General features: G+C 40.9%; 6 protein-coding genes and 1 pseudogene across 9 annotated transcripts; 6 read left to right on the top strand and 1 right to left on the bottom strand.

Moving 5' to 3' along the window:
- The first annotated feature begins 8,179 nt into the window (after positions 1 to 8,179).
- Positions 8,180 to 13,709, top strand: LOC143629491 (fatty acid amide hydrolase-like). 2 transcript variants are annotated; one of them, XM_077098761.1, is made up of 21 exons: positions 8,180 to 8,283; positions 8,363 to 8,447; positions 9,594 to 9,703; positions 9,791 to 9,851; positions 9,964 to 10,151; positions 10,226 to 10,355; positions 11,179 to 11,256; positions 11,344 to 11,491; positions 11,573 to 11,685; positions 11,769 to 11,844; positions 11,919 to 11,990; positions 12,119 to 12,170; positions 12,280 to 12,360; positions 12,442 to 12,525; positions 12,597 to 12,700; positions 12,772 to 12,864; positions 12,951 to 13,019; positions 13,116 to 13,180; positions 13,262 to 13,323; positions 13,415 to 13,510; positions 13,592 to 13,709. In XM_077098761.1, the coding sequence occupies exons 2-21, from the start codon at positions 8,369 to 8,371 to the stop codon at positions 13,649 to 13,651; spliced, it is 1,821 nt and encodes a 606-aa protein (XP_076954876.1). In that variant the 5' UTR covers positions 8,180 to 8,283; positions 8,363 to 8,368; the 3' UTR covers positions 13,652 to 13,709. The 2 variants fall into 2 exon arrangements, with proteins under 2 accessions (XP_076954876.1, XP_076954874.1); XM_077098759.1 differs by having other exon boundaries at positions 8,369 to 8,447.
- A 1,791-nt stretch (positions 13,710 to 15,500) lies between these two features.
- Positions 15,501 to 17,347, top strand: LOC143629433 (transcription factor bHLH19-like). Its single transcript, XM_077098709.1, has 3 exons — positions 15,501 to 16,035; positions 16,700 to 17,041; positions 17,125 to 17,347. Exons 1-3 carry the CDS (start codon positions 15,604 to 15,606, stop codon positions 17,197 to 17,199), a joined length of 849 nt encoding a protein of 282 aa, XP_076954824.1. The 5' UTR covers positions 15,501 to 15,603; the 3' UTR covers positions 17,200 to 17,347.
- Positions 17,348 to 32,034: 14,687 nt separating this feature from the next.
- On the top strand, positions 32,035 to 38,122 carry LOC143629492 (protein TUNICAMYCIN INDUCED 1-like). Its single transcript, XM_077098762.1, has 3 exons — positions 32,035 to 32,226; positions 36,789 to 37,139; positions 37,214 to 38,122. The coding sequence occupies exons 1-3, from the start codon at positions 32,101 to 32,103 to the stop codon at positions 38,018 to 38,020; spliced, it is 1,284 nt and encodes a 427-aa protein (XP_076954877.1). The 5' UTR covers positions 32,035 to 32,100; the 3' UTR covers positions 38,021 to 38,122.
- A 195-nt stretch (positions 38,123 to 38,317) lies between these two features.
- Positions 38,318 to 41,288, bottom strand: LOC143629386 (receptor-like protein kinase 7 pseudogene; annotated as a pseudogene). The gene is made up of 2 exons (XR_013152939.1): positions 38,742 to 41,288; positions 38,318 to 38,673 (listed from the first exon to the last, which is right to left on the bottom strand). The product of XR_013152939.1 is annotated as a receptor-like protein kinase 7 pseudogene (transcript).
- A 14,144-nt stretch (positions 41,289 to 55,432) lies between these two features.
- LOC143629493 (receptor-like protein kinase 7) lies at positions 55,433 to 58,736 on the top strand. Its single transcript, XM_077098763.1, has 2 exons — positions 55,433 to 58,241; positions 58,318 to 58,736. The coding sequence occupies exons 1-2, from the start codon at positions 55,592 to 55,594 to the stop codon at positions 58,671 to 58,673; spliced, it is 3,006 nt and encodes a 1,001-aa protein (XP_076954878.1). The 5' UTR covers positions 55,433 to 55,591; the 3' UTR covers positions 58,674 to 58,736.
- A 2,103-nt stretch (positions 58,737 to 60,839) lies between these two features.
- Positions 60,840 to 63,829, top strand: LOC143629494 (proline iminopeptidase-like). Of its 2 annotated transcripts, XM_077098765.1 has the most exons (10): positions 60,843 to 61,059; positions 61,249 to 61,448; positions 62,034 to 62,132; positions 62,212 to 62,322; positions 62,388 to 62,544; positions 62,623 to 62,720; positions 62,814 to 62,915; positions 63,153 to 63,266; positions 63,356 to 63,430; positions 63,546 to 63,828. In XM_077098765.1, the coding sequence occupies exons 1-10, from the start codon at positions 60,942 to 60,944 to the stop codon at positions 63,642 to 63,644; spliced, it is 1,173 nt and encodes a 390-aa protein (XP_076954880.1). In that variant the 5' UTR covers positions 60,843 to 60,941; the 3' UTR covers positions 63,645 to 63,828. The 2 variants fall into 2 exon arrangements, with proteins under 2 accessions (XP_076954879.1, XP_076954880.1); XM_077098764.1 differs by having other exon boundaries at positions 60,840 to 61,059; positions 62,388 to 62,720; positions 63,546 to 63,829.
- Positions 63,830 to 65,454: 1,625 nt separating this feature from the next.
- Positions 65,455 to 68,661, top strand: LOC143629495 (receptor-like protein kinase 7). The gene is made up of 2 exons (XM_077098766.1): positions 65,455 to 68,169; positions 68,246 to 68,661. The coding sequence occupies exons 1-2, from the start codon at positions 65,520 to 65,522 to the stop codon at positions 68,599 to 68,601; spliced, it is 3,006 nt and encodes a 1,001-aa protein (XP_076954881.1). The 5' UTR covers positions 65,455 to 65,519; the 3' UTR covers positions 68,602 to 68,661.
- The last annotated feature ends 1,881 nt before the right edge of the window (positions 68,662 to 70,542 follow it).

Here is a 70,542-nt window from a genome sequence, read left to right on the forward strand (position 1 = left end):
TAGAGGCCCATGTTGATTCTTACTTGGTAGCTGCACAGGTCAATGGCCTTTATGATGCCAAGGAGAACACCATGCCTATATCTAGAGCAGGCAAAAAAGCTCGTTGAGCAGTTTGACTTCTTCAAAATCATACACATCTCGCGCAGCGAAAACAAGCCCGCTGACGCGTTGAGTAAGATGGCATCAACTAATTTTGATCACTTTGGCAAAGATGTCAGGGTGGAAGTGATGAGCAACCCGTCAGTGCAAACGCAATCTGTCCTTGTAATTCATACAACCCCTTCATCCTGGATAACTCCAATAACGGAATTCCTGAATGAGGGAAAGTTACCGGACGATCGCGCACAGGCGAGAAAGATAAGACACAAGGCGCAGAACTATGAACTACTTGATGGTACATTATATCGACGCTCTTATCTTGGACCGCTCATGAAATGCCTGGATGCTGAAGAAGCAAGCTATGTGATTAGGGAGATTCACGAAGGAATCTGCGGAATACACGCTGGCCCGCGCATGGTGGTTGCCAAGGCAATGAGCTCAGGCTACTATTGGCCAGGCATGTACTTGGATGCGCTAAAAGAAATCCAAAAATGCAAGGCATGTCAGAGCTACGCGCCAAACACCATGCGGCCAAAGAACAACTTGATTCCAGTGACCTCCGCATGGCCTTTCCACAAATGGGCCATTGATATTGTGGGGCCCCTGCCGCAAGCGCAAGGGCGAGTGAAATTTTTGGTAGTGGCGGTAGACTATTTCACAAAATGGGTTGAGGCCAAGCCACTAGCAAAAATCACATCTGAGGCGATGAAGCAATTTATCTGGAGCCACATCATCTGCCGTTTTGGCCTTCCTATGGAAATTGTGAGCGACAATGGCAAACAATTCACTGACAGGAAGATATCCAGCTGGCTCAAAGAATTGCACATCAACCAAATCTTCACTTCGGTCTACCACCCTCAGGGGAATGGCCAAGTGGAGCGCGCGAATCAAAGTTTGTTAAATGGGCTGAAGAAAAGGTTGGAGGGAGAAACCCATTCTTGGGTCGAGGAGTTACCTAATGTCCTGTGGGCGCACAGGACATTAAGCAAAACTAGCAATGGCGAATCCCCGTTCAGCCTAACCTATGGGACAGAGGCTATGATCCCAGCAGAAATTGGATGCCCATCCCATAGGGTACTCATGATGAGCAAGACTGATAACGAGCGCGAAAGAAGATTGGACCTCAACTTGCTTGAAGGGCGCAGAGAAGCGACTATCATCAATGAAGCCAAGTACAAGAAAAAGCTGGAAAAATATTATAATCAGCGCGTTAAAGAATGCCACTTCAAGAAAAATGATTTTGTCCTTCGAAACAATGAAGCTAGCCGCGCAATACCCCCAGGAAAAATGTCCCCCAATTGGGAAGGACCTTATCAAATCTCAGAAGAATTGGGGAAAGGCGCGTACACTTTAAAAGATTTGAATGGAAAAAAGATACCGCGCGCGTGGAACGCAGCACAGCTTAGAAAATGCTTCATGTAAAAATTCAAATATGTAATCAAGGCTTTTAAGCCATCATGAATACTGATTCGCGCTATCTTTCAATATTTGTTCTATTACCTTTGCATACATGTTTCACACTTCCTTTATTAATTTGGAGCAATATGACAACACTATATTGACTTTAAAACAAAATGAAACGAAGTAAAACATACATGCGTGAGCCTTAGCTCAAACGCATTAACGAGTCTTAACTCTAAAAACGTCAGGGCCTTAGCCCAAAACAAAGAGCCTTAGCTCAAAACACTCACAAACATCCATCTTACATCCCGCGCAGCCTGATCATAAAAATCCCTAAACACAACTAAGGCAAAGTACATGCCAAATCATAGTTGTTAAGGTCTCAGGTCGAGGTCGCGCGCGGAATCATAGTGGATATCTGAGTAACACATGCTGACATGTAATGGCTAAAACTCATAATTCCATATAAAAAAAGCGCGACAACGACGCGCAAAAAAGGAATAGTGAAAAGTCATCGCGCGTGTCAGCATAAACAAGATACTGCGAAACCACGTACAAAATAAGATTATGGTTAAGTAAATAATTTCCTTACAACCTTGTTCTTATTTTAACGTGCAAGCATATCTTATATCTATACAAGCAAACATGAAGAGATGAATGGAAATGCGCAAGATGTGAAAAAGGGAAAACAAGTTTCATTCCATAGCATTGAAATTTACAAGGGTGATGAGTTACAAATTACAAGTATAACAAAAAACAAAAAAAAAATTAGAAAGATGAAGGGCTTCTCAAGTCTCCACGTCGACGTCAGCCACTTCATCACCCTCATCATCTCCCGCAGCATCTGACGCGGCCCGCTCCTCATCTCCAAACTGACCATAGTCAAGTTCTTCCTCCTCAATGGAGTCTTCTATCACGACGGTGTCAGGAGCAGATTCTTTCGCCGCGCCAGAGCCGCTGGCAGGGGCAACATCCCCCGCGCCACCAACATCGCCACCAGCCCCCTCGCATTCATCGAGCAACTTCTTTAGCGCGCCGAGGTCAGGCTGGTCAGCAAGCGCAGCTATCTGCAAATCATTAGAAAAGTATTGAGTACAAAAAACTTGGAAAATTAATCAAGAAAAATTCATTAAAGTCAATGTACCTGCACAAGGATGGGGATGGGAGTATTCATATACTTCTCCCCCACCGCGGCCATGTCCGCGCAGGCCGCGTCGCTCTTGTAAGGGTACTCGGATGGGTTCTTCTTCAACATCCCATATTCATACCCATCCGTAAACCCTTCAGCTCGACCCACTAAGCGCGCGGCAGCATTGCAGTCCATCACAAGGGCCTGAAACTCGCCAGAATATTTCATCGCCAAAGCGCAACGAGTCATGCCCTGTGACACCAGCCATTGGCGATCCTGCGCGAGGCCAGCAACAAACGTCTCGATGGCAGGAACCTGGGTGTTTAATAACTCAACAGTTTCCTTGGTCTTTTTTAGCTCCTCTCTATCAGACGCTGCTGCCGCCAAAATTTTTTCTTTCTCCGCCTGCGCAGCATCAAGTGCTTCCCGGCTGGACGCTGCCGTCGCCAAGGCCTCATCTCTATCGGCCTGCGCGGCCGCCAAATACTTCTTCAGGCGCGCAACCTCGCTCTCCAGTGATGATTTCTCAGTGATACTCTGGAAGATAGCTTGGTCACGCGCCTCCGCCTCCAGTTCCAAGTCACGCACTCTCCGCGTGTACTTGGCAACTTCGGCCTCCGCCACCTGCTGCTTCTCCCGCGCAGCTTGGAGCTCATGCCCGCGCTTAATAAAGGCGGTGTTGGCACTTGCTCGGTTTTCGCTGAGCTCCGCCTGGAGTTTCTCAGCTCGTGCGCGAGCATCAGAAAGGTTCCAGGCAGCCACCTTAGCCTCTTGTTGGGCTTCCACAAGAGCATCGCGTACTTTAATATAATCACGATGAAGCTCTTGGGAGGCAGAAAAGAAGGCCGACCCAGCGAAAATGTGATCGTTGAGCAAGTCAGCGCGAGTGCGCCCCTCCTGATACCTCCTTTCAGTAGGAGGCACGGCATGAGCCCAGAAGTCCTCGCATACACCCATGGATTGGAAGGAACTGTCTTCGTTAATATTCCATCTCGGGCGGTAAACGTGGTCACCTTCCTGCAAAACACAAGAAATGTTCTAAGTCATAAAAACATACTTATATGGAAGTACGCGCAGCGGAGCAATAAATTAAAACATACCTGCGGGGATGAAGCAGAAAAGTCAGCGCCAGCCCCACCAGAAGTATGCGCTGCGAAGTCTTGTGGCATCGCAGGGCTGGCACGGACTCCGAAGGAGTCTTCAGCTTGAGCTCCCTCATCCTCCTCATCTTCTTCAATCGGCCTCTTCTCCTGCGACCTGGAGGGCCCCAAACCAGCCTCGCGGAGAGGGCTGCGCGTAGGAGGAGGCGAGGGAGGTCTCGACGCCGCCATTTCGGCGCGCAATACGGCTTCCTGCTCCTTTGTAATCCCAATAAGGGGAGACTCAGCACTAGCAGGAGCAGGAACAGAACCAGCGGCGCCGGCAACGGCGCCAGGAGTGTCACCAGCAGCTGGTACGCCAGCTACAACTCCTATGAACAAATCAACAACAAAAAATGGTTTATGATTTGATCAAAACAAAAAATTCAGAAGACAATGGCGCAAAACATACCTTCGCGCAATTCTGTTCGCGCGGCGAACATCGCCATAAAGTTCATTCTACCCTTTTCTGAGGGTAGAACAGGGGACTTCGAAGCGCCCCCGGCGCAGCCTCAGCACCTTGTTGCGCCTGCGGCTGATCTGCTATCGTCGCCGGTCCTGCAAACATTCAAAGGCGAAAAGATTAAATAATAATTCAATCAGAATCGCCCTCATTGAACCATTATGGGTAACCAAAGTATACCTTTCGCAGGCGCGACACTGCTTCTCTCTTCAGCCGCGCGAAGGGAGGAGGTCACGCCACCATACCTCAAGTGGACAGGAGGCCTGCCCACTTTCACAGGCAGGGAAGCTAAAGAAACCTTGTTGGTAAACACCTGGGTTTCCTCAGGTCCCTTAGTTTGAGCATGGGGATGAGCGACAGGGGTGTCATCTTTTTTCTGTCTCTTACTGCCCCCTGCGCCAGATTTCCCCTTAGCTTTGCGCTTTAGTAGGGACGCCTCCTCTTCCTCCTCCTCCTCTTCCGCGAGCTCCAGCTCGTAGTTTTCGAGCGCATCTGCAAATACAAGCAACAGAATTGTTAATAAACTTTGGTATTCTAAAGGAATAAGCATAAGTGTGAAGGCTTACCAGGCGCGTCGCTATCAAAGTCAAACTCCAGATCCACAGGGATGAACATGTCATCGAAGCGATCTGGGAAGCCCACCTCCCCAGCGCCCAGCGGGACGGAGCCACCCTCCACTTGATCGTCGTAGGCGGCGTGGAAAAAATCCTTGGTTACTGCGCAAAAACAAGACAAATAATATCAGCAAAGGCAAATTTTATTAGCGCGGAAATAAAGCAATGCGATAACTTACGCAAGCAGTCCACTTGGATGACAGGCTCCGCCGCGCTGTCGGCCCACAGCTTACTCATGCCGACCCCCACCAGCGCCTCCTCACGAATTTTCTTGGCGGGGGATGGTTCGGCGGTCAGTTTCTTAACCCAGGCGCCGGTTGGGTTCTTAATAACATCCGCATCCGCGGGCGCAGAATCGATCGCGCGCATCGTCATGCGGATGGGGATTACACCAGCCTTGATGTAGAAGAACCTCTCAGACCAGTCATGAAGGCTCTTGAATGACACGGTGCTGCACTTAACCTTCTGACTGCGAGGAATAAAGGAGATCCAAGAATCTTGGATCTTGGGCTTGTAAAAAAATTGAAAGCGCCGAGGGGTGGGCTCCTCGCGCTGTGATTTGCACATGAACTCGAAATGAGTCATGCGCACAAGTCCAAATGGATGGACTTGGGATATATGTATCCCGAAAAACCGTAACACCGCGCCTACAAACCTTGTCATCGGAAGACGAAGGTTGCAGTGGGTGAAAAAATGGGTGTACAGGGAAATATAGCCGGGAGGCGGGTCCGCCGCCGTTTGCCCGGCCACAGGCAACATGCAGCCAAACACAGGGAGAAAACCCTGTGACGAGATGAGGCTGTCGAGGTCGGCCTGCCTCAGTTTGCAGGGGATTTCATTCCACCTTTTCGTGGCCTTGGTCCTCCCTACTTCTTCCGATGTGGTCTCAACAACCCTCTTCCCCTTGCCCTTTTGCTTCAATGTCGACATCACCACAGATTTCACACGGCGTCTTCGAGAGGCAATAGAGGTGATGGAGGGGTTAGAGGAGTCTGAACTATCAGACATACAATAACAACAGCAACAGATAACAGGGTATCAGGAAGAAATAACCAGAAAATCGGAAAGACAGAAGCTTTGGAGTACACAACAATGAAGATGAAGATAAAAATTTTTCCTAAGGGCCTGCTTTTATAGGCCCAGGAGAGAGAAAATTGGCAATTGATCGGATTTCACGCGCCCCCACTCGCAGGTGTAAGCCAACGAGGGCGCGGCACGTGTCCCTAACACTGTTGAGGGGACATAAAAACGTAACGGAACTGACACGGAGCAGAGACGCGCCCCCACTCGCAGGTGCAAACCAATGCGAGCGCGACACGTGTTCCAGACAGCTGTGCGAGGGGACATGAAAGACAACTGTAGCACCTCGAGCACACGAAACGTCTGACACGTTTCCGGCACACGTCACCACCAACCAACCACGTGTTTGGACCCTTCGTTTCAACCAAATGGATAGAACTTCGCGCAACGATGGAAACAACCAAGAAAACGACAAAACCCCGTTAAAAAGACCAAATCAGTAAGTCTAATATCTATCTTACCGCGCTAGCGCGAGATAAGACACACATTAGACTGGGGGGGCTTGAAGAGGTATGTACCCGCCTCAACACCGAGCAAGGCGGGTCAACCCACAACATAAAGACATTATAAAGGCACAAAGCCAAAACCTATGCGCATGGCGCATACAAAACATGCTCAGGCATCATACGCCCAGGCACCACATATGCTCAGGCACACATATGCTCGCGCATCACATATGCGCGCGGCGCATCAGCGCGCGGCGCATATCACATGCTCGTGCATATCACATCTGCGCATGAAACATCTGCGCGTGAGAATAAAGAGAAGACCTCGCGCATCCTCAGGATTGGCGCATATCACACATGCACATAATCGACCTCGTCCTTATCAGGATTAGGGCAACCTTGATTGTGCACGTCAGACAACCTTCCAGAAGGTATCTTTTTAAGGAATAAGAATATGCTGATGTTGACAGCTGCCAAATGAAAGGTCGACAACTCAGCATGACACATGTGCTACCACGTGATTACAACCAACGAGAAAGCGCCAGGTGTCCTAGAGGACACGTGGCGCAGTGCGATTGGAGGAGGCCAACGAGGCTGAGCCCAATCAGTGGAAACCCTAGCACTATAAATACAGCATCAACTCCACTTTGATGGACACATTCATACTCAATCATTGACAGTTACAGGCAGTGATATCACATTCAATCATATTGAATTACATTCACTCACAGTCAGTTACATACAAACACACAGTCACACAATCATACAGTATTCAGCTATTAAGCAATACTCTTGAGATTCACTTACTCTCACATTATTATCTTCTCCACCATATACTTATTCTCACGCCGGAGAGTTACCCCAAAGAGGACCCCTCTGTCCCTTTCTGAGGGGTAAGTTAACGGCGTTGTTCATTTTGTAGGTGGAAGAACACAAATCCAGAAGAACCATCGGTGAAATAGTACAATCAGAACCCGAGGAAAGTAGATCTGCTACCAGTGAGTAGATCCACGTTTCTTCAATTCTATTTTATTATAAGCTAAGGTGCTTCTCAGTTAAAAGACACCACTTCCACCAATCTTTTCTTCATCATTATCTCGTTTCGTGATATCAAACAAATAATGTGATGAATTTCATATAAAAATACGTGATTTTATGGTCTTATGTTTTGTAACGAAACTTTAAAAGCTTACATAAATACAATAATAACAACAAAATAAAAGAAAATAAAAAAAAAAAGAAAAGGTTTGATTTGATTTAACAAGTGAAGATCTTTTTTTTTGAACGGCCAATTAAGTAACGCCGGGTACTCCGTACGCGGCCCCCATTGGCTAAAGGTAGCCCGAGCCGGCCACTAGTCCGGAAGGACGAAGCCCCTAGCAGTCCACCTATTGAGGGATTCACCGGATAAAACCCGACCCCCACGCCCGCCAAACGGCACGACAGCGAGGAGCCGGTAAAACCGGGTGAGATCAGGACTCGAACCCTGGCAAGACAGGGTCATCCCTCATATCTCCCATATAAGTTGGTGATAGTGAGGTTTAAACCCCCTGCCTCTCACTTATAAAGTGAATACTTTACCATTGAACCACAACCAACTTATTATCAAGTGAATCTAAAATATAGATTCATAAGGGTTTGTATTATAGAGCTTGTGACTTATTGTGTGACAAAAATAATAAATCTCAATAAATATAGTCAAAGAGTGGGTGCAGCTGCCGCCCGAATCAATTCATTCAATGAAATAGGATTAGCTAAACGACGTCGTATACTAGTTATAAATATAATAATACTAATAATATTCACAACGAAGCATTATTGGCATTCGTCAATGTGACCGATCATCGTCACATCATCAACGTAAGATCCTAAGTTCACCTTCCTTGGATTTCTCGCTGTCGGTGCATCAACTGTAAGTTTTTTCATGTTTAAATAATAAAGTATTATATAAGTGGTATGGATGCACACCTGATGTTTGATGAAATGCTCAGGTGAAGATGGGGAAGAAAAGAGCCATGTTACCGGTTACTGAAGTTGATTTGACTACTGTCCAGTATGATCCTGCAGATATTGAAGGTCATTTTTTTTATTTGTACTACTTTCCTTTTTAGGACTGGCAAACGAGTCGGACGGGTTATAACGGGTTGATTAAGAAAAAGAGTTATTTTGGTTCGAGTCAGAACGGGTTTTGGGTTAGTATGGAGTTGGGTTGGAACGGGTTTTGAGTCAAAACTGGCCGGTTAAAAAATGGTTATGCGCACAGAATTGGTTACGCGTGTTTAGTGTTCGGCTGCCCAAATCGCTCATTGCTCAAACTTGCTTGCTGCTCGCTCGGATGTTGCTTGGAAAATGCTAGCTCGTTTTTTTCCGCTCGGTTGTTAACTAGCCCATTCACTCGGTTCGGTTTGTAAACGAGCAAAGCAACGAGCAAGCGTCCTCTTGGTTCAGTTCGGCTTGAATATTTTTAATTCGAATATTTAGTTTGTTTTTATAATTATATTGAATATTGAAATATTGAATATCAAATATAATTAGTTTTTAATAATCGAATATCTTCAAGTACTTTAAATAATTAATAAGTAAAAAATAATTATATTTAGTATTCAGTTTTTCAATATTCAAGATAATTATAAAAACAAATTATATTATTTTTTAATTATTAATTGTTTTATATACATTATATCCAACTTCAAACTTCAATTTTATAAAAATTTACAAGTTACCACTAGTTTTTCTAAAAACGACTAATTTGTTTTCGCTCGTTTTGTTGTTTTTCTAAAAACGACTAGTTTTTAAAGGTAAAAAGTAATGCCCATAAACTCGCTCGATACCGCTCGGAAAATGCTCGCTTGATTTTCGCTCGTTTGATTTTGGCTTGGTTCGATTTTGAGCCAATCGGTTCGGTTCAATTTGTAAACAAGCCAAGCAACGAGCAAGCCCTCGCTTTGTTCGGCTTGACTCGTGAACAACCCTAGTTTAATGCCAGCTACGCACGTTCTGGTGTCGGTTACACATGTTTAAATGCTGGCTACGCATGTTTAATTCCGGTTACGCATGTTCAGGCGTCCGTTACACATGCAGAGCTGATTATGCGTAGCGGATCGAGAATCACGCGTCGCCACCTAACACGCTTACGCGTTCAAAGAAATCATTTTGTTGTTTTTGTGATTTATTGTGAAATTAATTAATTTTTTTTTGTTCTAATTGATGTGTTTACTGCAGCTCCTTATATAAGTGGGTTATTGCTGAAGTTATTTGTAAAGTTAGTTGAAATGCCCTTACTTGGTTCTTTAATCATGAGCCAGTTGAAGAAACAGAACAAAATTGATCAGGTGTGTTCTAGTTCTGATATATATGAATGTGTATATATGTTGTGATTATTGTTTTTTATTTGCATTTGTACATTGGATGTTAAACAGATGTTGAGAGATACTGTGATACCAGAGCCACCAATGTTCAGGCCTGAGTTCCCTCCTCAAGGTTTAACTTTCGTTCATTTAAACGTTTTAACTCGTTAAAGTGGATGTAAAATGGTTTCTTATTCACACACACTAATCACATAATCTATCAATTTTTTGGTTAATGATCTTAGAACAAGAACCTGGGGTGGTTTTTCTCAAAGAAGATGGAAAAGCTGAAGACCGAGTTGACTCAGCCGTGAAATGTCTTCCTCATTATGATTCAGACAGCAATCACAGTTCTGAATCGAGTCCATTTCGATACTGGAAAATTCGTGATTATGCATATTCTTACAGACACGGGCTTGCTACCCCATCAAGTGTAGGTCAACTAAAGTCAACGCATATTTTATTCCATTTTGTTCTAATAAAAGGTGATTATATTTCTTTTAACAGGTGGCAGAACATGTCATCTCTGCAATTGAAGAGTTCAGCAATAAGAAACCCCCGACACCTTTATTGATTTCGTTTGATCCTGAAGATGTTAGAAAGCAAGCAGCAGCTTCCACACAACGGTTTGAAGAAGGTAAATTTCATTTCATATTGAAATTATTATTTCACGTATTTTCATTGTAGGCTTTCTTTTTTAAAAAATTACACATATGACCCATTTGAGATGAAAATGTATCATACGAGTTGTTATAAACCAATTTTTGGGCTTTTGAAAACCATTTGGTTTTGTTTTTTCCGTTTTCACAATGGGTTCAGCCCGGTTTCAGTTTTTCCGGCTTACCATTTGGGCTTGAAGATTTTGGGCCTAAATTTTTTTGTTAGTTGATGATTAATTGATCCTAAACTTTTTGGGTTACGCCATTTATTACTTTCCTATATATTACTAACCGGTTTTTTCGGTTCAGTTCAGTTTTTTTTTTCGGGTTTTGGTTAATGCAACAACGAAACCGGACCAAAAAGTCGGTTTTTTAAAAACACAAAACCAAACTGTCAGTTTTTTTATAGGGTTCAGTTATGTCAGCTATTCCGGTTACGGTTCGCTTATTTTGGTTTACCATTTGGGCTTGAAAATTTTAGCCCCAAACATGTCCACAAATAATGAATTTGGGCTTGAAACTTTGGGCTTGAATTTTTTTTTTGTTAACTAATGATTAATTGATTATTACACTTTTGGACCTGATATTATTTGGGTTACACCATTTATTACTTTCTTATAATTTACTTAAATTCGACTTTTTTCGGTCCAGTTCATTCCAATCGGTCTTTTACGAAACATAAAACCAAACTGTTGATTTTTAATTGGGTTAGGTTATTTCAGTTCGGTTTGTCGGTTATTCCGGTTCGGTTATTTTGGTTTCGTGCACCTTTGATTTCATATTGTTTTATGGGTCGTGCAGGAAAGCCGTTGTCAATATTAGATGGTATCTTTGTGGCAATAAAGGATGACATAGATTGTTATCCTCATCCATCTAACGGTATATTACACGCATCCGACTTTTAACTTATCTAAATATTCTTCATTATTTCATTAATCATCACTATCTAAAGTTTCCAATAAACAGGCGCAACAACATGGTTACACGAGGTAAGAGAAGTTAAAAAAGATGCAGTTTCTGTATCAAGGTTAAGAAGTTGCGGGGCAATATTAGTTGGAAAAGCCAATATGCATGAATTAGGCATGGGAACTACTGGAAATAATCCAAACTATGGGTAGGTTTTATAACATACAATTAATAGTCAAACATATGTAGACCACACAGACGGATACTAATATAGATATTTGCCTGACAGAACTGCTAGAAATCCACATGATCTGGAAAGATACACAGGTGGATCTTCATCAGGGCCTGCAGCTATTGTAGCTTCGGGAATATGTTCAGCTGCATTGGGAACAGATGGCGGAGGTTGTAATTTGTAATGTTGTATATATGTCACAGTAGCATTTGAATAAGATTTTTAAGTGATAAAAGTTAATTTAAAATTACAGGTTCAGTTCGTATTCCTTCTTCTCTTTGTGGTATCGTGGGATTGAAAACGACATATGGGCGTACAGACATTAGAGGGTAATTCAATTTGGTAGATTTTTTGTGGTCAAATGGTCATCTTAACAAGTAGTTTATTTGTTCCTATTCTGCAGTTCTTTATGTGATGGAGGGACTGTTGAAATTATAGGTCCACTTGCATCCAGTGTTGAAGATATCATACTCGTGTATATATTCGTTTATATTTACCTTTTATATTGATTATTGTTTATTATTATTATTATTATAATTATTATCATTTTATTGTAATTATTATTATTATTTTTATTTTTATTATTATCATCATCATCTACAGATATGCAGCAATCTTAGGATCCTCTCCTTCTGACAAAATCAGTCTGCGTCCAGTAAGCTTAATATGTTTTTCTTGATCGATTCACAGTTTTCAGTTATTTTACAATTAAAGTAACGAAGGTTCTCTATATTCTGAAATTATATATGTTTTTCTGTCTGCAGTCTGTCCCTTGTTTGCCTGATTTATCGTCACACGAGAATTCCAATATTCTAGGATCGTTGCGGTTCGGAAAGTACACTGAGGTGGGCCCCACTATAAATATCTGGTCTACTTTTATAAACATTTAGTGGACACAAGTACTCACTTTGTAAACTGTTGTGCAGTGGTTTAATGATGTTTTCTCACCTGATATCTCAAATAAATGTGAAGACGCGCTTAATACGTTTTCAGAAACTCATGGTTGCAAAGTAAGTATGTAACATATAAGCTATTTTATATTTGTATTTATGTTTTATTATTTGTATATTTGTGGTTGAAGGTTTCAGAAATCGTGATACCCGAGCTTGATGAGATGCGAACGGCACACGTTGTATCAATCGGTTCTGAAGCAGCAACCTCATTATCTCCTGATCTTCAGGATGGGTATGCCTATTTATATTATAATATTTTATAAAAATAGTTTCAGCGGGTTATTAATATTTCACTGTTTATAGAAAGGGTGGAAGACTCACTTTGGACTCGCGCATTAATTTAGCACTTTTTAATTCATTCTCGGCTTCAGATTATGTTGCTGCTCAACGTCTCAGGTGGGCTACTGATTTATTTTAAAAGCCGAAAAGTTTATCTTATAAAGTTATTTTCATTAATAATAAATGTGTTTATATGACTGTAGGCGCAGGCTTATGCACTATCACATGGAGATTTTCAAGAATGTTGATGTCATTGTTACTCCAACCACCGGGTATTTTTTTAATATATCTCTATATTTTTTTATAAATCTAATGGCAAAATATCTTATTGTTATCATGAGGTTTAATAGTTAGTTTATACTTTTTAGCATGACAGCTCCTGTAATTCCCAAAAGTGCACTTAAGTTGGGCGAGTCAGATATAAAAGTTACAGGTGACTTGACCAAGAAAAAGTCAAACTGGTGTTGTTGACCGTCTTTCATGCAATCTGATAAATTTTTATGGTGAATTTCAGGCAATCTGATGCGTTTTATCATAGCTGCAAATCTTCTTGGGCTTCCGGCTATTACTGTTCCTGTAAGTATAGTTTCATTTTATATCTTATAATCAAATTTTTTTTATCTAATTTGTAGTAATAAATTGTTTTTAAATCTTGACTAATGTCTAGGTTGGTTATGATAAGCAAGGGCTTCCAATAGGATTGCAGATTATAGGCCGTCCGTGGGGCGAAGCTACAATATTGCGTTTGGCTGCTGCGTTCGAGGTATTTATAGAAAATATTTGTTTTTCTTAACTTTGATTTATCATTTTGTTTGAAAGTTTAAACACCTTTGTTTATTTTCAGGGACTGCGTGTGGAGACGAAGCAGCCTGCATTGTATTTTGACATTTTAAAAAGAAACTGAGATGCAGTCTGCAGGGATGTGTTATAGATTCTTGTTGGAAAGTTTATTGTTTGGGATGCAAAGATTGTTTGAAGTTTGAACAACATTATCCTTCTCGTCTACATAGAAAAATTAATGCATTACTCATTGTTATCTTGTTGATATGATACGACTAATCAATCAAACTCAATTGCATAAGTGCTTCTATTGTGAGGAGAATTTGATCTGTTTATGTATTGTGCTTAAATAGGTTGAATGACGAATGGTTCTTTCTGGTCAACTTAACTTGTAAGTTTAAACGTGCATCAAAATTAATCTGTTTTAATCCTTTATTCAACTCGTCGAATTGAAATTTTTTAGCTTTTTAACGAAGGTTGGTAACAACAAGCTGAGAAACCACAACTGTAACAAACGATACAGTGCAATGTAATTTATGTCTTATGAAAAATGATGTTTATAACCTTTGTCATGAAAATAATGATTGACAGATTTAAGTCGTGTTAAAAATATGTTTGAAATGTTTATTGGCAGGGAGATAATTTGGGCATACTAAATATGTATAAACATTTAACTATATGATACAATTTACTAAAAGAAAACTGAATTTTTAATAATACAAACAATAACTCATTAATGACAATTCATATTGTCAATTAAAATAATAATACTTTAAACTTTTACTTTTGCTGTCAATAGCAATCCCACTCACATAATGATCATAAATTAAAACTTGATTTCTACTCAATTCACTAACAGTGATTATTACAAGCTAAATTAGGTGACATCTTACTTGTAAGCAAAATCAAGTGAGAATCAATCAAAGTGTAAATATTTGAAGTTACAAGTAATACTGGTAAAATTGGCAGTATATATTATTATCGGTAAGTGAGACACTGTTTTTAACTATATTTGTACATAGGCTGGTTTCTTGAGCTAATACGGATCAAAAACCGAAAATTCAGTTTTGGAATTTAAAACCACTTGGTTTAGGTTTTACCATTTGCGCTTAAATTTTTCAGCCGAAAATAGTTTGGCCCAAAATAATAAATTAGGGCCTAAATATTTTTGTTAGCTAATTGTTAATTGATTATTATACATTTAAGTTAAAATATTTGGATAACACTATTTATTAAATTCTTATAAACTAATTTAAATTCAAAAAAAAAATGAAAACCCAAATTCGGTTCAGTTACTACAAAAACGTAAAACCAAACCGTCAACTTTTATCAGGGTTCGATTTTTACTAAAGCATAAAACAAATTTTCTGTGTTTGTTTAGAGTGTTAAAATCCAATTTCGGAATATTATTATGCATTATTAATTTATTATTATTGTTATTAATTTATTGCAGGGGATCGGGTTTTATCCGGTGAATCCCTCAACAGGTGGACCGCTAGGGGCTCCGTCCTTTCGGACTAGTGGCCTGCTCGGGCTACCTTTAGCCAATGGGACCGCGTACGGAGTACTCGGCGTTACTTAGCTGGCGTTAAAAAAAATATTATTGTTATTATTATGTGAATGTAATACGACAAAGTGTGCGTCCCTTCCCGGTGATTGTGGAGTGTTGTTTAAGGTCGGTGGGAAACATTCTTGGTGGCTTACTTACCTTACACCCTGTACTCTCCGACATTAGAATCCCATTTCAACGTATTAATTATCAATCATTTACCCATTCATTTTAATATAATATACTATTTGATGCAAACGTGCAGGTCCCAGGTTTAGGTGTAATGTGGATAACAGGTTTAGTATAAAACCACTCCAAAGATTATAAAGCTCTCATCTTTTTATTGGCTTCTCATCATAAACCTTAATAGGATTCAATAACATCGTGTTTCTGTGTTTAATTATCAAAAAACAAGGTGGGTTTTCAAGTTTATTTTGTGTTGGGTCAGTTTGCACACCAGGTGTTTGTTAAATTGCCTAAGAGAGCCCGTTCGCCACGTTTCGGGTTTCTTTTCGTTATCATAATCAATGGAGGAGGATTCGTGTTTTGATTTCCAGTGGCCGGTTGATTCGGTTAACGATCACCTGACTTCAATGACAGCAGTGGAAGATGACAGACACCTTATGTTTGGATACTATGATCCGGTTATGGAACCGCCTTCGAGGCCCGCTAAACAGCTCAAAACATACACAGGTGATCAGTCGTTGGTGAATTGGAATGTGAATTATGGAAGTGATTGCAATAACTTATCGTCTTCGCATTCTGGAAACCAAAATTGTTATGTTTTCAACAATGATTTTGAAGGTGGAAGTGGTGGTGCAAATGTGACATCTGCAAAGAATACTAGTAGTACAAGAGTTGCTCCATATCAAGATCATATATTGGCTGAGAGAAAGAGGAGAGAGAAGCTCAGTGAAAAGTTCATAGCACTCTCTGTTCTACTCCCTAACCTCAAGAAGGTAAAAAAGCTTAAATTTTTATTACTTTCTTGATTGTTATTATAGTTTCTATTTTAGAAGATTCAATATAAGTTGAGTAATTCTGCAAATTTGTAATTGATGGTTACCTGTTTCCTCTAGGGTTGTGCAGGAAACCGTAATAATCAAACTGTAACCGGAATAACATAACCCAATAAAGTACCGACAGTTTGGTTTTATGTTTATTTTTAAACCGATTCTTCGGTTCAGTTTTGCTATCAACTAAAAACCGAAAAAACCAGTTTTAAGTTATTTACAAGAAATTAATTAATGGTGTAGCCCCAAATTTTTAAGTCCAAATGTCTAATAATCACTTAATTGTTAGTTAACAAAAAAAAAATTTAGGCCCAAGACCATTTTTTTAGGCTCAAAGTTATTATGCCCAAATGGTAAAACCGAAACCATCCGGTTATCAGAAACCGAATTTTCAGTTTTTGTTTAGTATGAGACCAAAACCGGCACATGGATAACCGTAGTTACTTTATTGCCCTTGTTGCATGATCATATATGATATAGCTTTTGGTTTCCAAAATGAAGGGTATATAAGACATTTAGTTTTTACTCACACCGGGCTTAACTTTTCTTGGATGAATCATGGGTGCAGTATTTTCTCATAATTTTCATGTTATGATTTTATGAATGACAGATGGATAAGGCTACTGTTCTTGGAGATGCAATCGAGTACATGAAAACCTTAAAAGAGAAAGTGAAGACACTCGAGGAGCAAACCTCGAAGACACCAAACCTAGAATCTAAAAGATTTGAGATGTCTTCATCAGATGAGATCATCTCATGTTTTTCAGAACAATACCCTGAAATCAAAGCTCGGTTTATAGGCAACGATGTTTTAATAAGAATCCACTGTGAGAATAAACCAGGATTTTTAGAAAAAACATTAGCTGAAATAGAGAAGCTAAACGTAACTGTGATCAACAGCAATGCTTTTATCTTTGCCAACTCCATGCTTCATATCACTGTTACTGCCCGGGTAAAGATTTGACTTTTTGATTTTTATATCGTGTGTTTGTGTTTTGATGTGATTTAATTGAGCCCATGTTTTATTTTTCACAGATGGATAAAGATTTGACGATGACAGTGAAGGATTTGGTAAGGAATTTACACTTGGGTCTCAAACAATTCATGTGAAGATTAAAAAGGCGGCTTTTTTCTATGGTTGACTTTGTTGACCTTTTTAACAAATCCTCTTGCTGTAAAGAGGTAATCGTATGGCTAGATGTACATATGTAGGCATTCTTTGTTCAACTTCTTTTTCATTATTATCTCAGATTTTTTTATATATGGGACACACTCACACACAAGGTTTTTAATTTATATCAGTCAGTCATTTGTAAATAGTGTTTTAAAGGCCTTTGGAGTATCTTGTGGGTTGTGTTTTTGTCTTTTGAAATATGTTTGCATCCAAATGATAAGCAAGTTCCAAAGAATAGTGAGTACACAGCGAATGCATCGCGCACGTGTACATGCCTTGTTTAATTTACGTTTACATGTTGTATCAAGGGTAATATGGTCTTTTCAACGTTATTTACTTAGATTGCGTTATGGTTCAGTTGTGTATATTCATTGCGGTTTTGTATCCAAGTCAGTGGCAAATCTTATGTACTACCAGTTGTAACGTGTAACGACGCTTATTGTGTTCCTGGATTATGTTTTTGGTTAAACCAGAAAGGAATACATTATAGAATGCCTGAGGGTACATGGTAGACACAGACTTGTTAAAGGCTGATTATATCATTAAAAGCATCATTAATATGATAAATGTTGCGTTATTAAAAAAGTAATGATTGCGTAGTTGAATGGTGCAGATTGGCACCCTGTTTCATCCGCGGGGCGTACAGTGATTCATGTGACCGTCAGTTATGACTTGACACATGTGAAGGTTGATATAAATCTGAATCTATGCCGGGTTAGATGTATAGGATAAGGTTCAGTTATCCCGTTTAGTCTAAATTAGTAAATTTGAATGCTTAAGTGCAGTGTTAAGCATATTAATGAACTTCTAAACAAAAGTTAAGCTGTTAAGACCTATTAACACATCATGTCCTACATGTTTATACTTATTAACAACCTACCTTTACTAGGGCTGGTGCATGTTTAACATAGCCATATTGGCAATGCATATATGTCAACCATAAGTACCAAAGGGTTTGTAATATAGTGATGTGAAGATGTGTACATAATGATGTTTCTTCCTAAGTGGTTGCGGGTTATAGTCTCGTTATGAACAAAGGTGTAGATTTAGGAGCAAACTACAGTGTGTGTGAGTTAATTACATAATTGTTCCAAAAAATAAGATCAACTAAGTTTCAATATTATTAAAATATGCTCGTAATATGAGTTAAGTGTCATTTTAGTATCAGTGTTTTATTCAATTACGCAACTTTAGTATCATTTTCAAATTTATTGCAAATGGTTACTTCACGTTTCTAAAACTTACCATTTTAGTATCATTTTAATGCCGGTTTCATGTTAACAATACCGATTTAATGTTGGGGACGGTCTTGTAAACTGTTTGGAGTTGGCCGGAAAAAACAACAAGCTCGTCGACGACGGAGATGCTTTGATCGGCAATACGGGAAAGGCGGAAGAGAACTGGATTGGGATTCTTATTTTTTGAAAATTGCACAAAGGCCCCTTTACTTTTAAAGGAGTTTATATTTTAATTTGTTTTTTTCAACCTTCTATTGTTTATAAATAAAATTACTAATTTACTGTAACATCTGCCCCGATCCGACCCGACCCAGGTACCCGTTTCTCTGATCCGATCTCTTTCTTTTATGATTTAATATTTATTTATACTTATATTTTACTTTTAATAAAAATAATATACTTTTCCTTTCCGCCTCTTCCTCTCCGCCGTCCCGTCCCTCTCCTTCTCTCTTTCCGCCTTCTTTTCCCTCTTGTCGCCGTCCCGCCCTTACGCCTTGATTCCCTCTTTTTCTTCTAACTCTTTGCTTGTCCTTTGTTCCTTCCCGCCTAAGGTTGTCTGCGCAGCTCCACGCGCCAGACTCCCTTACAAGGAATCCTGCGTGAAGACCACCTGTACAGCGATTCGCGAGACGAACTCTTCTCGCAGCGCGCTAAGAATTGTAATTCTTCTCGCAGCGCGCTAAGAACGGTAGTTCTTCCCGCGACGCGCTAAGGATTTGTAGTTCTTCTCGCAGCGCGCTAAGAATCGTAGTTCATCCCTCGACGCGCGAAGAATTATAGTTCTTCCCGCGGCGCGCTAGGAATTGTAGTTCCTCCCGCGGCGCGCTAAGAAATGTGATTCTTCCCGCGGCGCGCCTTAGCCTTCTCGCGCTAAACCCTTTGAGTTTTCTTCTGTTTAATCTAGCCGTTTGCTTTTGTGTTGTCTTATCTTTTGTGTTGTTGACCTAATCTGCTTTATGTCTGAAAAGCCACTTTTGGCGCAGCATGCGCACCAACCCCATTGGTTGGCAGAAAAAGTGACTGACATAATCTTTTGAGATCTGCTTTTGCCATGCTTGACCAGTACTTTATCTGTCCTCTCCCTTGCCTTTTTCTGAATCCTGTCAGCCTTTTTCTCTTTTTCCCTGCTACCATATCTTTTGATATCTTTACTTTTCAGAACTTTTTACTGTTGATATCTTTTCTTTTACTTTTGGAGATCTTTTCTAGGGTTTGTGTCCCCTAGGGTTTGCCTATATATAGTACTATTTTCTTAACACTTCACACTACACTTATTCTCTTCCTCCCTTTTTGCTCTCTGCCGTTGTTCTTCAGCCGCCTCCCTCCTCTCTTGCCTCCGTCTTCCTCCCTGTTCTGCCCTGCTTTTCCGGTAATATATATATATAATAATTAACTTATTAATTATGCTAACTTATAATCAAGACTTAAAACCGATCGTTAAAACAATAATCTTATTTATAGGTTAACTTGTGCTTGTTTAAAGTTGGTTCTTGCTTTATCTTACACCGCATCGTTTATCAAGTGAGTAATCTCGTACCTAATCCCTTTTTGCTTTTAATGTTTTGGGATGTTCATGTGTTCATACAAACTTAGTCTTAAACTTGTTTATGAGCTTTAGTCGCGCAGTATCCCATGTGTTGAGGACGTTTACTTGGCTGTTTATTTGTATGTGTGTATCATTAACCGCTTTGTTCGGCCTATTCCGCAGTTTTCATGGATCCATTAGATGAACACGGGAGACCTATCGTTTACGGTTTTCTTTGTTTACACTTGCACAGATGTTTTCTCGTTTTTGTGCTCAATTGGGAGCACGGATTGAACTATGAACTATGAGCTATGATCTATCTAGGCTTGATCACAATCTGATTGCACCCTTGTTAAACACCAGACATACACGTGTTGCGCGCAGATTTATTGTTATCTATGTATTGTATTAAACTTGATTTCTCACCAACACGCAAGTGTTTGACGTTTATTTTAACACATGTTCAGGTTTGCAGTAGCTGTTTTGGAGCTTGTGGACACGTAGGAAGTTTTCTTTATTTTTGACCTAGATTAAAATGTATCAAGACAAGTTATTGCTGTTCGGATATTATGATTTATAATATATTGATTTATGTTGATTTATATTTGTGTTTGCTTTGCGCGTGCGCGAATGAATGTATTTATTAAATATTGACACCCAATAGTGTCACGAGAAATGAAACAATATGTGGCGCCCCGATGTATAATCCGCCTTTGGTCGGGGTGTTACAGATTGGTATCAGAGCTCGTTGACTTTAGGATAGGTGGTTAGACGTAACGGCCTAGAATACCTAAGAGTCCCTTCTCGCGCATGAGAGAAATCTCATGTTTGCGCGCTTATTGTTAATTACTCGTTATTTATGAATATGCTCGCGCTTGCGCAGTATATGATTTTATGTTTTATTTCGCGATATTTCGATTTTTGTTGAATTTCGATTTTTATTGATTTTACTTACATATTCGTTTGTTGGGATTGAAAATCCGAAAAGTCATGGTGATACATGAATAGTTGATTTTCAATTTCCATTTACGATTATGATCTGAGGTTGGAGACTTGAAAAGTCATGGTGATACATGAATTGTCAACCTCCAATACTCATTTTCTTGTATGTTTTATATTGAGGATTGAAAAGTCATGGTGATACATGAATCGTCAATCTCCAATACTCGTCTGCTCGTATATTTTAAATTGGGAATTCGGAAAGTCATGGTGATACATGAATTGTCGATTCTTGATTCGAATTTGTTACCTTTATTAAGTCTGCATTTAGGGTCATTTATTTTACTTTAACTTTTGACAGTAACTGACTCCGTGAAACCAAGCTTTTCGAGGTTATACTTTGCGCTAAAACCAAGATATTAACTAAAATTAAAATTTTTATAGAATGCCTCCGCTATCTCGCCGATTTCAGAGAAGAGAAGCCTCGCGCATGCGTAGACAGCAACGTTCCCAGGAAATGGCCGCCGCAATAGCCCAAGCTTTGAGCCAAAACAATACCAACACCTCCAGTTATAACATTAAGTCCTTTAACGCGGGTAACCCTCCAAAGTTCACAGGTCTTGAAGGAGCCACCGTGATGCTCCAATGGCTCGAGAAAATAGAAAACACTTTCCTCCATACCCAATGCCCCTCAGACAGACGAACCCTATATGCTTCCAGTGTCCTGGAATCCAGAGCGCTTACATGGTGGAATGGAGTAGCTCATGCGCGTGGCGCAGAAGCTGCTTCTAGCATGCCCTGGGAGGAATTCAAGGAAATTCTTACGCGAGAATTCTGCCCTCCCAACGAAGTTAAGCGCCTGGAGGAGGAATTTTGGAATCTTAAGCAGTACAGCGGTGAAGCGCGCGAGTACGCAACGCGCTTCCACGAGCTAAGCTTACTGGTCCCTCACCTTGTTACCCCTTCACGCCGAGCAATCGAGAAATTCCTTGGGGGTCTCCCCATGGAAATTCAAGATTCTGTATGGGCCAGAAACCCAGTTACCCTCTCTGACGCCATCGAGTTGGCCGCTGTGCTCAGCGACAACCATGTCAGAACAGGAACCCTGTTCTTGCGGGGAACTGAGAAGACCAAACTCACCAAGACTGTCCCTGAACCAACAGAAACCAAACCTGAACCCTCAAACCGTAACAACCTCAAGCGCAGGCGCAAGGCCTATGCGCTTACCAACCCGCCCATTGTCCAGCAACCCATCTACCAACCTCCAGTTTACGCGCCTAACCCACTGTCAGCCTACCCAACACCTCCTGTAGTCCACAACTATGCCTTAACCAATCCAGCACTCCCTGCCCCGCCTCCTAAGAAACCTTACACAGGAACCCAACCCTTTTGCCCAACCTGTAGACTTCACCACCCAACTCAGACCCCGTGTCGACAATGTAACCGATGTGGCCGCGTTGGTCACTCAGCCGAATACTGTAGAGTCCCTCCCGCCTAGAGGTGTTCAAAAAAACCGGTTACGGAACCGGTTTGGCCGGTTCAACCGGAAACCGGTTTTTTAAAAACCGGTTTTTTTAAAAACCGGTTTGACCGGTTTACGTAACCGGTTTACGTATCGGTTATACGTTTTGGAGCCAAAACCGGTTTTATAACCGGTTTTTTTTATAACCGGTTTTTTTTAATAACCGGTTATTAAAAAACCGGTTAACCGGTTTTTAAAATAACCGGTTTATTACCGTTATAAAAAAAACCGGTTAACCGGTTTTTTAATAACCGGTTAACCGGTTAAACCGGTTTTCGAACGTTACCAAACGGCTTTATAGCCGTTTTTTTTTTTTTTTTGACCGTTTTTTAGCCGTTTTTTTTTTGTTTTTTTACCATTTTACCCCCACAAACATCTATATATAGTTTAGGTTGGGTATTGGTTAGATCACACTTGATTATACAACTCCAAACGCTCTAAACGTTTATTTCATACGCGATTATACAACTCCAAACGCTCTTCTTTCGTAGTCGTTTATTTCATACTCGAGTATACCACTCTTAATTCGTAGTCGATTATCATGGCCTCCCAAAGTGCTGCTTCATCGGTCAACATGGGTGCCTCGAACACGGGAGAAACCGTCGTTCGGGTCATCCCCACGAAACGAAACCAAGATATTTGGCAACATTTCGACCTATGCGAAATGTCTAACGGAACCCAAAAAGCTAGATGCAAACATTGTTTGAAGTTTTATAACAAAGAAGCAAACTCCAGTTTAAGAGCTCATGTAGAAAAGCCCTCTTGCAAGGTCTTGAAGGACGAATCCGGAAGTAGTTCGCAGCCGGAGATGACGAATCAAGGAACGGTGTTTACGTACGACCTTGAAGCGGTACGTCAACAGTTTGGCAACTTTGTGATTCAACAATCACTTCCTTTCAACCACTTCGACAACCCTCAATTCACGGAGATGATGCAAAAGTATGTTCAACCACGCTACCAACACGTAAGTCGTTCGACCCTTAGAAGAGATTGTCTTAAAGCATGGAAAAACGCTAAATCCGAACTAATTTCATACTTTTCAAACTTACAAACTGGTGTGAACTTAACAACGGATGTGTGGTCGGTACCTAATGGTTCGCCCGACTCATACATTTGTGTGACGGCTCATTGGGTTGACCCCCGGTCGTGGCAAATGATGAAACGAACCGTTGCGTTTCAATTGTTTGATTACCCGCACACGGGTAGAAATATTTTTAAACTCTTGGATAAAGTCATTCGACAATACAAGATTGAAGATAAAATCTTTTCAATATCGTTTGATAACGCGTCCAACAATACGGCCGCGGTTGGCCATTTAAAATTAAAGTATAAACCTATCTGTGATGGAGCGTTTTTTCATAGCCGATGCATTGCACATATTATCAACTTGGCCGTGCAAGATGGGTTAAACGTGATCGAAACGCAAAGAAACAATTTTAAAAGAATGTTACGAGATGTTTTTAGCAACAATTCAACATTTTCAAGATACAAAAAATTTTGTGAAGAAGCTAACTGTCAATGGTTGGGGCCTAATTGGGATTGTCCAACAAGATGGAACTCGACTTGTGAAATGTTTGAGAAAGCCATCCAACAAAAACAATCGTTAATTGCGTTTCATCAAATTTTGTCAAATAGGGGTAAATGTGCACCGTACGATCCTAGAAACTGGTTATTGATTGAGATCGTTACGGAGGTTCTTCAAATTTTTAAATCTTGCACAACTAGTTTATCCGGGGTTTACTATCCAACAAGCCCCATTGCTTTACCAAAAATTGCTGTCATGTGCACAAAGTTGACTGAAATTCATTGTAGGGGTGCACCTTATTTTGATATGGGTGCAAAAATGAAAGAAAAATTTAGAAAATATTTTCAACAACTACCCGCTGTTTTGACCTGTGCGGCTGCGTTAAACCCTTGCATCAATGTTGGTGGTGTTGAAGCTTTAATAGAAAAAATTTGTGATGAGCTAGAGTTAAACGACGATCAAAACCCCCATTATAACCAAACTTTAAAGAATGCTTTCAACACCACCTTGGCAAACATGTATGATGTTTACCTTACAAAACACGGGTCGTCTTCCCAAATTCATGACTCGTTAAGAGCTGTTGACCAATCCCAATCCCAAACCGACCTTGAAATGGGGATGTACTACATGATTTGGGAAGACGCCGGTAAACGTCAAAGGGTAAACACCCCAAGCAGTGAACTTGGAAGGTATGGTGGTACCAACTTTGTGAAACACATGACTCCGGATGAATTTAGAAGTCTTGATATGCTGGCTTGGTGGAGAGGTAAGGAGGATGAGTTTCCGATCCTCGCCGCCATGGCCAAAGATTTACTAACGGTCCAAGCTTCCACGGTAGCTTCGGAGTCTGCTTTTTCTGTTTCTGGCAGGGTTATATCGATTAGGAGGACTCGACTCACTCCACCAGCTGTAGAGATGTCGATTTGCTACAAGGATTACTTGGACTCTTTAGATAGGGCACAACATCAACGCTCACTCGAGGGGGAAATGGAGTATGAGGCGGCCTTGTATGAAGACGAGGTCAATCAAGGACACACTCAACCAATGACCGATGAAGAAGCCGCGTACGACGATTACCTAAGGAATAGCTCGGGATCGGGTAGCGAAGAAAATGAGTAACAAACATCAACTTGTTAATGTAATCGTGTCTAAGCATTCTTTAATGTTTGTATTTTTGAGTTACGAATATGCGATAACGATTTAATGTTTGTATTTTTAATGTAAAAGCTATAAATGAAAGTTATGTGTTTTTAATCTTCCAAGCAAAGAATGCTAACAACGAAACCCTAAACCCTAAACCCTAAAGCAAAAAAAAAAAAAAAAAAAAAAAAAAAAAAAAAAAAAAAAAAAAAAAAAAACCGGTTAACCGGTTAGACCGGTTATTAAAAACCGGTTGTAAAAAAACCGGTTTAATAACCGGTTCTAACCGGTTTCTAAACCGGTCCAAACCGGTTTGGCCGGTTTGAGTTTTCATTGACAAAAACCGGTTAATAACCGGTCCGGTTATTAACCGAACCGGTTTTTTTCTGGATAAAAAAAACCGGTCCGGTTAATAACCGAACCGGTTTTTTCAAAAAAACCGATTTGTGCACCTCTACTCCCGCCAATCCAATTGCGCCAATACCACCAGTCTACCCGCAGAACCCACAACCAACCTACCAAAACCCACGACCCAGGTCGTGCTATAACTGCGGTGATCCCAGTCATTTCCGGAACGCGTGCCCGAGACTACAAGTGCAGATTACACAAGCGAATCCGGTGAACCAGATTTCGAACCAAGTGACGCGTGGACGAGCTTTTAACATAACCGCGCACCAAGCGCAAGCGAATAATGACGTAGTGAATGGTACATTTTTGCTTAACGGATTTTATGCTTCTGTACTTTTTGATACTGGCGCCGATCGAAGTTTTATCTCTCGCGCCTTCGAGCAGAAGCTTGCGCGACCGCGCAACGATTTAAAAGAGAATTTTTCAGTTGAATTGGCTAACGGTGAAACTGTTTTAATTAACTCGGTGATTAAAGATTGCACGCTTAACCTTAACGAAAACGATTTTCTGATTGACCTCATCCCCATGCCTCTTGGAAGCTTTGATGTTATCATTGGTATGGACTGGCTTACGCATAATCGCGCCGAAGTTATTTGCGCCAAGAAGATGATTCGCATACCTCGAGAAAATGGTGATCTTCATATCTACGGCGAGAAACCCTCCCGCGGTCTTAAGCTTATGTCTTGCGCCGAAGCCCAAAGGCTTATGCGGAAGAAGTGTGTTGCATTCTTAGCCCATGTGGTTAAACCTGCTGAAGAGAAGAAGCTTCGCGATATCCCTGTTGTGCGTGATTTCCCTGAAGTTTTTCCTGATGATCTTCCTGGTATCCCTCCCGCTCGTGAAGTCGAGTTCCGTATTGATCTTGTCCCTGGTGCTTCCCCCGTAGCTAAATCTCCTTACCGTCTTGCGCCCGCTGAGATGCAAGAATTGGCAAGCCAACTTCAAGAGTTGACTGCTAAAGGATTCATTCGCCCTAGCTCTTCGCCCTGGGGTGCTCCGGTGTTGTTCGTTAAAAAGAAAGATGGATCGTTTCGCATGTGTATTGATTACCGCGAGTTGAACAAACTCACCATTAAAAACCGGTATCCCTTACCGCGTATTGACGACCTCTTTGATCAACTCCGAGGTGCCTCTTGTTTCTCGAAGATTGATCTCCGCTCTGGTTATCACCAGTTGCGCATCCGCGATGAAGATGTTCCGAAGACTGCTTTTCGAACTCGTTATGGCCATTTTGAATTCTTGGTCATGTCCTTCGGTTTAACCAATGCACCCGCCGTTTTCATGGATCTAATGAATCGGGTGTGTAGGCCCTTCTTGGATAAATTCGTGATTGTGTTTATCGATGATGTTCTGGTTTATTCTAAGACCAAGGCCGAGCACGAGCAACATCTCCGATTGGTATTGCAAAAGCTTAGAGCTGAACAACTCTATGCTAAGCTTTCCAAGTGTGAATTTTGGTCTGATGAAGTACAGTTTCTTGGTCATGTTGTAAACAAGATGGGTATTCATGTCGACCCATCCAAGATTGAAGCAATCAAGAACTGGTTTACGCCATCCTCTCCTTCCGAGATCCGTTCCTTTCTGGGCTTAGCTGGTTATTACCGGCGCTTCATTTCGAACTTCTCGAAGATCGCTTTGCCTTTAACAGCTCTAACGCACAAAGGTAAACCATATATTTGGGGCTCGAAGCAAGAAGAAGCCTTTCTAACGCTCAAGCGTTTGTTGAGTGAAGCTCCTGTTCTTGCGCTACCTGAGGGTAATGATGATTTTGTCGTGTATTGCGATGCATCCAACCAAGGTCTCGGTTGTGTTCTTATGCAACGAGGCAAGGTTATCGCTTACGCATCAAGGCAACTTAAGGTTCATGAAAAGAATTATACAACTCACGACCTCGAACTTGGTGCAGTTGTATTTGCCTTGAAGATCTGGAGACACTACCTTTATGGTACTAAGTGTATCCTCTACACTGACCATAAAAGCCTTCAGCATATCTTTGATCAGAAGGAACTTAACATGAGACAACGCCGATGGAACGAACTCATCAGCGATTACGATTGTGAGATCCGGTATCATCCTGGTAAGGCTAATGTGGTAGCCGATGCGCTCAGCCGAAAACCCTGCCAGCTTAACTGTATTTTGCCGCGCACGCAGCTTCACTTCGCGCCGATTCAAAGCAACCTTGAATCGCGTATTCGTGACGCGCAGCGCGCATCCATCAGTAATGGTAACCTTCGCGCCGAGTTAGCGTGTGGCGCGGAAGCGCACTTTGTCCCTAATCTGAGTGGAATTCTCTGTTATCTTAATCGCATCTGGATTCCCTTTGATGAGAATCTTCGCGCTGATATCCTGAGTGAGGCGCACAAATCTCGGTATTCTATTCATCCTGGCGCTGATAAGATGTACAAGGATTTGCGCATAACTTATTGGTGGCCCGGTATGAAAAAGGATACTGCTGTGTTCGTAGCTAAATGCCTGACCTGTTCTAAAGTAAAAGCTGAACACCAACGCCCATCTGGTTTGCTCGAACAACCAGAAATTCCTACGTGGAAATGGGAAGGTATAGCGATGGACTTTATTACCAAGTTACCTTTGACAGCAAGCAAACATGATAGCATTTGGGTAATAGTGGATCGATTGACTAAGTCTGCTCACTTTCTGCCCATTCGTGAAAACTACCGTGTTGAGCAACTCGCGCAGCTTTATGTCAAGGAAATTGTCTGCCGCCATGGTACTCCTTTGAGCATCATATCCGATCGCGATGGCCGTTTTATATCTCGCTTTTGGAAATCTCTCCAATCTGCGCTAGGAACTCGCTTGGACATGAGTACGGCATATCATCCTCAGACTGACGGTCAGTCTGAGCGAACTATTCAAACTCTTGAGGATATGCTCCGATCTTGTGTTCTTGATTTTGGAGGTAATTGGGATTCACACCTGCCTTTGATTGAGTTCTCTTATAATAACAGCTATCATTCCAGTATTGGTATGGCCCCATTTGAAGCACTTTACGGTCGTAAGTGCCGCTCCCCGATTTGTTGGAACGAAGTGGGAGAAGCTCAAATCACAGGACCCGAACTTGTTCAAGAGACAACCGATAAAATCGCCAAGATCCGTGATCATCTGCTGACTGCCAGAAGCCGACAGAAGAGTTACGCAGATCGTAGGCGAAAGCCTCTCGAATTTCAAGTTGGTGATCTTGTTCTCCTCAAAGTGTCGCCTTGGAAAGGTGTTGTCCGCTTTGGGAAGAAAGGTAAGCTTGCTCCTCGTTATGTTGGTCCATTTAAGATTCTCGCGCGTGTGGGAAAAGTTGCCTACAGACTTGACCTGCCGCCCGCGCTCAGTAATGTGCATCCAACGTTCCATGTATCCAATCTCAAGAAGTGTTTAGCTGACGAGAACCTTCACATTCCACTTGATGAAGTTCAAGTTGATGAAACTATGCATTTCGTTGAGAAGCCTGTTGAGATTATGGATCGCGAGGTTAAGCAAACCAAGCGCAGTCGTATCCCTATCGTGAAAGTTCGCTGGGAGTCCAAGCGCGGAGCCGAGTTTACATGGGAAAGGGAAGATCAAATGAAGATCAAGTACCCGCACCTGTTCTCTGCACAACCTACTTCGAGATAAATTTCGGGACGAAATTTCTTAAAGTAGGGGAGACTGTAACATCTGCCCCGATCCGACCCGACCCAGGTACCCGTTTCTCTGATCCGATCTCTTTCTTTTATGATTTAATATTTATTTATACTTATATTTTACTTTTAATAAAAATAATATACTTTTCCTTCCCGCCTCTTCCTCTCCGCCGTCCCGTCCCTCTCCTTCTCTCTTTCCGCCTTCTTTTCCCTCTTGTCGCCGTCCCGCCCTTACGCCTTGATTCCCTCTTTTTCTTCTAACTCTTTGCTTGTCCTTTGTTCCTTCCCGCCTAAGGTTGTCTGCGCAGCTCCACGCGCCAGACTCCCTTACAAGGAATCCTGCGTGAAGACCACCTGTACAGCGATTCGCGAGACGAACTCTTCTCGCAGCGCGCTAAGAATTGTAATTCTTCTCGCAGCGCGCTAAGAACGGTAGTTCTTCCCGCGACGCGCTAAGGATTTGTAGTTCTTCTCGCAGCGCGCTAAGAATCGTAGTTCATCCCTCGACGCGCGAAGAATTATAGTTCTTCCCGCGGCGCGCTAGGAATTGTAGTTCCTCCCGCGGCGCGCTAAGAAATGTGATTCTTCCCGCGGCGCGCCTTAGCCTTCTCGCGCTAAACCCTTTGAGTTTTCTTCTGTTTAATCTAGCCGTTTGCTTTTGTGTTGTCTTATCTTTTGTGTTGTTGACCTAATCTGCTTTATGTCTGAAAAGCCACTTTTGGCGCAGCATGCGCACCAACCCCATTGGTTGGCAGAAAAAGTGACTGACATAATCTTTTGAGATCTGCTTTTGCCATGCTTGACCAGTACTTTATCTGTCCTCTCCCTTGCCTTTTTCTGAATCCTGTCAGCCTTTTTCTCTTTTTCCCTGCTACCATATCTTTTGATATCTTTACTTTTCAGAACTTTTTACTGTTGATATCTTTTCTTTTACTTTTGGAGATCTTTTCTAGGGTTTGTGTCCCCTAGGGTTTGCCTATATATAGTACTATTTTCTTAACACTTCACACTACACTTATTCTCTTCCTCCCTTTTTGCTCTCTGCCGTTGTTCTTCAGCCGCCTCCCTCCTCTCTTGCCTCCGTCTTCCTCCCTGTTCTGCCCTGCTTTTCCGGTAATATATATATATAATAATTAACTTATTAATTATGCTAACTTATAATCAAGACTTAAAACCGATCGTTAAAACAATAATCTTATTTATAGGTTAACTTGTGCTTGTTTAAAGTTGGTTCTTGCTTTATCTTACACCGCATCGTTTATCAAGTGAGTAATCTCGTACCTAATCCCTTTTTGCTTTTAATGTTTTGGGATGTTCATGTGTTCATACAAACTTAGTCTTAAACTTGTTTATGAGCTTTAGTCGCGCGGTATCCCATGTGTTGAGGACGTTTACTTGGCTGTTTATTTGTATGTGTGTATCATTAACCGCTTTGTTCGGCCTATTCCGCAGTTTTCATGGATCCATTAGATGAACACGGGAGACCTATCGTTTACGGTTTTCTTTGTTTACACTTGCACAGATGTTTTCTCGTTTTTGTGCTCAATTGGGAGCACGGATTGAACTATGAACTATGAGCTATGATCTATCTAGGCTTGATCACAATCTGATTGCACCCTTGTTAAACACCAGACATACACGTGTTGCGCGCAGATTTATTGTTATCTATGTATTGTATTAAACTTGATTTCTCACCAACACGCAAGTGTTTGACGTTTATTTTAACACATGTTCAGGTTTGCAGTAGCTGTTTTGGAGCTTGTGGACACGTAGGAAGTTTTCTTTATTTTTGACCTAGATTAAAATGTATCAAGACAAGTTATTGCTGTTCGGATATTATGATTTATAATATATTGATTTATGTTGATTTATATTTGTGTTTGCTTTGCGCGTGCGCGAATGAATGTATTTATTAAATATTGACACCCAATAGTGTCACGAGAAATGAAACAATATGTGGCGCCCCGATGTATAATCCGCCTTTGGTCGGGGTGTTACATTTACCCCTGACTTAACGAATAAAAATAGACGGGGTTAGAAAAAAGTACTAAAATGGCAAGTTTTAGAAACGTGAAGTAGCCATTTGCAATAAATTTGAAAACGGTACTAAAGTTACGTAATTAAACAAACCACAAGTACTATAATAGCACTTAACTCTAAAATATATAACTAAAAAACTATATACTATTAAACACAAACGAATATAAAGACAATAAAGTGATAAATTATTTATTCTAGAATTCATTACAGGTCTGGTTCGTAAATTTGGAATTCCATGTGTGACAATTAAAGATGGACCCTTAAAATAGAAACTCATATATATATATATATATAAGCAAACTTCATAAGTAATAAACGAGCCTTGAAATTTTAAACTTGTGCTTAGCTTGTTTATAAAAACCCGAGCCAGCATGGCTTGGCACGCTTTGTCTTGGGTTCAAGTACTAATTAAACTTGTTTACCTTTTTCAACTCAAGTGCAGGTAGTACTTGATTTAGAAGTTATCACTTAAGTTAGTTATTTGAGCGACAAATGAAAAAAATATAAAAGAAAAAGAAGGTGAGAACAAATAAACCGAATTATATTATAAAAGAGAGATGGGACGTGTCCGACCAATTGACTAAACTGAACCCTCTTGACACGGAGGATTAGACCAAGTTAACAACAGAACATCATCATCATGTTTCATCCACGTGTACCAATAAAATCAGAATTCCACGTCATCCATCCACCGTTAGTTCCCCTGTTGTCTAGAACCATCCTCCCGTTTATTACCTTACCTCCTCCTCCATCCATATTATCTATCAATCACTAAAAACATCTCAAATTTCAAATCAATTAATTCACCAATTCATTCTTATATCAATCAATCATCAGCATCATCCAATTGGATCATCCCATCAAATCAATGGCGGTTAAGGTTTCTAATTATGTTTATTTATTTGCTATTTTAATACTTCAATTTCTGCTGCTGGGCTCAAATGCTCTCATCTCCACGGCTAACGTCAATCCACACCATCCTAAAGCCATCGCGGTGAGTAAACCCAAATCCAATTGGATCAGATGTAATTCGTATATATAGATGCTTCATTTCATTCTCAATTTTAATTCGGATCCGATCAATTAGATGTTGATGTTCAGTTATTTGACTTTTTATTAGAAAGCATATGAAACCCTAGAAAAATTAATGAGTAATAATAATTATCAAATTAGATGATCAAAATTTGGACTTGAATTGAAACTCTTAATTTTAGTATTCTGTTACATTAAGCTAACTAATCAAATTAGGTGAATTATGTAACAAATTTAATAAAGTTGGATTCCAAGGCCGACTAGTTGGTCCTCGAACCCCTACCTTGGAGACTTTCTTCAAGTCTGCCTGCCTAGATTACTCGGAGGTGATCAAAAGTCGGGCTAGGATTCTCTAAAGTCGGTCAAAAGTCGGGCTAGGCGGTCAAAACTCAGCTAGGGTACCTTTTTACATGAATTATGCTTATTTTAACATATGTATAATGTAGGGGTATGGTACTAAACCCGGTTTTACGACCCTATGAGGTGTGTTAGGCCATGAGGCGGTTTTTTCCCCTTTTCTTCGGCCTTGTCTTTATTGTCTTTGAGTTTTGGGAGGTTTTCCGCATGATGGTGACATGTTGCGGTCCTTATGATAATGATGGTGCCCTGGCATAAATAAGATATAGCACGCATCATAGTGGCGCGAGGCCTGATAAAAGATGGAGCGCGCATCTCGGTAATAATGTAACATAACTTGCGCGCGAGGCGGCTTACGAGTTATGAGAATAATAAAGCCTGCGCGCGAGGCGACTTACGGATCTATGAGAATAATAAAGCCTGCGCGCGAGGCGACTTACGGATCTAGGAGAATAATAAAGCCTGCGCGCGAGGCGACTTACGGATCTACAAGAACAATAAAGCTTGCGCGCGAGGCGACTTATGAGCTATAAGAATAATAAAGCCTGCGCGTGAGGCGACTTACGAGCTATAAGAATAATGAAGCTTGCGCGCGAGGCGACTTACGAGCTATAAGAATAATAAAGCTTGCGCGCGAGGCGACTTATGAGCTATAAGAATAATAATGGAGCTTGCGCGAGTTGCGGCTTACGAGCTATAATAATAATGAAGCTTGCGCGAGTTGCGGCTTACGAGCTATAATAATGATGAAGCTTGCGCGAGTTGCGGCTTACGAGCTATAATAATAATGAAGCTTGCGCGTGAGGCGACTTACGAGCTATAAGAATAATAAAGCTTGCGCGCGAGGCGACTTATGAGCTATGAGAATAATAAAGCTTGCGCGTGAGGCGACTTACGAGCTATGAGAATAATAAAGCTTGCGCGTGAGGCGACTTACGAGCTATAATAATAATGAAGCTTGCGCGAGTTGCGGCTTACGAGCTATAATAATAATGAAGCTTGCGCGTGAGGCGACTTACGAGCTATAAGAATAATAAAGCTTGCGCGTGAGGCGACTTACGAGCTATAAGAATAATAAAGCTTGCGCGCGAGGCGACTTATGAGCTATGAGAATAATAAAGCTTGCGCGTGAGGCGACTTACGAGCTATAATAATAATGAAGCTTGCGCGAGTTGCGGCTTACGAGCTATAATAATAATGAAGTCTGCGCGCATGGCGACTTACGAGCTATAATAATAATGAAGTTTGCGCGAGTTGCGGCTTACGAGCTATAATAATGATGAAGCTTGCGCGAGTTGCGGCTTACGAGCTATAATAATAATGAAGCTTGCGCGTGAGGCGACTTACGAGCTATAAGAATAATAAAGCTTGCGCGTGAGGCGACTTACGAGCTATAAGAATAATAAAGCTTGCGCGCGAGGCGACTTATGAGCTATGAGAATAATAAAGCTTGCGCGTGAGGCGACTTACGAGCTATAATAATAATGAAGCTTGCGCGAGTTGCGGCTTACGAGCTATAATAATAATGAAGCCTGCGCGCATGGCGACTTACGAGCTATAATAATAATGAAGCTTGCGCGAGTTGCGGCTTACGAGCTATAATAATAATGAAGCTTGCGCGTGCGCGTAGACTGTGCGTCATGCGATGCGCGCAGATGTTGCATGCGCGTGCGCATAGGCTCTGGCTTTGTGCTATGCGCCACGCGCAGATGTTGCATGCGCGTGCGCGTAGACTTTATGCCCCGCGCCGCGCGCAGATGTTGCATGCGCGTGCGCAGATGTTGCATGCGCGTGCGCGTAGACTTTGTGATATGTGAGCATGTGATGCGCAAGCATATGTAATATGCGTGAGCATATGTGATGCGTGAGCATATGCGGTGCATGAGCATGTGATATGCGACTGCGCTCAAGCATCATGGTGGTGTGCATGTTGAACGGAGTGGAGCCGCGTTCGGTCTTGTATTCGGCGCGAAGCCGTATGGGTTTATGAGGATTCCCAACCTTTAAGTTTGGCGCTTGGCCTGATGGGTTTATGAGGATTCCCAACCTTTAAGTATGGCGCGTAGCCATATGGGATATTATGAGGATTCCCAACCTTTAAGTATGGCATGTAGCCATATGGGATATTATGAGGATTCCCAACCTTTAAGCATGGCGTGTAGCCATATGGGATATTATGAGGATTCCCAACCTTTAAGCATGGCGCGTAGCCATATGGGATATTATGAGGATTCCCAACCTTTAAGTTTGGCGCGTAGCCATATGGGATATTATGAGGATTCCCAACCTTTAAGTTTGGCGCGTAGCCATATGGGATATTATGAGGATTCCCAACCTTTAAGGTTGGCGCGTAGCCATATGGGATATTATGAGGATTCCCAACCTTTAAGCATGGATATTATGAGGATTCCCAACCTTTAAGTTTGGCGCGTAGCCGTATGGGATATTATGAGGATTCCCAACCTTTAAGTTTGGCGCGTAGCCATATGGGATATTATGAGGATTCCCAACCTTTAAGTTTGGCGCGTAGCCATATGGGATATTATGAGGATTCCCAACCTTTAAGCATGGCGTGTAGCCATATGGGATATTATGAGGATTCCTAACCTTTAAGTGTGGCGCGTAGCCCAACCTTTAAGCATGGCGTGTAGCCATATGGGATATTATGAGGATTCCCAACCTTTAAATTTGGCGCGTAGCCGTATGGGATATTATGAGGATTCCCAACCTTTAAGTTTGGCGCGTAGCCGTATGGGATATTATGAGGATTCCCAACCTTTAAGCATGGCGTGTAGCCATATGGGATATTATGAGGATTCCCAACCTTTAAGTGTGGCGCGTAGCCATATGGGATATTATGAGGATTCCCAACCTTTAAGTTTGGCGCGTAGCCGTATGGGATATTATGAGGATTCCCAACCTTTAAGTTTGGCGCGAGGCCTGATGCGCGCATGCACGGCGATGGAGTGGTGACTCGCGAGAGCGCATGCGTGGCGGAGGTCTCTTGCGCAAAACCCACATGGTGGTTTCCGCGGCGGCACATGCACGGCTGCGGAGTGAGAATCCGCGGGCGCGCGTACATGGCGGCGGAAGTCTGGTAATTTTTGGATCTGCAATTTAAGAGTTAGATCTGCAATTTTAAACCTAAAATCCAGGTCTGTAATCTAGATCTCGATCTGTAAATCAGCTCTAGATAGATCTGAAGCTCGGAGCAGATTTAAAACCATCACAGATCCGGAGACTTGATCATTCGAATCAGGCCGTTTCTTTTTGCACAGATCTGGAAGCCTCCTTTAGATCTATGGATCTTTTTGAGCTTTAATAGAATAAGCCTTGAAGCCTTTTTCTGTAAACTTCCAGATCTGGGTTTTTCCTGGGAGAGATCTGACAACCGAGAGGGAGATCGAAGGGTAGTTCGTTGCCGTCCCACGGATGGCGCCAATGTCGAAGCATGAAATGAATCTGACCTGATCCATGACGATGTTTCCACGGATTTTCGAGATGAACGAACCACGTCTTGATCTTCTTCTCCGGTTGCTTGAGACCTGCAATGGTTTTTCGGGGGTGTGGAGGTGACTGCTAAGAAATCTCAAAGATCTCTTGTTTACAGACACAAAAAAGTGGTGGTGGCTCTTATTGAGCATGACCCCTTAATAAGGAGGTGGAGACCTCCTTATATAGAGAGTCTCATGGCCACCATCATGGTACCCTAATGGGCCTAGCCCAGTTAGGGTTACCTCCACAAAACCCCCTCGGCCCAATAACATTGTATTAGTCCATATAATAAAATAAGCCAAACATAATAAATTTAGGGTCGTAAAACCGGGTTTAGTACCATACCCCTACATATAATATCCAAATATTGATTTTCTTTATATTTATCATGTCCGAGTACTCACAGCTCCCAAGTCGGTCGCCTAGGTTTGCGGTCTGCATGGCAACTTTTGCAATCTTGATTATAAGAACATTAAGATTTTGAGATTGCCTAGCTTTAAATGATTATATGAGTCTTTTGACACTGATTATTAAGGCCAAAGTAATAACTTTGAGCACGTTCCTCCAAACATTAGCTTTGTGTCAGTGGTATTATGATCAGGATTGAGTATCTTTCGTGCATCAGAAGTTGTTAGGGTTTTTAATGCTTTTAAGTTTTAAACCTGTTTATAGGATTTGAAGGAAGCTATTGTTAAAGGATTAGGGCTTCAATCGGATGAGCTTAAAGTATCTGGTTTTGATTCAAAAGACGCGTTAGTGGGTCGATCAGTGGCTTACGAGTTTGATGTAGAAATTGATGATAAAGTTCTTCCATTTAAGCTTTTGGAAGATGTGCATAAATGGGAATATGTGGATTTACCTATTTTTCAAGTAGAGGATCAAGCAAGAATCACAGGTGACGATAATGCGCTCGTTAAGAAGAAAGCCGCAACCGAAAGGTTACCTGTTTTGGCTCCGTTTCAGCTCGCAGGCCCCATGGAACTTTGGATTCAAGATGGCAAAGATATGAGACTTTCTTTACCTGTAAGTTCATTATCTTTTGTTAGTATTTGTTCTTAATGATTAAAATATTTAATTTTGTTATTAATGACATGCAGCATGATGTTGATGCTGGTGAGTTAAGGAAAGTAATATTATCAGAAGGAGCGGTTGTAACCGTCAAGGGTGCGAGGTCAGTCAGCCTACGCCACCCAGTAGAGTTTCCGCTTCCTTTAAACAAGTCTCAAAACGGGTTCGCGTCCGGTCTTTTAACCCTAGCCGAACGTCTCAGACACGCTTCCACCACTCAAACTCAACTTCTCTCACTTCGTATCGTGGGCCCCACATCTCTCACATCCCCGACCCCATCATCACCCGCTTCCAAAAACAAGCTCAAACTCAAACGCCTTGCTCCGGGTCTCGTTCAGTTATCCTCGGTTTCGAAAACCGCACTCTCGACTATTGATCTTCAAGGAGAAGCCCCAACCCTCCTCACCCCAGACCGTTTCACCACGTTCTGGCCCGTTACATCGGTCAACGGGTCCCACTCAAACTTACTCGGTTTAGAAAAGTTGCTTGGTTCTGTTTTGGGTTCAAAAGCAAGTAAGAAGGGGTCTTTTAAGTTATTGAAAGCGGATGTGTCGGCGCATACGTTTGTTAAGATGGGATTTAAGGTTGAGAGGAAGCTGACGGGGGATATCTCTGAATTCGGGCAGCTGCCCGAGTGGCGAACGAAGCCTGAAACTGTTAAGATGCATTTTGAGGTGTTGGCTAAGGTTGATGGTGACAAGTTTGTACCTGAGAAGGTTTTACAGGTTAATCCTGTACCTGTAGAACACACCATTGCACCGAGTGTTGTTACCGGAAACACAACAATGTCAAAGGTGCCTGTTGTTTATACACCTTTTAGTAATTTTGATTTATAGTGTTTTTATATGGTTTGAATCAAATATAAACGAATGCTTTTATTATCATTCTCGGTTTATAAAGGTTATATAATCATAAATGCAAATCCCTTGTGATATTAATTACTCTTCTATATATCTTGTGAAGAATTGCATAACTCTGGTAACAAAGCACTTGAACTAAGAAGATTCATACTGAAATTACATTTTTATTTTGAGGGAGTAGAAAAGTCCATATTATTTTTAGGAACTTTGCTATTATATGTTAATTTTAAGAAATTCTCCTTTACTTAAACCCATGTTTCAGGTATACAAATTTTAGTCCGTGGTAATATTGTCGATGACTATAGCGATAGGTGAACGAGACTCGATATGCTCCAACATTTGCACGACTACCCTCATTGATGGTCTTTTTGCAGGTAGTTGCATGGTGCAACGTATTGCAATGGTCAACACCTTCATTGCGTCTCTCTTTGACTCATTTGAAATATTTGGGTCAACCAACCCAATCACATTGTTCTTAATCCTCATTTCGTCATGAACCCAACATACTATATCTTTATTTTCCCCAAACTCGGGTTCTATTGGCTTTCTCCGGGTTACCAGTTCTATCAGTACAACACCAAAGCTATAAATGTCACTTTTCTCAGTAACATTAAAAGTGTTTCCATATTCTACAAATTAAAATGACAATAATCATTAATGTTTTCAAGAAAAATAAATCCGAGTGGTAAAGACTTACCAGGAGCGATGTAACCATATGTTCCTGCTATAACGTGTGATGAAGTTGTGACCTTATTTGTTTGCATAGTCTTTGCAAGCCCGAAGTCAGCTATTTTCGGCTTCATTTCCTCGTCCAACAAAATATTACTTGATTTCACGTCTCGGTGTATCACGGGTCGATCACATCCGTGACGCAGATACTTTAATCCCTTTGCAGCCCCCACCGCAATTTTGTATCGAACATTCCAATGCATTTCATTTGATTGATATGTATGTAACTGATCCCATAAACTACCATTAGGCATGTACTCGTAAACAAGTAGTTTCGAATTGTCATGTGCAATGCTACAATACAACTTCACCACATTTGCATGTTGAATCGAGCTCAAAGTGGCCACCTCGGCATCAAACTCTGGCCACCGGCTTTTCTGTTTTGGGATTATTTTTGCACTACTCGAGTAACTTCTACGCTCATCGGAGTCTCTTCCAGACTTCCATAGATGTTTCACGGCCAACTTCATTCCACACCTCAACTCGACTTTATACACTTTTCCCGAACCACCTTTTCCGATCAAATTGTTGGGTTTGAGAGATCCGAGTATCTCGCCTTTATCAAAACTAATGCCATGAAACTCATTCACCGTTATATTGTTACAATCGTTCGCCCTCGACTTCACGATGAGAAAGTACGCTACAAACATCACCAAAACCAAAACCAATACCAAGACGAGCGCACCAGCGATGAAGAAATACCTTGCAATCCCTAACTTGTTGGAGCGTCTAGAATCCACAGAACATTGTCGGAGACTTTTACTCTTCTTATCCGCGCATAACCCTGGATTCCCGCGAAAAGTATCATCGTATGCCTCTGCTAGTAAAGACTCCGGCACCCGCCCAGTCAACATATTATTTGACAAATCAATAAGGCTTAGCTTCGGCGATGACAAACTCGCCGGAATTACACCGGTCAGTTTGTTACCGGACAAATTTAAGGAGTTCAAATCCGTTAAGGAACCAAGAGTGGTTGGAATGTTCCCTGAAAGGGAATTTCCCGCGAGGTTTATATCGTCAAGAGAAACACATGAACCAAGAGACACTAGGATACTACCGGAAAACAAATTACCTTCCAAATGAAGACTGTTGAGGTTCTTCAAGTCCCCAATTCTTGCCGGAATCCTACCGGAGAACTGATTATACATCAACTCGATTTCCACCAAAGATGACACTTTTGATATTTCCTCTGGTAACTCACCAGAAAAAAGATTGTTGTATAAATAAAGTTGTGCTAATGAATTAGCTTCACCAATATTCGGTGTGACTTCACCCTCGAACTGGTTCATGGCAAGATCGATCATTTCTAAATGAGGCAAACTCCAAATACCGTCTGGGATTCTACGAGAAAGTGAGTTGTTGCTGACTCTTAATCGTGTCAATGACGAACAAGTCGCATAAGTCTCTGGAAACCCACCGGTGAAATTGTTTTGAAGCAACAAAAGATCAGTAAATTTCCCATTTTTGCACATATATGGTGGAACTAAACCCGTCAAGAAATTTTCCGATGCATCAATGTAAAGAAAATCCGAAAACAACCCTATCTTTTCTGGTAACTCTCCAGTAAACTTGTTACGGTAGATTGAAAACTCTTGTAGAAACCGGAATTCGCCAAACTCCACCGGAACTTCACCTGAAAACTTATTCTCATACAGTAGTAAGATCTCCATATGACTCATACTTTTTAACTCAGAAATATCACCTTCAAGACTGTTATTAGAAACATCAAGCTCCCGAAGAAAAACCAGATTTCCGAACCCTATAGGAAGAATCCCGGTGAGGCGATTATCGTAAAGGTCGAGAAACAGAAGATTCTCTAGCTTCGTAATCCCCATTGGGATTTCTCCAACCAGGTAATTGCAGGAAAACTCGAGGTCTTGTAACGACTCGAGCTTTCTGATTTCTTCAGGAATTGTCCCCTGGATATTGCATTTCGAAAGATCAAGAAGTTGCAACTTCCTAAGGGTTAAAATCTCCAAGGGAAATTGGGTTTTCTCAAAAGGGTTGTCTGATAATTCCAAGTTCGTGAGGTTAGTAAGTTTTGTAAGTGATTTCCATGGAAATTGGCCGGAAAAACGATTGAGGCGTAAGTTTAGATGGTGTAGATGAGTTAACAACGATATATCTGGAAACTTTCCTGTGAAAGAGTTGTTTTCGAGATCAAGCTCTTGAAGGTTTGTGCAGTGTGATATGTTAGAACTGATGGTACCATGCAAAAGGTTGCCTACGATAGAAAAATTTTGGAGTGATTCTAGGGAACAAATGGAATCAAAGTCAAGAGTTCCAACGAGTTGTTGTTCTGAAAGGTTGATTCCTATGACGGTGTTGTTGTCGCAGGTGATTCCAGTGAAGTTGCATACGGGGTTGTTTGCGTTCCATGTTGTAAGAAGTTGGGTGTTTGAACTTAATAAATTTGTTTTGAATTTGAGAAGGATTCGACGTGGGTCGGATTGAGAGGATGCGGGACTCATGATCGAAAGAATGAGGGATAGAAAACTTAATATTGATACAAGCGACATTCCAGTCATGTGGAAGAGGATGTGATGAAAGTGGCGTGGTGTGAAGTGGGGAAGTAAGTCGTTTAAACTAGAAACCAAAAGCTGTTTGAAAACGAGTAACACGTTTAGAAACCAAAAGCTGTTTGAAAGTGGCGTGGTGTGAAGTGGGGAAGCAAGTCGTTTAAACTAGAAACCAAAAGCTGTTTGAAAACGAGTAACACGTTTAGAAACCAAAAGCTGTTTGAAAGTGGCGTGGTGTGAAGTGGGGAAGCAAGTCGTTTAAACTAGAAACCAAAAGCTGTTTGAAAACGAGTAACACGTTTAGAAACCAAAAGCTGTTTGAAAGTGGCGTGGTGTGAAGTGGGGAAGTAAGTCGTTTAAACTAGAAACCAAAAGCTGTTTGAAAACGAGTAACACGTTTAGAAACCAAAAGCTGTTTGAAAGTGGCGTGGTGTGAAGTGGGGAAGTAAGTCGTTTAAACTAGAAACCAAAAGCTGTTTGAAAACGAGTAACACGTTGAGTGCCTAGAATGAAATGGACAGTGGTGACATACCACATGAAATATTAAACATGTCATAAATATTCGTATGAATGGTAAAGGCTCTACCTTATATATCACTCTTTATTTTGTTTCCAATCCGATGTGGGACAACTTTCACCACTTCCTTGTTAAGACTTCATTCATACACTTTAAAACTTTCAACATGTTACTAAAATATTATAAAATATAGAACAATTTAAAATATTAATAAATCTCTCAAAAAAAAAAGGAAAAGAAAAGAATACAAGAATCATACATATCCTAGAGTTACAAGATGCTTTTTTTCTTTATATCTATGGCTTTATATATACAATATTTTGGTTAGTGAAAGTTAGACACCTTCAATTAAAAATTGTTGATGGGATCCATCAATTCATGTTAGTGACAGTCCACGTATGACGTATCATTCTATAATCTACCTTTTGAGTTTTGGAAACTTGATGACTTCCTACGCGCACTGCTAGCCATTCGATCATACCAATAAGGTAGAAGAAAACATAATTACATTAAAATCACTTTTAATTAAGGATGTGAAAACTATGATGATCATACCAATAAGGTAGAACAATTAACGGTGTGAGAGTGACATCTACATGATAACAAATTCTTAATTATGTATGTACATCTTATAGCCATAGATGGATAAAAGTTTTACATTTACTAATGATTTTTAAAAAGAAAATAAAAAATATGTAAAAATAATTGAGTTACACACATACATTAAACGAAATTTTACATTGAATTGGGCCAAGTTGTGTTTTGATTATGGGCTAAAGGATTTTGTCATATTGATCATTAGATGAGCATAAGCACTAGCTGGGCTTAGGGCCCATGATCATTTTCAAATTCGGATCCTTTATTGTAATTATCACATATTTGGTTGTATAATTGTATATTCAATTCTTATATCAAATAATAGTTTTATTGTTGTACAAAATATATAATAGGTTTGTTTCGTCTTTGGAGAATAGTCAGCCTCCTAATATGAAGTGTGCGATCAAGCTCGTTTATTAAATCAGCTCAAATTTAGGCTTGGGTTGAAGCTCTAGCTCGTTTAAGCTCGAGTCAATTCAAATTTTTACTGAAGCATACGAGAAGCTCATGGGCCGCTAGTCGCTACACTCGATTACATCCCTAGATACAGTTATTTTATTAAATGAATAAAAGAATTAATAAAATTAGTCAACCCATTAACGATAACATTTACTTTAAATAATATGAAGCCGGTAGAACTAGTTACCAAACATGTCAACTTCAGTTGCAAAATGTGTGTGTGTTTCTGAAAGCACAAACCCGAAATTCTGGAGCGGCTATTTGGGTGGGCCTAGATTTGATATATACAAAAATGAAAATAAAATCATTAAATCAATTAATTATTTAAATTCATCATAAACTACCAAAGCCGAATTATTATTAAATGTTGATTATTTAAAATACTTTAACAGTTTGTCTAGAGAAAATATCACCTAACAAGATTGCTCTGTCTGCTTGTTATATTGTTGAGTGAATAAATAACTAAAAGAAGTTAGGAAAATGTATATAATGCTGGATAAATGGGTCTTGATGGACTCCTGAACCGGTAACATACTAACATGTAAAGATTACTTTAGAAAATTCTAAGTCGGAGTCTATGAAAATTGCACGATTGTATAAACTCGTGCATCATGTAATTAATATACGTATGTGTACAAAATAAACTAAAGTTTAGAGGAAGATGAAAGGGGTATGACAAAACCAAAGAATGGTCCCCAGAGTCGGTTGTCAAAAATGAAAAAATGAGTGTTTTGAAACATAACATAAGTTAGACCCTTCAAATGATTGTCATTTTCACTAGTACAAGGTATAATAAGTGTTACATGGTTTATACCTATGAATCATAATAACATACACGCCATGCAACACTTAATTAACGTACTTTTACTACAGTTTTCATATCTTACTATACTGATATGGAAAAGAGTATAATTAGGTATTTTTGAGACGACACCGTGCCTGTATAAATTACAATGTCTGAATGATATATAGTCATTAAAGAGGTAGGTCCCAGCAGAGCCCAGTTGGACCCGCAAGACTCACCTCAAAGAGGGACGTCTGCGCAGTTGAACCCGCAAGACTCACCTTCAAAAGGGACGTCTGCGCAAAGGCTAAACTCGCAAGACTCACCTTGAAGAGAGACGTCTGCGCAGAAACCAACTGGATCCGCAGGACCCACCATGCTCAGAGACGTGGCGTCCTTACGCGCAGTACGCAAGCTGTTCCCGCAGGAAAAGCCTCCCAATGGTCGACGTACTCCGCCTGTTCCCGCAGCAACGGATACTAGCCATCAGGGAAGGCTACCCGCGCAGCAAGGCTACACGCACAAGGCACTTAACTCTTAAATAATTAAGTAATGTCACCTGAAGAAGGAGTGAGCAAGCCGGGAATATTCCCGCCCAAAGCCGGGAAAACTCCCGCCCAAATGAGCCAGTCCGTACGCTACTGGAGGATCTTTTGTACTGTACCTGACGAGGTATGGACAAAAGATCTGACCAAAGCTACGACAGCTCACTGACAACAGTACAACGAGCAGCATGCTCTATTACTTAATGTCACTATCAGCCGCTGCCTACTCATCAACCTGTCGTAGCACGTGCATAGCCTGCAGTTGGTGGAAAAGGAATAGTACACAGCCGGCCTGGTCACTATCAGCCGCTGCCTACCCACCAACCACCAGCATGGCATGTGCGTAGCCCACAGTTGGCAGAACAGGAATACTATTCAGCCGGCTGTACCTTCTTGGAAACCTACCTTCGGCTATAAATACTCCAACACCTTGGAATGGTATTATTATCTCATCATCTTATCTTCTCTAGCAATCTCTCAATATATACACTTATATTCAAGAGCAATCTAGTCTGATTCTCACGCCGGAGGGTGGTCACAAGGAGGTACCCCCCCCCCCCTTCTCAGTGACGAGCTCACGGTGTCTGTTTTGCAGGTCATCAGAAGAACCATCTTTGCCGGACCTAACCCCTCGTGGGAAACATCTATTTAACCCCCAGATTATCCGTAATCTGCCCGGGGTCAATTAGTGTTTCTTCATTGGCGCCATCCGTGCATAAAAGCTAGAACTAATTTTCAGTTTTTTCAAATTTCTGGAAAGATGGTTAAAGTTACTCCGTTGCCAAGGCCAACGAGTGACCAAGAAACCACGGTAACCACAACCACAGCTACTGGGTGGAACACCGGCGAGTACACAATATTTACGAACACTACCCTGGTTACTCAAGCCGGGGCAAGTGCAGTAAATTTTACGAACACTACCCCGGTTACCCGAGCCGGGGCAAGTGCAGTAAACAATCCTTCACTGGGATTCACCGATACACAGGTGGAAAGACAACAGACGAGGCCCCCCCGCCAAACACTTGAACAAGTTAAAGCGTGGGCGGAAGCACGTCAGAAGGAATTCCAAGCTGAGTTGGACGAACGATTACGTTCCATCCAACAGGCTGACGAATTCGGAAGCACTCGACAACAGCTCAACATGAGCAATGAGTACGAGTACTTGAACGATGATTCGGAGGAATCCGACACCGACGCAAACCTTCGCCATAGGGCGAAAGGGAAGCGTAAGGAAACGGACTTCCAACCGAGAAGGAATTTTGGAGAAACCTTCAAACCAAAAAACGCGGGTGAAAACCCACATGACTTCTCTAAAACCTTCAGACCAACCGCTGCAAATGGGGGAACCTCAAAGTTTGCAAGGGACATTGCAGAAGCAATCGCCCCGAGAAGTGCCAAACAGATGTCCAACATCGGCACTTATGATGGTATATCTGACCCAGACGATCATTTGAACAGATTCATAGCGGGGGCAACCGTCAGCAACTGGACGGAACCCACGTGGTGTTATATTTTCCAGATGACGCTGGTTGGAGCGGCTAGAGCGTGGTTTGACCGTCTACCGGTCCACCACATCTACGATTGGGCAGACTTCCAACAGAAGTTCAGCCAACACTTCAGTCAACAAAGAAAGTACACTGAAGAGCAATGGACGATCCTCAACTGCATCCGAGAGGAAGATGAATCTTTGCTAGACTTCATCACTCGCTTCAACTCAAAGAAGCTGAGTCTGGGCGCTATTAGCGAAGATCTTGTTCGCGCTGATTTCATCCAGGGCGCGAAAGATCCAGAGCTCATCCGCACCTTAACGGGTAAAGACGGCATGCCATCCACATGGGATGCCATCATGACAGCAGCTAAACGCTTCGCGGAAACGGAAAAGCAACTGGGTAGAGATCTTCCCCAGAGCACAAACCTCTACACCCAGAAAACAAGAGAAGACAACGTCCTCACCGCCCGACTAAACAAAAAGAGGAAGCTAGGCATTTGGCAGTCAAGGGTAAACTTTGACACCTCATCCGGCTCGCACCCTCGGTTAGGCGGAAGGGATAGCATGCAGTCGTCGAACCGGAACTCCAGATGGACGCCACTCACCAAAAGCGTCACCGAGATATTCGCCACCGAGAGGCTCCCATGGCCAGAGGCTCCAATTATCCGACAGCGTCCAAACGCTGATCAAAGCAAATTCTGTGACTTCCACAGGACAAGAGGCCACACCACCGAGGAATGCTTAAACTTGAAGGACATCGTCGAAGCATTTGTCAGAGATGGGACGCTCACGCACCTCGTGGCGTAATGAACGCTGAGCAGGCTAATGCGTGTTGAACCCCAGTTGGGAAAAACACGAATGAAGCTGCAGCTTCAATGTTGGAGACTACATACTGCGTAAACAACGAGATTCCGAACCAAGTGCATATCGGCTCGAAAGGCTCGATGACACTCCCATCCCAAGAACATGGAAGGGAGCTCAATTACACAGGCTGCATGTAGATCAATTCCAAACTTGTAAAGAAAAGGCTTAGAGCCACTTCTAATGGAAATGATTCTCCTTATCACATTGACGCTGATGATCTTACATTTATACTTGTAAACTTTCCACACTGATATGCCGGTATTCACCGCATAAATAAGTGGGGAAGTAAGTCGTTGCGTGTGGACGGCGGCAAAACCCGCATAAACACAAAAAACGGCAAAAATTTCAAACAGATGACAACCTTCACGCAGGTCAGTTATAGGTAAAGTTTGGTCATCCCACTAAATGAAAGTGCCGGTCTTATCCGCACAATCATGATAGAGGAAACTGAACTTTAACCTATTGACAGCCGTGCGTCGAAAGGTTTAACTTATCCAACACTGATGCTGGTATTCACCGCATAAATAAGTGGAGACGTCGTTGCGTGTGGATGGCGGCAAAACCCGCATAAACACAAAAAACGGCAAACCTTCACGCAGGTCAGTTATAGGTAAAGTTTGGTCATCCCACTAAATGAAAGTGCCGGTCCTATCCGCACAATCATGATAGAGGAAACTGAACTTTAACTATTGACAACCGCGCGTCGAACGGTTAAAAACACTGATGCCGGTATTCACCGCTTAAATAAGTGGAGACGTCGTTGCGTGTGGACGGCGGCAAAACCCGCATAAACACAAAAAACGGCAAAAATTTCTAACAGATGAGGACAACCTTCACGCAGGTCAGTTATAGGTAAAGTTTGGTCATCCCACTAAACGAAAGTGCCGGTCCCATCCGCACAATCATGATAGAGGAAACTGAACTTTAACCTATTGACAACCGCGCGTCGAACGGTTAAAAACACTGATATGCCGGTATTCACCGCATAAATAAGTGGAGACGTCGTTGCGTGTGGACGGCGGCAAAACCCGCATAAACACAAAAAACGGCAAACCTTCACGCATGTCAGTTATAGGTAAAGTTTGGTCATTCCACTAAATGAAAGTGACGGTCCTACCCGCACAATCATAATAGAGGAAACTGAACACTAACTTATTGACTACCGCGCGTCGAACGGTTAACTTATTCAAAACACTTGGAAAATGGCTAAGTTAAACTAAAGTATGCACGAGCGAATCATATATTGTTTATGCGGCAAAACAAGTGCCAAATTAACCTATAATATGCATGAGCAAGTCATATAACGGTTATGAAGCAAGTCATCCAGTGAAAGTGGCGGTCCTACCCGCACAAACATTTATATTTCATAAAGAATTCAAACATTACAATGGCCGGGTATCTACCCGCCTACAGCAATATAAATCTATCCTAACGGTGGGAAGGGATCTCAAGGTTCAAACTTCAGGACCACTCCCTCCAAACCCACTTGTACCCGCACCATCAGTTGGCTGTGGCGGTTCAAGGAAGGTCTTGAGAATGGTTAGCCCATCATCAGCAGCAGCAACTTCGTTCACCTTCTCCACCACCGGGTGCGGGAAGGCGGCATACTGGTTCACTGCTTGGTCATATACAGCTTCAGTATCCACATCATATAAAGGGAAGTTGGAAGGCGGGATGCCCTTCTCAACGAACCCTAGACCAAGCAGGAAGCCAGCCTTTTCCCCATCCTCATGAGAAGCGTTAAGGGCTGCGCTCATAGCATCGTCATATGATGTGTCCGTGAAGACCCGATGCACAACCTACAAAACAAAAATACAAGTGTCAAAACCTTTTCTAAGTATCAAGAAAAGCGTAAAGACATTATGAAGCTATGCATATCTGCGACAACGCTTCTCGTAGAAGCCATTCCTTGGTAATCAGAGCTTCTTGGAGGGCAGCTTGAGCTTGGTTGTGGGCGCGTTCGGCTTCATTTTTGTTAAGGTTGGCAAGCAACACTTCCTTAGCAGCAGCCTCTTCAACGCCTTCAGCTTACGCTCAGTATGGTCAAGCATACCCCTCTGATCCAAGATCTCTTGAAGCTTCTTGGCGTCTTCCATAGCCAAAGCATCATGAGCCTGCTGAAGCCTCTCTAGTTTGGCTTTAAGCTCCTCATTTTCGGCGCGCAGAGGTTCAGCAACGGCTTCAGCCTTGGTAGACCTCTCGGTCGCGTTCCGCGCAGTTTCCTTAGCCAACCGAAGCTGTTCGTTAACAGCTTGGGTAGCCTTGGAACGGGCCTCAAGCCGGGCCTGCACTTTAACCTCGAGGGCCTTGAAGGCCTTTTCCTTCTCCGCAGCAATTGCGGAAAGTCTCCTGTTCTCCTCCCGGATAGCCCGCGCCTGAGCTACTTCTTGGATACGAGCCGCCTTTAACTTGTCGTTTTCACGACAAAGCAGCTCGACGCGCGGCTGCATCCGGGCAAGGAGAATTCGAAGCTCGTTTGTCAGCCTACCCTCCTGGTAGCTTGACATAGCTTCTCCCAATGCACCACTGGGGGCCGCGTGACGCGCCCACTCGACGCAGTCCACAGCCGTCCGAAGAGTTGTTCCTCGGCGGATGTTCCAACGTGGAACATACACTTCATTGGAATCCGACACTGTAAAAACAAAGAACAGTTAGGAAAAGATGATAAAAAAAAGAGGCCAAAATAACCCTACGCACCTGTAGGGTCGACAACAGGCCGATAGCCACCAAACCCATCACCTGAACCTAACGGATATCCATCCAAGAGGTCAGGCAGATGGGAAGGAGGCAGAGATTGGCTAGACGCCCCAACCCCAAACATACCTGCTGAACCGGCCGGGGACGAGGTAGTCGCCGGTGCCGGAGGCACGGTTGAAGCCGCCGCGGTAGAGACCATCGGTGGTGAACTCACTGGAGGTGAACTCACAACCGTGGCCGCCGCTGCGGGAGAATCCGCAGAAAACACCACCGCCGGCTCAGTAAAGGATTCCGTGAAAATGGCACTGACAGCCGGCGGAGATGATGTTACAATTGGAACAGTTGCCTCAACGGGATGAGCAACTGAACCAATGCTGCACCCAGGCGCAGCCGCCTGGGTCATCGCCTCGGGTAGGTTGACCAAACCTACCGTCATGGGTCCAGAGACGCTCCCTCCCGCTCTACTCTGGAATGAGGTAGCATCCACGCCTGCATGAAGACAAGATATATAAGTATAATGGCGGAAAGATATACAGTTAAAGCAAATGAAGTTTATACTTACGAGTCCTCTTGAGCTTGAAGGTGCGAACAGGCGGGGACGAACCCGATGGAGCCGGCCTCTTCGCGCCGCTCACCGTCGTTGTACTGGGCTGCCCGGAGGTGACAGCTGTCTCAACCTCCAGAACAGTGGTCTCACCACCACCAGGGTTCCCCGCCGCCTCCTCGCTCTCGGTCTCTGAGTCAGACCGGTTCCCCTGATCGGCGGTGGAGGCAACTTTCGCCTTCCCCTTCGCGCCAGCCGCCTTCTTCCTCACGAAGAAAGGACCATCTTCGGATTCCTCATCAGAAGATGACAAAATTAGAGGAATTCCAGCAGAGGTTTGAGCATTGAGAGGGCGAGGGTAAAATAATCTTTTATCTGGCCGCGTGGCGCTCGGTATCTCGTGGTCTGGCGGGTAGGCCTCCACAAACCGGTCCGCCGTCTGCTCAAGGATGGGCAACTCGTTCTCATCAAGAGCACGAGTACCCAGCCGAGCGGGACCACCAGCCTCCCGCGGATGCAGGAGCGATTGTAAGTCATTCCCCTCTGAAATAAAAAGAGAAACAGTTAGAAGAAAAACTCTAAATCAGCAAAGAAGACGGAGCATACCGTAAGGGATAGAGTTCAAACCGTATTCGAGGACGATGGGAATCTGTGGCGCCTCCGCCCCAGCATCCTTCCACATCCGGCTCATCCCGAGCATCACCATCCCGGACTCCGCAAAGCGGTAAACCGGAGACTGGACCCGGGAAATCTTGGAGAACCATTCCGCCTCCTGGTAGTTGGAGGCATGAAGGTTCGGGAGAGCTCTCCCGTTCTTGAACGTCATCGCTATGGGGACGACGCGAGCGAAGATATAGAAGAACTCCCGCTTCCAAGACCGAATACTGCGCTCGGTAGCGCATATCTTCAAACCCTTGATCCGAGTGACCAAGGTATACCACCCCTAGATGCACCTCCAGGAATAGAATGTCATCAGGCGGTCGACATGGGGCTCCACGCCCAGAATGAGGCACACCCATTCAAAATGGCAAATCTTGGCGATCGCCATTGGGTGTACCTCCGTCAGATGTACACCGTGTCTCTCCAAAACACGGTACACAAACTTCGTCAATGGGAACCTGAGATTCCCATAGACGAAGAATGCGGCATACACCCCTATCTTGCCCTTGGGGGCATCGTACACCGTCTGATGAGGCTTAGGAAACTCAGGCTCGAAAGGCTCGAGCATGAACTTCCTAACAATGTACTGGTACAGGTCGACGGTAAGAGCACACTGGCACTCACCAGCAGTACTCTTATCGTCCTTATCAGAAGTAGACGACGGATTCTCGGCATACACGTCAGACTCCTCGGCGGTAGCCTCAAGATCATGAACGGAAGACATGTTTTGGATGTGAAGAACGATTTCAGGAGAATGCTCGACGGAAAGGTTAGAGTATTCGCCGGAAATCGTCTAGAAGAAGAAGAGTAAAGTGAAGGTGTGGATTAAGATGCACCCTCTCCCCCTTTATATACTCATCGCAATGAATGCGATGAATTTAATGCGAAAGAGAGAGGAAAACGCTGGTGCAATGAAACTATGACACGTGGAAAAAGCAAGCTGGCAACAGCTGTTGACAGGACGCGCGCCGTAAACTTCGCGGCCACGCGCCCGAAAACTCGTGCCCACGCACCTGAAAAAGCCTCTGGATTGACCATATACTATCACGTCGCCATAACTTCCTGCACGTCCCGAAACTGTCAGAAGAAACCGTCAGACTACGCAACCGTCCCTTCAACAGTTTGGACCGTTCTTATCCTTTCACCAACTCTTCGAATTTCAAAAAGATTCAAAAAGATTGAAAAAGATTCAAAAGTAAGCGGGACTATACCCCTTACCTTGGCAACCAAGTAACTATAAGACAGGTGCGAGTACAGTGTCAAGGCAAAACCCTTCACATACTTAGCACCCGCAAGGAATTGAAGCCAGGAATACCTTGGAAGTAAAGTAACTATAAGACGAGTGCGGGTACAGTGTCAAGGCGAAACCCTTCACATACTTAGCACTCCGCAGGGAATTGAAACCAAGAAGGATCTTCTGGGCCATGCTTGCGGAAACGGGAATAACATCCCCGCATAGCGGGAACGTCGAGAACTAGATTGTTTGAAGCTCCAAGATGGAATTGGTTGTTTAACATAATTGATCACTATGTTCAAAACTACCAAAACCTCATGGAGAATCTACACAAGTGGAACTCAACGCTCCTGACTTGCGAGGAGGTTACAGACCTACCCGCATCATACCCAAAGATCAAGCAGAAAAGTCGGGAATTTCTGCACGTGACATTAGGACTTCCGCGGGAAGAATCCCCATGGAAAACCTTAAAACTAAACCCTTTGCTTAAGTCCAAAAGTTCACCTCACTTATTAACAATTCATGAGAAGAACATTGGACTGGGGGGACTTGAAGAGGTAGGTCCCAGCAGAGCCCAGTTGGACCCGCAAGACTCACCTCAAAGAGGGACGTCTGCGCAGTTGAACCCGCAAGACTCACCTTCAACAGGGATGTCTGCGCAAAGGCTAAACTCGCAAGACTCACCTTGAAGAGAGACGTCTGCGCAGAAACCAACTGGATCCGCAGGACCCACCATGCTCAAAGACGTGGCGTCCTTACGCGCAGTACGCAAGCTGTTCCCGCAGGAAAAGCCTCCCAATGGTCGACGTACTCCGCCTGTTCCCGCAGCAACGGATACTAGCCATCAGGGAAGGCTACCCGCGCAGCAAGGCTACACGCACAAGGCACTTAACTCTTAAATAATTCAGTAATGTCACCTGAAGAAGGAGTGAGCAAGCCGGGAATATTCCCGCCCAAAGCCGGGAAAACTCCCGCCCAAATGAGCCAGTCCGTACGCTACTGGAGGATCTTTTGTACTGTACCTGACGAGGTATGGACAAAAGATCTGACCAAAGCTGCGACAGCTCACTGACAACAGTACAACGAGCAGCATGCTCTATTACTTAATGTCACTATCAGCCGCTGCCTACTCACCAACCTGTCGTAGCACGTGCATAGCCTGCAGTTGGTGGAAAAGGAATAGTACACAGCCGGCCTGGTCACTATCAGCCGCTGCCTACCCACCAACCACCAGCATGGCATGTGCGTAGCCCACAGTTGGCAGAACAGGAATACTATTCAGCCGGCTGTACCTTCTTGGAAACCTACCTTCGGCTATAAATACTCCAACACCTTGGAATGATATTATTATCTCATCATCTTATCTTCTCTAGCAATCTCTCAATATATACACTTATATTCAAGAGCAATCTAGTCTGATTCTCACGCCGGAGGGTGGTCACAAGGAGATACCCCCATTCTCAGTGACGAGCTCACGGTGTCTGTTTTGCAGGTCATCAGAAGAACCATCTTTGCCGGACCTAACCCCTCGTGGGAAACATCTATTTAACCCCCAGATTATCCGTAATCTGACCGGGGTCAATTAGTGTTTCTTCAGTCATGGAGTCATAAACTAACGAGTCTAATCTAGTTATATCAAATCCCAAATGTTAAGCCTAATCTAAAATGCTTGTCTACAATACATAAATTATTTATAATATTAAGTATTAGTTTAACTGTATTTACAATTTATATCATACGAATTACTCAAATTTAAAACATAAAACATGATATAAAATAATTAAATGTTGATTGATAAAGATATGCCAATAAACTATGGATGAGCAAATTGTACGACGTACCAGTATCAAGTTTTAAAAGAATCAGGATCGGGAAATTCGGGATCGATACCAGTATTTACTAAATTTTCGCTACAGTATCAATATCAAGCTTTTCAATACAAGTTGCAACTTTTTGAGAAATTTAGAATCGGTACCGAACTAAGCTCACCTTACAATAAACAAATAACAAACATTACTTTTCCTTGAACAAACAATGCATTACTTAACAACATGCTTTTGTTTTTATTCAATTTTGTTTACTATGGTATTAATATATTAAAAAAAATAGAAAGAAAACAAAAGGGGAAGGCTCCGTGAAGTGGTGTTGCGTTGATCCAATTTTAGAACCTAAATTTCGTTGGAAAATGCAAGTAAACCAGACGCCCACGTGCTAGGTCTTCGTCTACCTCCGTCAAATTGGACGGCCCACCGTCATAATTTTCCAATAATGAAAACAACCTATCACAAAGTGTAAACTCAAAACCTTAATGAACCCCGAATACGCATGAAAATGGCCAGTTTTGAATTGACATGTATAAATAAACACGTAGTTTTTTTTTCTTGTTTAACTAATGGATTGAATCGTCAATCCATTTAAAATTAGAATATAACACAAAGAGTATATTTCCGCAACTCATTTATAATAGGCCAACTCATTGGCCGTGTTGGGTTAATTGATATCCAGGTTCATCAATTTAACTCGTTAACCCGACAATAATTTCGGCAAAAGCACATTTTCAAGAATTTTGCACCACATTTACAATTTTGTACTGGCGTTTCGTATGTTTTAATTGGTTACGAATTATACTGAATGCTCTATTTTTACAAATATATTTTAATAACATTTATTATATAATATATGAGCTTTTTTTAATACCAATATGATAAAAATGTTAATTTAAAATCTTAATATATTCATATCGTGTAATAGGCTTTATTTCTTTTAGCGAATGATCCTTTACTCATATGTAACAACGAAGTTTGGCCTCACTTTTGATTTTGTGTATTCGAATTATTATATCAAACTTTATAACCATCATAGAGTAGAAAAAGTTATGGACGGGAATTATAATGGGGTTCGCTAGGGGTTGTATTTTATGGGTATTCTACAACTCCTCACATGTTTATCTCAATGTAATTAATTATCCTAAAACTTATAAAAATAAACTGTAACTAATTTAGGGCTGTTCAAAATGCTCGCCGCTCGTTCGCCGTTCGCTTGAAAAATGCTCGGTCGATTTCAGCTCGGTTTGGAAGTGAGCCGTTCGGCTCGGTTCGGTTTAAAAACAATCCAAGCACGAACGAAGCCTCGCTCGGTTTGGTTCGGTTCGTCTTGCTCGAATTATTTTTTATTTATTAGTTTTATCTATAAACTTTATGAATATATATATAAAAGTATACTATTTTTTTAAAGTTTTTAAAATTTCAATCTTTTGTGTTGAATTCAAAGTTCAAATTTAAATCATAGTCGCTCGTTTTATACATGTTTTGTTGTTAGAGTTTTATGCATGTTAGAGGTGGAACTTTAAACAATTTAGAGTTGAAGGTCTTAAATTAATGATATTTTGAAGTTTTAGAAATTTAAAATTGGAAACTTTGTACGAAATCAAGCAGAACCTAGCCGCTCAGTTTCAAACCGAACCAAGTTCAAGCATAAAGATATCGCTCGTTTCTTTTAATTCAAACCGCGTGGTTCGGCTCGCTTTCAAACCAAACCAAGTATGAGCATATCCGCATTCGATTTGATTCGTGAACAACCCTAATTAGCCTAAATCTTTATAAATTTTCATCCTTTTACTTGAAATAATTATTCTTAATAATCTAGTGACACATATAATGCATAGTATGTGACAAGTTTGTTTGTGGTCTATATGCTCATCCATTATCCACCTCTTCTTATTTTAGATCCTTTTGTGGGAAAAATATTATTAGACATGTGGACAATAAATATCACACCACCCTTCATGTATAATTTTAGCCATGGTAATTGTGGAATATGTAAACTATAGTTTATTAAATATTTGCATAGTTGTAACTAAAATACAAACATATCAACTCATTTAAAAATTCAAACATCTTGGATATAAAAATGTTTAGAATTCAACTACTCATTCCCTACTTCACTTCCAAGTCCCACCCGCATATTTTGACTCATAATAAACCCATCACCGGAATGTCTCCAGCATCAATCTCCGGTTCCTCCATCCTCCTTCTATCCCTCATCTTCTTGATTGTCATTCCCGCATTCTCCGAATCCGACCCTCGTCAAATCCTTCTCGAATTCAAAACAGCTTTAACAGTTTCAAACACCCAGCTTTTCACAACGTGGAACGAAAACAACCCCGTGTGTAACTTCACTGGAATCGTATGCCACGACGAGCATTCGGTCACGGAAATCAATCTTTTGCAACAACAACTCGCGGGAACAGTTGACTTTGACTCGATTTGCACTATCCAATCACTACAAAAAGTTTCACTAGGATCAAATCTTTTGCATGGTACTATTAGTCCCACCTTATCACACTGCACAAATCTACAACATCTTGATATCAGCGACAACTCGTTCACCGGTAACTTCCCGGACATATCGTCGTTAACTCGTCTACAATATCTAAACATAAGCCTCACTCGTTTTTCCGGACAATTTCCATGGAAATCACTTAACACACTTAATAACATCACGTACTTGATATTAGGAGACACTACTTTTGATAAAACCCAATTTCCACTGGAAATTTTAAACCTCGGGATGCTGCAAGTACTGTATCTCACGAACTGCAGCATCCAGGGGACGATCCCCGAGGATATTGGAAAGCTCGAGTTGTTACAGCAACTCGAGCTTTCTGATAATTACCTGGTTGGAGAAATCCCATCAGGGATTACCAAGCTCAAGAATCTTCAGGTTCTTGAGCTTTATGATAACCGCCTGACTGGGAGTTTTCCGACCGGGTTTGGAAATTTGGTTATGCTTCAGGAGCTTGATGTTTCGAATAATAGTCTTGAAGGTGATATTTCTGAGTTAAGGAATTTGACTCGTATTGAGTCTTTACAATTGTTTGAGAATAAGTTTTCGGGTGAAATTCCGGTGGAGTTTGGAGAGGTTAAGTTCTTACAAGGATTTTCAATTTACACGAACCGGTTCACCGGAGAGTTACCAGAGAAAATAGGGTCGTGGTCGGATTTTACATTCATTGATGTATCGTCGAATTTGTTAACGGGTTCAATTCCACCATATATGTGCAAAAATGGGAAATTTTATGATATTTCGATGCTGCAAAACAACTTCACCGGTGGGCTGCCAGAGACTTATGCAAACTGTTCGTCGTTGGAGCGCTTACGAGTGAGCAATAATTCGCTTTCGGGTCGAATTCCGGATGGTATATGGAGTTTGCCTGGTTTAGGAATGATAGATGTTGCCATGAATCAGTTTGAAGGTCAAGTGTCACCAAATATTGGTGAAGCTAAATCATTAACAGAGCTTTCTTTATCTAATAATCATTTTTCCGGTGAGTTGCCGGAGGAAATATCGAAAGCGTCATCTTTGAAGAAAATGGAGTTGATGTATAATGAGTTTTCCGGTGGGATTCCGGCAAGAATTGGGGACTTGAAGAGCCTCAACAGTCTTCATTTGGAAGGTAATTTGTTTTCTGGTAGTATCCCGGAGTCTCTTGGTTCATGTGTTTCTCTTAACGATATAAACTTCGCCGGAAATTCTCTCTCGGGAAATATTCCGGCGAGTCTTGGTTTTTTACGAGGTTTGAACTCATTAAACATATCCGGTAACAAACTATCCGGTAAAATTCCGACGAGTTTGTCGTCGTTGAAGCTAAGCCTTATTGATTTGTCAAACAATATGTTGACCGGGCGGGTGCCGGAGTCTTTACTGGCGGAGGCGTACGGTGGTAGTTTTGCCGGGAATCCGGGGTTATGTGCCGAGAATAGTAAAAGTCTTCGGCAATGTTCACCGGATTCTCGACACTCTGGCGGGTCAGGGGTTGCGAAATATTGTTTTATTGCGGGTGCACTCGTGTTGGTGTTGTCGATAGCGTGTTTTCTCCTCGTGAAGTCGAGGGAAAAATATTGCAACAATATAACGAACCGAGGTTTTTCATGGGATATGAAGCCTTTTCATGTCATTAGTTTTGATGAAGGCGAGATACTAAAATCCCTCAAACCCGACAATTTGATCGGGAAAGGTGGTTCTGGAAACGTGTATAAAGTTGAGTTAAGTTGTGGGACGAAGTTGGCCGTGAAACATATGTGGAGGTCAGGTATAGACTCCAGTGACCATAGAAGTTACTCGAGCAGTGCAACGATATTACCGAAACAAAAAAGTCGGTGTGTGGGGTATGATGCTGAGGTGGCCACTTTAAGCTCTATCCGACATGTAAATGTGGTGAAGTTGTATTGTAGTGTTACAAACGAGGACTCGAATTTACTTGTTTATGAGTATATGCCTAATGGTAGTTTGTGGGATCGATTACATACATATCAAAAGATGGAAATGGATTGGAGCGTTCGATACAAGATTGCGATGGGGGCCGCAAAGGGATTGGAGTACTTGCATCATGGGTGTGATCGACCAGTGATACACCGAGATGTAAAATCGAGTAATATTTTGTTGGATGAGGAAATGAAACCGAAAATAGCTGATTTTGGCCTAGCAAAAATTATGCAAACAAACAATATCACGAAATCATCGCACGTTATAGCGGGAACCTATGGTTACATCGCTCCTGGTTAGTCTACCTCTCGAGCTTGTTTTTCTCCACAATATTTTGTGATAATTGAATAATTGTGTGTTTTAACTTGTAGAATATGGGTATACTTTCAATGTGACCGAAAAAAGTGACATATACAGCTTTGGGGTTGTACTGATGGAGCTGGTAACCCGAAAAAAGCCCGTGGAACCCGAGTTTGGTGAAAATAAAGATATTGTATATTGGGTTAATGATGAAATGAGGAAAAATGATGATGTAATCGGGTTGGTTGACCCGAATATTCCAGACGAGTCAAAGAGAGACGCGGTTAAAGTGTTAACCATTGCAATACGTTGCACCATGCGGTTCCCTGCGCAAAGACCGTCAATGAAGATAGTCGTGCAAATGTTGGAACATATAGAGCCTAGTTCACCTATCGGTATTGTCATCGACAATATTGTCAAGGACTAAATTTTGTATATCCGAAAGATAGGTTTATGTAATCGTCAGAATTTGTAGATGTAAAACTTATAGTAATGGACATGTATAAATTGATTAGTTGATCATTATCAAATATTATAAAAGATTGATTATGCTAATCAGTGTTTGTCGGCTTATTTCACTGAATAGTAGTCAAGGATTTAGTTAGATACTCTCTTGCCTTTTTTTTTCTTTAATAGAATAATAATTAAAAAGATTTAATGGACCTTTTCAAACAACTTCTAAATAATTGTGAATAAAATCTCTATAAAATGTCAACTTTGTACCAATATATTTGTACCTTTTTAGTTTTTAAGTATATATTCAACTTCACATATAATGACATAATAATTCTTTGACTACTGACTAGTATGAAATACACACGAAATATTGCAACCTTGTCGGTTTTGCTAGCTCTTCAAGCTAGAAGCGTCACTGATGCAGAACTCTTGTGAATCCAAAACCTCATATTGGATCCGATCCAATAGGTTTATAACTAACTAGGGTTGACCCAATCATCACATATAAAACGGAACTTAAGTAATTCGCTTTTGATAATTACACTAGAAGGGTGCTCCCACGATGCAACAGAGAATGATACTTAAAAGACTGTTTACGATGGCCAAGGCTAGTTAGAAATTCATTCTAAACATTAAGTTTATGTGTTTTGATATGTACTCAAAAGTTTTTCAATTGTTTTAACCTCAACCTCATCATCAATCCAATGTAATAATCACCATTCGAAGTTTTAGGTCTATCTTTAAGAAGAAAAACTAATTTAAGTGTATACGTAGCTGCACATATAAAAAAGTGTATAACAATTATCCACTAACATTATGCATAATATTGTGCATTTCACCATGCATAAGAGGTGATGTGGTCATGTGGCAGTTTTTTCCAATTTAATATGTTTTTACTTTTTAGCAAGTGCTGTCCAGGCCCATATTCCGCCCATAAAGATTGCAAATTTCTCACACACTAATGAATAAATTTGGGCCTATAATACAACCAAAGAGACCAATACTTAGACTTTTATAAGCCCAATGTAACAGATTGGCCTCGCAATCTAATTCCCAATATATATATTTTTTTTGAAAGGCGATCTAATTCCCAATCTATTCCCAAAACCGGTGAAAACCTGAAAACTACCTGACCCAATAACCGGTTACTGAGAAACTAGTTTGTAAGTTGTAACTGATACAAACCGTAAGTTAGGAACCCCTTAGGTATTATGAAGTGAGAACCATTTGCAAACTGTTATTATAAATAGGTTGATAACGTTAACCAGTAGAAGAAAATGGTAGTTGTTATAACTTATATGACCTATATAAAGCTGCTAAACGGGTTTTTTAAGCATTTTATTCCCTAAGTGTAAATATGTGTATTTTGTTTGATAACACATTTCTAGCTCGCAAAAAACTCTAATGAAATGTATTAGTAATACATTGATCATTACCTTTGTGTCATCAAATATAGCACGTATGCTATATAGTAATTAGAGATATTAGTAGTTTGATTTGTCCTGATTTGATTAAAAAATTATGTTGAACGGCTTTAACAGATTCAATAAACAAGAAGTCAAACCGGTCGAGTAGGATGATTTAACAGAATCGATTCAATATTTTTGGAGACCTAAAACGGACTTCAATTTCATACTCTTTTCTTATTAAGAAAAAATAAATGGATTTCACCATTGGTAATCACTCACTAAACGAGAGATTCTTAGCTTTCCAACCATTAAGTTTAGCTTTGAAACGGTCAATAGTATTCAACCAAGATTTTGATAACTCCATGTCCTCCCCTAAGGCTAACCCGAGATGAATGAACTTAATGGTGTTCACCCCAACTTCAATTATTTGCTTTTAAATAAATTATCTTGAGACCCGTATGATATGAAAGAAACCAAGGCCCCTCTTAACATTCACCAAGTTTGAAGATGACCGTTTAACAATAAAAATGACATGGTCCATAAACTGATAAACACTGCGTAAAGTTGTATAATACGTGATAGTGTTAGCAACAATAACGCTAACGAACCATTATGTTATATTTTATTTCTTATCTTAGGAATCATGGAATCAAAATAAAGACAATGGGAAGGGTCTCTGCACAAATAACCAATTTGTGATAATCAAATCATTGCAATTATAATTAATTTTAATTTGTTTTATTTTAAATTAACTTTAACACCTTAATTGGAATCCATCAAACACCTATTAACCAGTTGGGCGTTTCAATCGGTTCCCGTTTAATTGACAAATGAATTTAGGGCTTATTCAAAATACTCTGTTTCCTCACTTCACTTCTACTCCTCATTCTACACCCTCTCAATTCTTCTTATTTACATCTACCCACTTCAAGATTCCCACTTTCACAGGTCTAATTCTCTAATCATTCGATTCAATCTTTATAAATTTCATATTTTTATGCATGATCCCATCTGGGTTCATGCTAATTTGGTCCATTTTGTTAAAATTGACTGGTGGGTTTAAGTATTTGGGGTTCAAATATCAAAACCCTTGTTTGGATTTATTGATTATTAAAGAAAGTTTGTTAATTTTTGCAGGTGGAAAGAATTTGGTGTCTAGGGTTAAGAGTTCTTGGAATAAGAGTGAGTCTGTGCAGGTGGTTACCGAGTTGATGGAATCGAAGAATGAGTTGAATAGGAAGCTTTATGAGGAGATTGAGCCCTATGCTACTGGGATGTTAAAAGTTTCTGATGTTCATACAATTTACTGGGAGCAGTCTGGGAATCCTTCTGGTCATGTTAGTGATCATACTTATGTTTTTTTTTTATTTATAGTTGCTATCTGGATTATGTTTAGTTATTTGCATGGTGTGTGATTGCTTTATCAAGTGGTTAATATGCTTATTAAGTGCTTAATTTGCTTATTTGGGAGGTTATAGTATAGTTTTTAAGCAAATAAGCAATAATAAACACTTTCTTAAGATATTTTATGGTGTTACCTACATCAACACTTACTGGCCACATTTAAATTTGTGCAACGCGGACACGACCTGTTTAAGCCATTTAGCTAAACGGGTGGAACAGGTTGTGTGTTGGCATGTTGTAAATGGGTTGTGAAACGTGCTAAACTAGTTGAAGGGTTGCAATAAATGGGTTAAATTTGTTGGCGGGCCGATGTGCTGTTGAAACAGGTTGACGGGTCGACCCGTTTAATCAAGCGGGTTAAAGTTAGATATGTACTATTTGTTTCTCATTAAACGCTATGCAGCTAGGAACATTGTGAGTTTGGTACATTATTAATATGTTGCATGCAATTGGATAACAATAAGTAATAATAATAGTAAATAAATAATTTACATACTTTATTTTTTGAAAACTTGCAGCCGGTTGTATTTCTCCACGGGGGTCCCGGAGGTGGAACTTCACCGAGTAACAGAAGATTCTTTGATCCTGAATTTTATCGAATTATACTCTTTGATCAGGTTCATTACTAAACCCTCCGTTAAAGGATAACAATTTTGAAATTATTTCATCATTACATTGTTGTTATTGTTATTCTAGAGAGGAGCTGGTAAGAGCACACCTCATGCTTGTTTAGAGGAGAATACAACATGGGATCTCGTGAAAGACATTGAAAAACTAAGAGAACACCTTAAAATTCTCGAATGGCAGGTTTGCCTTTCCTTTAATTTAATTATTTAAGTTTCGGTTTTATGAACATGTCCTGTGTGTTTTAGGTATTTGGTGGGTCATGGGGAAGCACACTTGCTCTTGCATACAGTCAGTCTCATCCCGATAAGGTGACCGGGATTGTGTTAAGAGGGATCTTCTTATTGAGGAAGAAAGAGATTGATTGGTTCTATGAAGGCGGTGCTGCTGCAATATTTCCTGATGGTATGTTTTATAAAACTAACTGTTTATTTTTAATTGTTTTTATATATTTTATTATTTTATTTTTTATAATTGTGACAGCTTGGGAGCCGTTTAGAGATCTTATACCGGAAAACGAAAGAGATCGTTTTGTGAAGGCGTATCACAAGAGATTGAATTCTGATGACTTGAATACACAAGTACGGAGTAATATTTTTCCTAAACTTAAAAAATAAAATTATGTTTTTTTAATTGTTCTTGTTAGCATCTTGATTATGGTATTTTGTTGTTAGTATGAAGCTGCTAGGGCGTGGACTAAATGGGAAATGATGACGGCTCATTTGATACCAAATGAAGAGACTATTAAGAGAGGGGACAATGATGCTTTCTCACTGGTATTTTACTTTCATCATTCTTACACAAACACACGTGTGTATACATAGGGTGAGGTCTATTTAGTATTTGGATCGCGCAAAAGGTTAAAAAAACGTATAAAAGCTATAGACTTTTTTTTTCTCTTTTGGGAACCGAAACATATGTCTACCTAGTTTTGAAGAAAACATTATTGCATACGTGTGAGTGTAGGAGTATAATACATTTGTTGTTTGAAAATATTGGTTTGGAATATGCAGGCTTTTGCAAGGATTGAGAACCATTACTTTGTAAATAGGGGATTCTTTTCTACAGATTCGCATCTCTTGGATAATATCGACAAAATCAAGCATATCAATGCGGTCATTGTACAGGTACGACCAATTGTCAAATGTCTAAAAGGCGCCACATTAACTATTTAATTTTTTAATGTTATGTGTATGCTTTTGTTGGATATTTACAGGGAAGATATGATTGTTGTTGCCCCATGATGTCGGCATGGGATCTGCATAAAGCTTGGCCTGAGGCAGATTTTAAGGTATTCTCTCATCCGCCCTAAACTTGTTTTGAACACTATTAAAAAAAGTCAACCTTTTGACCTCTGCGGCATTTTACCACCCGTTTTAACCTGTAACTCTTTATCATCTTTGCAGGTGATTCCAGATGCAGGGCATTCGGCTAATGAATCAGGCACAGCGGCAGAACTTGTAGCAGCAAATGAGAAGCTGAAGAACATTATTAGGAACAAGTGACTTTGCTAATGAATCACAACAAGGCTTTTACTTTTGAGCTATATGCTTTTGTTTTAGGATGAGGTTGAAACCACAAGAGCTTCCAGTTTGCATAATAATCCATGGGTGTGATTCTGATGTTTGAACTACTTTTATTTGTAGAAAAATATCAGTTCCAAAGTTTTCACATTAGTAAACAAAAGGATGCATAAAATACATATATTCTCGCGTAATTCTTTCTCGATTCTCTCTCCAAAAACCCACCTTGTTCTTGAAGATACGTGATTTGCGTGTACCAAGTTTGTGATAATCTCCGCTCTAGAAGCACTTGCGAGCCATTAACATTCTTAGATCGTCGTTGGTAAAAATATTATTACTCAAATTTATAAGTTACTCAAGCGTGTCTTCCAGCTACAACTACATGTATTCCAACTTGATAAAAACCCAAATCTATATAGCGGAAAATGAAGTTGTTGCGGTTTACTAAAGTCCTGTCACACGTAATGAGTTCCTGTCCCTTCAAGAACAAGTAACCGAAAACAAGAATCTCTTGTCTAAGCTATGCAAGAAGTTCAAGAAGTAAATACCCTCTTGTTCCGACTCTACTTTCGGGCACTCCAACTTTTCATGATTTGGTGTGTTTGCTTGTCTATGGTGTGTAGGCCGCTTGTTTTCGGCCTAAGTAGTTTGTAAGACAATATTTGCTTGGGTTTTCACCGGTTTAGTTGTGGGACCATGGTCATTTTGGTGATTTTTCCTTGCAGTATATAACTCAAGAGTAACATTTATCCTATTTTTTGTTCCATTTTTGTCTTATACGAATTTTTTAATTGTATTGTATGAGATGGCATTGTATTATACGTTACTAATTTTCAATACATGTCTGCTCATTAATAGCATAATATAAATGAGTGAATATAATATATATCATTCAATATAATATTGAGACATGTACCAATATGCTTACCTAAGTAAGATTAAAGATGGTACGTTCAAAGCTCATAAAGATGTTGGTATAGTTTACTTATGGAACCAAAAATATTAAGGCATGGATTTAATGATTCAAAAACAATAAGTTTTTGTGAATCCGTTTATAAATGAAAGACGACTAGAACCTACTGAATTTAATGATGACATATTGGGGCAAAAGATCACTTCACTTAAAATTGTCACTTAATGGACACCAATGCGACTGACGAAGCTTCAACGAAAAGGCAGAGGGGCGGGTTCAATTTTCGGACAATCACGGGTAAATTTAAACCACGTATAGAAAATTTTAGATAAAAACGGGTAAATTTACACTATTGTGCGAAAAAAAAGGGGGGCATTATGCCACAATACAAGTTGCGCCCCTACACCACCGTATACAAAGAGATTTTCAGGTCGCTCGTAATCGAGTCAAGTTGTCTTTGAGCTACTTGAAATTCGTTTGCTAAAGACATATATATGTTCAAGTTAATAGTTAAATGTTCTCAAGCTCAAGCTTGAGTCTAAATTGAAGGACCTTTCACTAACGTGTGAACTCTGCAAAGTGAAGAGAAAAGTCTATATGGTAGCAAAATCGTAATTAATATGAATAGAGTAATTATGTTGGAACAAAATAAAAGTAGAGTATATTGATTACGCTTCTTGTAAACTGTAGCAGAATCATTATTATTCTACTTGTATTTTGAGATGCGTAATTACCCTATTAAGAGCAACTACGACTTTAGATCCTTTTGTGGGAAAAATATTATTAGACATGTGGACAGTAAATATCACACCACCCTTCATGTATAATTTTAGCCATGGTATTTGTGGAATATGTAAACTATAGTTTATTAAATATTTGCATAGTTGTAACTAAAATACAAACATATCAACTCATTTAAAAATTCAAACATCTTGGATATAAAAATGTTTAGAATTCAACTACTCATTCCCTACTTCACTTCCAAGTCCCACCCGCATATTTTGACTCATAATAAACCCATCACCGGAATGTCTCCAGCATCAATCTCCGGTTCCTCCATCCTCCTTCTATCCCTCATCTTCTTGATTGTCATTCCCGCATTCTCCGAATCCGACCCTCGTCAAATCCTTCTCGAATTCAAAACAGCTTTAACAGTTTCAAACACCCAGCTTTTCACAACGTGGAACGAAAACAACCCCGTGTGTAACTTCACTGGAATCGTATGCCACGACGAGCATTCGGTCACGGAAATCAATCTTTTGCAACAACAACTCGCGGGAACAGTTGACTTTGACTCGATTTGCACTATCCAATCACTACAAAAAGTTTCACTAGGATCAAATCTTTTGCATGGTACTATTAGTCCCACCTTATCACACTGCACAAATCTACAACATCTTGATATCAGCGACAACTCGTTCACCGGTAACTTCCCGGACATATCGTCGTTAACTCGTCTACAATATCTAAACATAAGCCTCACTCGTTTTTCCGGACAATTTCCATGGAAATCACTTAACACACTTAATAACATCACGTACTTGATATTAGGAGACACTACTTTTGATAAAACCCAATTTCCACTGGAAATTTTAAACCTCGGGATGCTGCAAGTACTGTATCTCACGAACTGCAGCATCCAGGGGACGATCCCCGAGGATATTGGAAAGCTCGAGTTGTTACAGCAACTCGAGCTTTCTGATAATTACCTGGTTGGAGAAATCCCATCAGGGATTACCAAGCTCAAGAATCTTCAGGTTCTTGAGCTTTATGATAACCGCCTGACTGGGAGTTTTCCGACCGGGTTTGGAAATTTGGTTATGCTTCAGGAGCTTGATGTTTCGAATAATAGTCTTGAAGGTGATATTTCTGAGTTAAGGAATTTGACTCGTATTGAGTCTTTACAATTGTTTGAGAATAAGTTTTCGGGTGAAATTCCGGTGGAGTTTGGAGAGTTTAAGTTCTTACAAGGATTTTCAATTTACACGAACCGGTTCACCGGAGAGTTACCAGAGAAAATAGGGTCGTGGTCGGATTTTACATTCATTGATGTATCGTCGAATTTGTTAACGGGTTCAATTCCACCATATATGTGCAAAAATGGGAAATTTTATGATATTTCGATGCTGCAAAACAACTTCACCGGTGGGCTGCCAGAGACTTATGCAAACTGTTCGTCGTTGGAGCGCTTACGAGTGAGCAATAATTCGCTTTCGGGTCGAATTCCGGATGGTATATGGAGTTTGCCTGGTTTAGGAATGATAGATGTTGCCATGAATCAGTTTGAAGGTCAAGTGTCACCAAATATTGGTGAAGCTAAATCATTAACAGAGCTTTCTTTATCTAATAATCATTTTTCCGGTGAGTTGCCGGAGGAAATATCGAAAGCGTCATCTTTGAAGAAAATGGAGTTGATGTATAATGAGTTTTCCGGTGGGATTCCGGCAAGAATTGGGGACTTGAAGAGCCTCAACAGTCTTCATTTGGAAGGTAATTTGTTTTCTGGTAGTATCCCGGAGTCTCTTGGTTCATGTGTTTCTCTTAACGATATAAACTTCGCCGGAAATTCTCTCTCGGGAAATATTCCGGCGAGTCTTGGTTTTTTACGAGGTTTGAACTCATTAAACATATCCGGTAACAAACTATCCGGTAAAATTCCGACGAGTTTGTCGTCGTTGAAGCTAAGCCTTATTGATTTGTCAAACAATATGTTGACCGGGCGGGTGCCGGAGTCTTTACTGGCGGAGGCGTACGGTGGTAGTTTTGCCGGGAATCCGGGGTTATGTGCCGAGAATAGTAAAAGTCTTCGGCAATGTTCACCGGATTCTCGACACTCTGGCGGGTCAGGGGTTGCGAAATATTGTTTTATTGCGGGTGCACTCGTGTTGGTGTTGTCGATAGCGTGTTTTCTCCTCGTGAAGTCGAGGGAAAAATATTGCAACAATATAACGAACCGAGGTTTTTCATGGGATATGAAGCCTTTTCATGTCATTAGTTTTGATGAAGGCGAGATACTAAAATCCCTCAAACCCGACAATTTGATCGGGAAAGGTGGTTCTGGAAACGTGTATAAAGTTGAGTTAAGTTGTGGGACGAAGTTGGCCGTGAAACATATGTGGAGGTCAGGTATAGACTCCAGTGACCATAGAAGTTACTCGAGCAGTGCAACGATATTACCGAAACAAAAAAGTCGGTGTGTGGGGTATGATGCTGAGGTGGCCACTTTAAGCTCTATCCGACATGTAAATGTGGTGAAGTTGTATTGTAGTGTTACAAACGAGGACTCGAATTTACTTGTTTATGAGTATATGCCTAATGGTAGTTTGTGGGATCGATTACATACATATCAAAAGATGGAAATGGATTGGAGCATTCGATACAAGATTGCGATGGGGGCCGCAAAGGGATTGGAGTACTTGCATCATGGGTGTGATCGACCAGTGATACACCGAGATGTAAAATCGAGTAATATTTTGTTGGATGAGGAAATGAAACCGAAAATAGCTGATTTTGGCCTAGCAAAAATTATGCAAACAAACAATATCACGAAATCATCGCACGTTATAGCGGGAACCTATGGTTACATCGCTCCTGGTTAGTCTACCTCTCGAGCTTGTTTTTCTCCACAATATTTTGTGATAATTGAATAATTGTGTGTTTTAACTTGTAGAATATGGGTATACTTTCAATGTGACCGAAAAAAGTGACATATACAGCTTTGGGGTTGTACTGATGGAGCTGGTAACCCGAAAAAAGCCCGTGGAACCCGAGTTTGGTGAAAATAAAGATATTGTATATTGGGTTAATGATGAAATGAGGAAAAATGATGATGTAATCGGGTTGGTTGACCCGAATATTCCAGACGAGTCAAAGAGAGACGCGGTTAAAGTGTTAACCATTGCAATACGTTGCACCATGCGGTTCCCTGCGCAAAGACCGTCAATGAAGATAGTCGTGCAAATGTTGGAACATATAGAGCCTAGTTCACCTATCGGTATTGTCATCGACAATATTGTCAAGGACTAAATTTTGTATATCCGAAAGATAGGTTTATGTAATCGTCAGAATTTGTAGATGTAAAACTTATAGTAATGGACATGTATAAATTGATTAGTTGATCATTATCAAATATTATAAAAGATTGATTATGCTAATCAGTGTTTGTCGGCTTATTTCACTGAATAGTAGTCAAGGATTTAGTTAGATACTCTCTTGCCTTTTTTTTTTCTTTAATAGAATAATAATTAAAAAGATTTAATGGACCTTTTCAAACAACTTCTAAATAATTGTGAATAAAATCTTTATAAAATGTCAACTTTGTACCAATATATTTGTACCTTTTTAGTTTTTAAGTATATATTCAACTTCACATATAATGACATAATAATTCTTTGACTACTGACTAGTATGAAATACACACGAAATATTGCAACCTTGTCGGTTTTGCTAGCTCTTCAAGCTAGAAGCGTCACTGATGCAGAACTCTTGTGAATCCAAAACCTCATATTGGATCCGATCCAATAGGTTTATAACTAACTAGGGTTGACCCAATCATCACATATAAAACGGAACTTAAGTAATTCGCTTTTGATAATTACACTAGTAGGGTGCTCCCACGATGCAACAGAGAATGATACTTAAAAGACTGTTTACGATGGCCAAGGCTAGTTAGAAATTCATTCTAAACATTAAGTTTATGTGTTTTGATATGTACTCAAAAGTTTTTCAATTGTTTTAACCTCAACCTCATCATCAATCCAATGTAATAATCACCATTCGAAGTTTTAGGTCTATCTTTAAGAAGAAAAACTAATTTAAGTGTATACGTAGCTGCACATATAAAAAAGTGTATAACAATTATCCACTAACATTATGCATAATATTGTGCATTTCACCATGCATAAGAGGTGATGTGGTCATGTGGCAGTTTTTTCCAATTTAATATGTTTTTACTTTTTAGCAAGTGCTGTCCAGGCCCATATTCCGCCCATAAAGATTGCAAATTTCTCACACACTAATGAATAAATTTGGGCCTATAATTCAACCAAAGAGACCAATACTTAGACTTTTATAAGCCCAATGTAACAGATTGGCCTCGCAATCTAATTCCCAATATATATATTTTTTTTGAAAGGCGATCTAATTCCCAATCTATTCCCAAAACCGGTGAAAACCTGAAAACTACCTGACCCAATAACCGGTTACTGAGAAACTAGTTTGTAAGTTGTAACTGATACAAACCGTAAGTTAGGAACCCCTTAGGTATTATGAAGTGAGAACCATTTGCAAACTGTTATTATAAATAGGTTGATAACGTTAACCAGTAGAAGAAAATGGTAGTTGTTATAACTTATATGACCTATATAAAGCTGCTAAACGGGTTTTTTAAGCATTTTATTCCCTAAGTGTAAATATGTGTATTTTGTTTGATAACACATTTCTAGCTCGCAAAAAACTCTAATGAAATGTATTAGTAATACATTGATCATTACCTTTGTGTCATCAAATATAGCACGTATGCTATATAGTAATTAGAGATATTAGTAGTTTGATTTGTCCTGATTTGATTAAAAAATTATGTTGAACGGCTTTAACAGATTCAATAAACAAGAAGTCAAACCGGTCGAGTAGGATGATTTAACAGAATCGATTCAATATTTTTGGAGACCTAAAACGGACTTCAATTTCATACTCTTTTCTTATTAAGAAAAAATAAATGGATTTCACCATTGGTAATCACTCACTAAACGAGAGATTCTTAGCTTTCCAACCATTAAGTTTAGCTTTGAAACGGTCAATAGTATTCAACCAAGATTTTGATAACTCCATGTCCTCCCCTAAGGCTAACCCGAGATGAATGAACTTAATGGTGTTCACCCCAACTTCAATTATTTGCTTTTAAATAAATTATCTTGAGACCCGTATGATATGAAAGAAACCAAGGCCCCTCTTAACATTCACCAAGTT

Source organism: Bidens hawaiensis, unplaced genomic scaffold (genome assembly GCF_021521415.1).
Source record: "Bidens hawaiensis isolate Kalapana, Puna unplaced genomic scaffold, B.hawaiensis_p1.1 tig00005195_1, whole genome shotgun sequence".
NCBI lineage: Eukaryota > Viridiplantae > Streptophyta > Magnoliopsida > Asterales > Asteraceae > Bidens > Bidens hawaiensis.

Coding starts and splice junctions, on each gene's coding strand:
- LOC143629491 (XM_077098761.1), top strand. CDS start 8,369: ATGGGGAAGAAAAGAGCCATGTTACCGGTTACTGAAGTTGATTTGACT. Junction 11,991..12,118: donor GTTGAAGATATCATACTCGT/GTATATATTCGT, acceptor CATCATCTACAG/ATATGCAGCAATCTTAGGAT. Junction 13,511..13,591: donor GTTTGGCTGCTGCGTTCGAG/GTATTTATAGAA, acceptor GTTTATTTTCAG/GGACTGCGTGTGGAGACGAA.
- LOC143629433 (XM_077098709.1), top strand. CDS start 15,604: ATGGAGGAGGATTCGTGTTTTGATTTCCAGTGGCCGGTTGATTCGGTT. Junction 16,036..16,699: donor TACTCCCTAACCTCAAGAAG/GTAAAAAAGCTT, acceptor TATGAATGACAG/ATGGATAAGGCTACTGTTCT. Junction 17,042..17,124: donor ATATCACTGTTACTGCCCGG/GTAAAGATTTGA, acceptor TATTTTTCACAG/ATGGATAAAGATTTGACGAT.
- LOC143629492 (XM_077098762.1), top strand. CDS start 32,101: ATGGCGGTTAAGGTTTCTAATTATGTTTATTTATTTGCTATTTTAATA. Junction 32,227..36,788: donor ACCATCCTAAAGCCATCGCG/GTGAGTAAACCC, acceptor ACCTGTTTATAG/GATTTGAAGGAAGCTATTGT. Junction 37,140..37,213: donor ATATGAGACTTTCTTTACCT/GTAAGTTCATTA, acceptor AATGACATGCAG/CATGATGTTGATGCTGGTGA.
- LOC143629493 (XM_077098763.1), top strand. CDS start 55,592: ATGTTTAGAATTCAACTACTCATTCCCTACTTCACTTCCAAGTCCCAC. Junction 58,242..58,317: donor CTATGGTTACATCGCTCCTG/GTTAGTCTACCT, acceptor TTTAACTTGTAG/AATATGGGTATACTTTCAAT.
- LOC143629494 (XM_077098764.1), top strand. CDS start 60,942: ATGAATTTAGGGCTTATTCAAAATACTCTGTTTCCTCACTTCACTTCT. Junction 61,060..61,248: donor CAAGATTCCCACTTTCACAG/GTCTAATTCTCT, acceptor TAATTTTTGCAG/GTGGAAAGAATTTGGTGTCT. Junction 62,916..63,152: donor ACAATGATGCTTTCTCACTG/GTATTTTACTTT, acceptor TGGAATATGCAG/GCTTTTGCAAGGATTGAGAA.
- LOC143629495 (XM_077098766.1), top strand. CDS start 65,520: ATGTTTAGAATTCAACTACTCATTCCCTACTTCACTTCCAAGTCCCAC. Junction 68,170..68,245: donor CTATGGTTACATCGCTCCTG/GTTAGTCTACCT, acceptor TTTAACTTGTAG/AATATGGGTATACTTTCAAT.